Source organism: Saccopteryx bilineata, chromosome 9, assembly GCF_036850765.1.
Source record: "Saccopteryx bilineata isolate mSacBil1 chromosome 9, mSacBil1_pri_phased_curated, whole genome shotgun sequence".
Lineage (NCBI taxonomy): Eukaryota > Metazoa > Chordata > Mammalia > Chiroptera > Emballonuridae > Saccopteryx > Saccopteryx bilineata.
The window spans coordinates 8,392,506-8,463,667 of record NC_089498.1 but is presented as its reverse complement, the minus strand read 5'-3'; the positions used below and the strand labels follow the sequence as shown (position 1 = coordinate 8,463,667).

The 71,162-nt window shown below is 47.6% G+C and overlaps 1 protein-coding gene across 2 annotated transcripts; it reads right to left on the bottom strand.

The window, feature by feature from the left end:
- Positions 1-25,122: 25,122 nt before the first annotated feature.
- IRX5 (iroquois homeobox 5) lies at positions 25,123-42,463 on the bottom strand. 2 transcript variants are annotated; one of them, XM_066243805.1, is made up of 4 exons: positions 41,764-42,463; positions 40,290-40,695; positions 39,340-40,119; positions 25,123-25,237 (listed from the first exon to the last, which is right to left on the bottom strand). In XM_066243805.1, the coding sequence occupies exons 1-4, from the start codon at positions 42,010-42,012 to the stop codon at positions 25,173-25,175; spliced, it is 1,500 nt and encodes a 499-aa protein (XP_066099902.1). In that variant the 5' UTR covers positions 42,013-42,463; the 3' UTR covers positions 25,123-25,172. The 2 variants fall into 2 exon arrangements, with proteins under 2 accessions (XP_066099902.1, XP_066099903.1); XM_066243806.1 differs by lacking the exon at positions 25,123-25,237 and having other exon boundaries at positions 38,794-40,119; positions 41,764-42,462.
- Positions 42,464-71,162: the final 28,699 nt, after the last annotated feature.

Genomic DNA, 71,162 nt, shown 5'->3' with positions numbered 1-71,162 from the left:
TCAGTGGAAGAGTGTCTGAAACCTCCAGGTGGAAACAGGGTCCCCTGCCAGGGCCTCCCCGTCACCCCGAGCCGTGGGAGTGTCCACCTGGCCTGTGTGACAGTTCTAGATGGGGAGCCAGGTCTCTGGCTGAGCCCGAGAGAGGAAATTGCCAGGAGACCTTTTTTGAGGGCGTGGCCATGCTCCACAGGTGTCGGGCAAATGAATTTAACATTGGACAGATATTCGCTGAGCTCCTCCCCTGGGCCGGGCTCTGTGCTCTGCTCACGGAATCCTGAGCTGGTCGGTGAGACAAGGTCCCTGGCCTCATGGAGTTGACATTCTAGCAGGACAGACAGGCAATAAAGACGTTAAATAATTAATGTCAAGTAGCCATTCATTATAAGGGGGAAAAAATGAAATAGAGTCAGGGGTTGCAGAGAGGCAAGGGTGTAATAATACTAGATGAAAGAGAAAAGGAAAGCTTCTAAGGAGTAACAATGTACAGGGAAGGAAGGAAGGAAGGAAGGAAGGGAGGGGAGGGGAGGGGAGGGGAGAGGAGCGAAGGGGAGGGGACGGGAGGAGAGGGGAGGGGAGGGGAGGGGAGGGGAGGGGAGGGGAGGGAAGAAGGAGAAATAAAAGAGAAGAGGGAAAAAAAACCCAGGGTTTGGATAGGGTTAGGGCAGGCTGGCCCACACAAGTCACTACTTTAGAGAAAGGTGGATTAGACATTGAAAATGACCTTGAACACTTCGTAATGTGTGCTGGGAGAGGGGTGGGAAGGGATCCCCTTTGCAGACACAGCCTTAAAACCCTGTGTCATCCTAACCAGAGCCTTGGAGAAGAGCCCCAACGCACAGACGCTTGTCCGCATTGGAAGATCAGGTATCCCGAGGCCCAGAGAGGCCAGTGGAGACCTTAGCGCCCAGGACCCTGGCTCCCAGGGAGGCCCTCCAGGGGACATGGGCTGCTGGAGGTCCCGGGCAGGGATTCTAGGGCACACCCTGACACACATCACGAGGCTGCTCCTGTGCTCCTGGGCGGAATTCTCCAGCTTCCAACTCCTTCGACTCCTCCATGTTAATCTTGATCAGTTGCCATAATGGTGCCACCATAAAGGCAACCCAGCACGTGGCCAGGTGACAGAGCTCATAAAAAGTCCAGAAGGTGTTTAACAGCCACGCAGTGGAAACGGGGGCTCCTGCCAGGGCTGCCTGCCCAGCCAAGAGGCCAAGTGGCTGCAAACACGTCAGTCTGGGCCCACGTCAGAGCACAGGAGGACAGGAAGGGAGGCCAAGCAGGTATGCCCCGTAAAAGCTAAGACGATCAGCAGGTTCCACACATAGTGGCCTCTCCAGGCCTCTGTTATCACCTCTGAGGACAGTGCTAGAAGGATTGATGACAATTGATGTCAAGAAGAGTGAATGAGGTGACATGCAGGAAGCTCTTTAAAAATCGTTGAAAGGATGCGCAGGCCTTGGCCGTGGAATTAGAGGCAGAGACAGGGCAGCGAGAGTCCAGTGTGGCTAAGGGGTGGTCACGACCTATCTGAGCACCAGGGGTCTCATTAGACAACAGGCTGTGTGCGCAGAAATGAAGACAGGACCGCTGGAGCCAGGCTGCCTGGGTTCAAATCCCAGGCTGGGCTCAAATCCAGCACTGGTCCCTACAGGCCATGCCATTTGGGCCAAGTTGCCTCATTTCTCAGGATCTCAGTTTCATCACCTATAAAATGGAGATAATAATGGGACTCACATTTTTGGATTTCTGCCAGAATCGCCTGTGTGAGTCACATACATAAGGCAGTTAGAAAGCACTTAGTTCATGGTTATGCACAGGGACCGTCTCGGCCGTGGGTTCTGACGTCAGCAGCTAGCTGGGCACGCAAGGAGGGTTGTTCTCCTAGGTGTCAGAGGCTGGTGGGGAACAGGGGGCGGGCGGTGGCCTTGCGCCTTGCTGCTCCCTCTTCCGGGTTTCACCGCCAACAGGAGTCAAAAACAGACCAGATCTGCTGCATGTCACGCTTCCTTCTTCATCCAGTTATTTGCTCACGTTGGATTTCTCGAGTTCCAAGTATGAGCTTACGTCCGGAGGACACAGTGGGGACAAATAGACCACAGGATCCCGCGGAGGGAGCTGACTTCTAGTGAAGGGGGTGGGGGGAATGGGAGGTGGTGGGGCAAGAAATGCACATGCAAATGGGTACATAATGTCACACTGGGCAGTAAGTGACCCGTGCTGAGAAGAAGTTAAAAGCAGCTAAGGGGATGGTGACAGGCCAGGGTGGTCAGGGAAGGTCTCTGTGAGGAGGTGATGTCTACACACACGTGTTCTCGCGGGCCCTCGGTGTCCTGAGCTGTATGACCGAGGTGACAGGGACACTTGAGCGAGATGTGTGTTTTCTCTGGTCACTTTGTCTGCCTTGCTGCTGCCTTCTGGGGAACAGCCCTGCCCCAGACCCTGAGGCATCGGTCCCTAGCGGGAGGCAGGCACCTGGCTCCTCAGAACCATGGCTGCAATCAGCCCTGAGGAGAACTATTTTTTTTATTCGGACCAAAGGTACAATTAACAGCCTCCGCTTGGGCCTCGCCCAGCCCCAGGGCCCCTGCTCAGGCCTGACTGACCAGCAGGAGGGAGGGAGGGAGGGGACGCTCCCAATACCCCTCAGTCAACTACCAGGCCTATTTTGGTGACTGTTATTTGGGCAAGGAGTGGGCTAGTGGCTTGTGGGAAGGAGGAAAGGAGGGAAGATGCTAAAAATACGGAGGCCAGACTGAGGTGACTGGCCCTCAGCCTCCCCTGGGCCTGGCCTCCCTTCCTGGGTGATGGGAGCCTCATCTGCGTCCTAGTGTTTCGGCTCATGTTAGTCATGGCCGCCGTTAGGTGGGGAGTTCCAGGGAGGGTGAGCAACCTGCCAGGGTCACGCAGTTGGTGGGTGAAGGACAGGTGTTGGGGTGTTGAGAAGCAGGTCGAAGTGAAGCCCAGACCAGCTCCGTCAGGATAGGCTTTGGGAGGAATCTGCATCGTGATGTCACCTCTCCACACCCCGCCAGCCCTTCCCCACCTCTGCCCTTTCTCCACACGTCAAAACCCCGTCAGCCAAGGCAGGCGTGTGGGCCCTAGTCATCTGTGGTCTCTCTGCTCTCTGTTTTCTCATCTGCTGAATGGGTGGGCTCGGGGGACCAGGTGCAGGAGGACTTTTTCTGAACGTACCATCATACCTGGATTTTGGGTGATCTCAGATGTATCACCCAACTTCTGGGCCTCGGGTCTTTGGCTCTGAGCACCTTGTCAACAGCGACCTGGGTGACTCCCTGTGGCTTCTCCCAGACGGAGGCTGCAACTAGACAGAGTCTGTGGTGTATTCAGCTTGAAGATCAAAGTCTACTGCAGGAGCGAGCCCACCTCTACCAGAGGGGGGGGCGGCGGGAGGGATGAGCTACCTTGGGGAGAGAAGCTAAGAGGCCCTTAATGTTGGGATCTAGCCATTCATTCATTCATTGGCTCGCTCCTTTGATCTGTCATTCCTTCAACACTTCCTGAGTATGCACCCTGGACATCCAGGCATCCTCTAGACTCTAGCAATTCAAGGGGGAGCCCATGAAAGCCCCACATCTTCATGGAACCATGTTGTAGGAGCAATAGACAAACATGCAGGAGTAAATGAAGCCACGTGGGCATGAAGATGAATAAAGCAGGGGTAAAGAACTAAGGAGTCAAGTGTGTTATGCCGTTGTATGTGTGTGCGCGCCTATGTATGTATGTGTGTGTGTTTATATGTATACGTGATCTCTGTGTTGCATGTTTATGTGTGTGAGACTGTGCAGGGGGCTCGGTGTAGTGATCCAGGAAGGTCATACCTGAACCAGGACGCCAAGGGAGTGAGTGTATGAATTCCCGTTCAAATACCCACCTGGCGAAGAGCATCCTGGGAGAGGAAGTGAGGGACAGCATGCTGAGCGGACAGAGTACGTGGAGGAGACAGAAGGAATGACCTCAGCACCCCTTTCCACCCTCCACCCCCGCAGGTCCTGGGCCCGAGGCAGCTCCTGTCCTCTCTGTCATCCATCATAGCACCCAGTCCCCAGGGCGGTCCTCTCTCCCCTCTGAGCCCCTGGTGAACCTTCACCCTACAATTACCATCCTCTGCCCAGGGCTATTTCCTGAAGACTTGTAAATAGAACCTCTTTCAGCTCCACACACATTATGGTTTGTCTAAAACCGTGTCAAAGGAGCCAATTTTCCTGAACGGGGACTATTGACGAGAGGTAAAGTTTACAGAGGATTCCCGCAGGACCAGGGCGTGCAGGAGCCGAAAACAAGGGCTGGGGTGACGCAAGCGAGGGGCAAAGCCAGCTCCTCAGAAGGGCAGACCTCAGGTGGGTTTATTGGGGGGACATTGAAACAAATAAGGTAGTTGGGCCCCAGCCTGATCAGCATTATCAAGGAGGGGGCCCCGGCTCAGGCTCAGAGCGGGCAGTGCCTGGTTTCCACGCTCTCTCCTGTCTCTGGACCTGCTTACCCTTTGTAAGCAAAGAGCAATGGCACTTGACAAGTTGCAGCCATCTTGCAGAAGTGAAGGAAGTTTCTTATTGAAGAGAGGAAAGAGATGTAAGGAAAAGACGAGATGGTCCCAGACTTCCCCACTCTCCAGGGCAGCCTTTATGACTGCCCAGGCCCAAATGACTTTTATCAATGGAGGAAGTGGCACAGAGCACGGCTGAATAGGAGGCGGCCAGACTACACTCCCCCTATGAGGATGAGATTATTATCTCCATCCGACAGATGACGAAACTGAAGACTAGGGCGATGTCACACATCTAACGCTCAAAGTCACACATTTGATAAGTGGCAGGGGCAGGATTTGACCCAGGCCCCCCTGACCCCAAGCTGATGGGTTTCCCCCCTCCAGATGCCTCCCAGACTGGCCCCTGCTTTGCCTTAGCAAGTCCTGGGCAGAGCTGCCCGAGCAGGAACCTCTGTGACCTTGACCTTCCAGTGGCCCCAGAGGAGCATCCATGCCAGCCCCTAAGCCCCAGCCCTGCCCAGGGCCCAGGCCTGAACCCTATCAGGCCGATGCTGCCCGCTTGGCCCAGGCTCCCGCCTCACTTATGCTTCTATGAATAAAGGTTCAGAGAGCATTTTAGGAACCAAAACCACCTAGTAATCTTCCCTGCCTTTTTTTCCTTCTTTCTAACAAAACAAAAAGCTACAACAGATGTTCAAGGAACATTCTAACTACAAACGTGTGCTTTGTTGGATTATATAAAGATGAACCAGGAAGTAGAGGTTCAGGGTCAGATTCTCATTCCATCTTTACCTCTAAGTCAGTTAACGTCTCTGAACCTCTGTTGCATCGCTTACCAAACGGAGCAGGTGCCCGGCTCATATTCCATTTGCTTCAAGGAACAGTTGGATGGAGACAGGGCACCGTGGTTAAGAACACAGGTTTTGGATCAAGTAAACCCCGGTCTGAATTTTCAACTATATGGTCCTCATTTCTGTCTGTGTGAGCTTTGGTGTCTGGTAGCCCCCTCTCCGGGTCTCGGTTTCCTCAGCTGCACAATGAGACTAACAACGGTCCTTGTCTGGCCTTCCTTCCAGGATGAGTGGGAGGCTTCTGAGAAGTGTGGTGTATCCTAGGGTTTTCCTCCGCCCTAGGAGCACTTTTGGTTGTTAAAGTATTTTATAAGTATGTAAAAGATAGAATTATGTCAAAGATTTTATTTGACTCAACTAATGAGGCCCCTAGTAAGACATTATCACTGTATCACTGTTCCAAGGAGAAGTCAAAGAACCCACCTAGAGAGGCCATCGAGAAAGATAATATGAATTTACAAATAGATACAAAGTAACCTGTGCACACGGCATGAATCAATCGCCTCCCCACCAAACAAAATTCATTTCTATTCCTATAAATAAGAATTGTTTGAATTACTGTTAGTTTTCTAGAACTTTCTAAGATGTTAAATAGGTCAAAGACTAAGCAATTATCGAGGTCATCCAGAAGGATAAGCTCGACAGGACACACAGCAATGTCTTCTGCCCGTTCCAAAGCCATTCACAATTGTTCCGGACACAATTATGGTGCCCTCCCTTCTCCACCTCCACAGCAGAGTCACCAAGAAATGTATGCTGTTGGAGTCGCTCAAATCAAGGTGGCAAGAAAGGTCTGATGGTTCATTTTACGTGTCGATTTGGCTAGACTATGGTGACCAGTTGTTTGGTCAAACACTAGTTGAGTTCTTGCTATAAAGTTTTTTTTTTTTTTTTTAGATATGATTAACATTTACACTCAACTGACTTTAAGTAAAGCAGATGACCCTTCATAATGTCAATGGGCTTCATCAAAGCAGCTGAAGACCTTAAGAAAAAAAACTAAGGTTCCTAAAAGAAGGAATCCCATCTCCAGAATGCAACACAGAAATTCTGTGTTTTCAGCCTTTGGACTCAAGACCACAACATCAGCTCTTACCGCAATCATCAGCCTACCAGCTCACCCTACAAGTTTGGAACTTGCAGGTCCCCATACTTAAGTGAGCCAGTTCCTTAAAATAAAGCTCTCTGTAGATAGATAGATAGATAGATAGATAGATAGATAGATAGATAGATAGATGATAGATAGATCTTCATGAAACAAGGCCTATAGATAGAAATTGATACAGTTATATTCTAATAGGTATAGTATTAGTATATACAGTGATATATATATATATACTAATATATCTGATTTCAGCCCAGATGTCTTGGCAGGGAACCCCAAGTAAGAACCTCTAGGAAGCATATGTTTCTCAAATGTGTGTCTAAGCTTTGAACCCCATTGAATGCTGCTTCCTTTGGAAAAATATGGTTATGCGACCGCTGCTTACTTCCAGTCCCACCCCCCTCATACCATCCTGTGGGGAGCAACTGTGAACCTTGCAAACAGCCTCATGTTTTCCTGAGCCCCCTGTCTTACCAGCCACACTATCTGCTTCCAAATAAGACGTTTGCTTCTCAAAGGAAGGTGGGCGGAGCCTGCCAGGCAGAGAGTCGAGTCCCTCTCCTGCAAACTGCGCGGCCACCCACCGACATGGGGACACACATCACTCTTGTGAACAGGTTTATAGCCTGAGACTGCTTCTTGGAATGGAAGCGCAACAGCTCCCAACACATCTATCATCTTGTCAACCTCCTTGGTTGTTGGCGGGAATTTGAGAACTGTGACTTTTTCAATTTAAATATCCAGAATGCTTCACTGTTAAAGTGGGGAAACTCTGAAGTGGAAATGCACTTGGCACTCAGAACAATCTCTTCCTCAGGTGGCTCTGAAACCCTGTACTCCAGCCACCGAGACAGGTCACGTTTTCTATCAGCCTTGCCTGCTGGTTACAGAGCCTCCGTCTGCTCGGCCGTGTGTCACTGGGGGAAGCGTGGGATTTGGGATGACTAGACTGGGATTAGAGTCCTACATCCAGATTGTTCAGCTGTCTGACTTTGGGCAAGGTCCCCCAACTTTATGTGCCAGAATATTTTTGTTGTGTAAAAAGGAGGTCACAGCAATTGTTGTTCCTATTTTACTGAGTATATCAGTCAGGACAGGCTGGGTCGTGCCGCATAACAAGCAACTTCAGAATTTCGGTGGTTGAAAACAACAGAGATTTACTTGCTCATTCATGCCACATATCCAGCAAGCATTGGCCCAGAGCTCTGCCCCATGCCATTTTCCTTCACATAGGTTGGCAGAGGCAGCATCTGGAACATTACTGGCCCTCATGACAAGGTGAATAGAAAGTGACAAATTGTGAATTAACTCGGAAGTGCTTCTATGCAGAAGTGACACATTTATTGGTCTGGGCAAGTCACAAAGCCACACTTAACTTTCAGCAAAGAAGGACATGCAATTCCTCTGTGTGTCTATAAGGCAGGGGGGAAAGGGACTGAAAATTTTGTCAAGCAGGACTAGTATCTACCATACCAAACTCTGAGGAGCAACACGCAAGAAGATCCCTTAGATTGTAGCAGAGTTTCCACATTTGTAACTATTTTCAGACTGCTCTGGCCACTGGGATGACCACTCCAATGTCGTGTATACTTTTGTGTTTATAATCACATTGGTATCAAGAAGTTCAACTGTGATCATTGAGAGACAAGGAGAAAAGAAACAGAGACAAACTTAATACAAAAAGATGCATTAGTGCCAAATGAAAACCAATTGACCAATGTATCATGGACCGTTTTCAGATCTCAAGAGAGCGATGATATAGCAATCAGTTCCATATTCTTATTTCAAGTAATAATTTGGTTTTGGTAAAACAGTATTACTCTTCATCCTAAATATTAGTATTTTAAAATGTAAATATTAATATTTTTAAATTTGAGTGTTAGTGGGGTTTTTTTAGCTAAGTTTATATTTAATTCATTAATGTGTTTGCATTATATATATAGCTGTTTAAGCCCTGTAGGCTGGTTTTATACTTATATATATTTTGTCAGGGACACTTGCGGACCTTTTAGTCACCCATCCTTAGAAACTTCTTGTTATGACAGTGGAATCCCCATTTTATGAATGGAGAAACTGAAAATGCAAGTGATTTGCTTTCTTTGCTTCCCTTGCAGCTAGGGGAGGGGGGAACCACATGCCCTGTGTCTACCAATCAAATGCACTCTCACCAGACTGACCAGAAGATTGCGATGGAGAAAGGAGAGAGACCACGTGGAACCCTGTCAGGGAGTTTGGTGGCTGTGGTGGCTGCTACACCTGCATAGAGCGTGAGTGGTGTCCCCACAATCCATGCCAGCAGCAGGGGCCCCACCTCAAGCTCTGCAGGACCTGTTCAGTCACTCGATTTGATGTGACGAGGCCTCCATCCTGACTCTCCAGTCCTCAGGGAGAGTCTGTCAGCCCCTCTACAGCCATTCATGACCGTGTTTTCTGCTTGTTTTTTGTTTGTTTTTTTGTTTTTTATTTATTCATTTTTAGAGAGGAGAGAGAGACAGAGAGGGAGAGAGAGGAGAGAGAGATAGAGAGAGAGAAGGGGGGAGGAGCTGGAAGCATCAACTCCCATATGTGCCTTGACCAGGCAAGCCCAGGGTTTTGAACCGGTGACCTCAGCATTTCCAGGTCGATGCTTTATCCACTGCGCCACCACAGGTCAGGCCAATCTGCTTGTTTTATCCACCATTGTCTTCTCTTGTTTGCAACACAGGTATAAATACTGAAGTGATATTAAAATAAAAAATACTGTAATCCACGCCAAATCTTAGCACCCACAAGAAGCACCCCCTCCAAAAATTATTGGGTATGTAATCTAAATGTGACACGTATTAAACAGTTGGACTCTTGTTGTAGAACGGGGAGGCTGAGGATGTGACAGGGGGAGGAACCGGCCGGGTCCCACACTGAGTGTGAGGAATGGGGGCTCCAGACCAGGATCCACACGTCTTGTCCTTCGTCTCCGAGGGCCTTCCACCGAAGCAGCCCAGCTTGGCCAGTGTTGGCCTCCTCTGGGCCTCGGCAGGTGGGGAGCACGTGAGGCATGAACGGGGAGCTGGTGGTGCACTCCAGTTCAACGCCCGCACCCCAGCAGCCATTCGTCCAAGCACCCTGGCAAGGGACCCCCGGGGACTGAGCGTTCGGATTGCTGGCCATGGGCCCCGGGCCGGAGCAAGCAGGCGGTGGAGGGGCAAGCCCTGGGCCCTGGAGCCACCAGACATTCGGCCTGCGGTCCCCAGCCCTCCCGTAAACAAGCCGCTGGGCCTGAGAGAGAACATAATAGCAGGCCCCGCCGTCCTGCCTGCTCTCTGTGTCTACAATTACCGTCTTAGCCCACGCAGCCATGGCTCACAAGGGGCGTAAGCTTTGTGAAGCCGTATACCATTTCTGCAAGCTTTCGCCTCCTGTCCCTACTCGAGGGCTAGGGTGCCGGCTCTATCCCCAGTCCCTCCCCTCAAATTTCTCCTGCAGGGCTACTGGGAGGCATGCTTCGGGGACCAGAACTGCTGAGCCTTCCTCGATCACATCTGACATTCATGGCTGCCAACTTAGTTAATGCCGCAAACCAGGGTGGTGGTGGGTGGGGTGCAGAAAGGTCCCTGTCAAATGGTCCCTCCCTCTGGCCCTCCAGTGTGCCTGGAATTTTTCCATCAAAGAGTCAGTCTTTTGGTAAATCATGGGTTCATCAACTACCTGCTTGAAAATGTTTATCTCTAGGGATACCAAAGACAATGTTTATCTCTGGGACTTCTTCAGATGCCTAAAAAAGGAGCATATTAAAACATATATCTGCTCAGGCATGAGCTGGGTGCCCGGGGGGTGAGTGGTCTGAACAGGCCTGCCCTGAGTCTTAAATCGCAGCTCTTGGCACCCTCCCCCCTCACTGTGACCCTAAAGCCCAGATATTAGTATCAGAGAATTGTGCCGCAGAAGAGGCTGGGAAGGAGAAAGAGGAGGTGCCCAGGAGACTCCCAGGCTGTAGAGAGATCTACTGAGAGTGCCTGAATGGCGTTAGCCACTTCATCTCCATCTCTGTGTGTTTCGGCTTCCTCATCTGTGGGGGGCGGAGGGGGGATGATTCCACCAATCAGGACAAGGTAGCTTATCCTGCAGTAATGAACAAGCCCCCAAGCTCAGTGGCTCCCAGTAACACACGTTCATTTCTCCCTCATGCTGCAAGGCTACTGTGGCTCCCCTAGAAGTTTCTGCTCCTTACATTCAGAGCTGCTGCCGGCTCAGGTGTTGCTGGTTGATGAACTGCAGGGGAAATGAAGGATGGAGATCTTGAGACGGTAATCACACTCTGGCCTCTAAATAACTGATGTCTTTTCTGTCCACGCTCATTGGGCAGAATTAGTCTCTGGATCCTTTCAACCACAGGGGCCAGGGAGCGAGGTCCTACCACGCATCCTGGAGGAAGAGAGACAGAAATATTTGGTAAAAAGCCTTAGTGCCTACCACTATCATCTGAGGTTGTTGAGACAATTAAATTAATTAAATGTGTAATAAGTTCTATGTAAGTATAGGCTGTTCTTACTACAATTACAACAAAGATGATGGTGATGTTCATTATTAGTACGAATATTAAAATAAGACCCTAGTAACCTATCAGTGAAGAAATAGTCACTGTTTTAGATTAAAATGATATTAGAAAATTTGATGTAATGTCAAGAAGGACCAGTGAGATCCTGACTCTGCCTCTAATTGCTGTGTGATCTTAGGAAAGATGTTGTCCGTCTCTGAGCTTGCACTTCCTCTTTTGTGCAATAAAAGTCCTGGGTTCAACCCTAGCAGATTGGCTCAGCGGTAGAGCATTGGCCCGGTGTATGGAAGTCCCAGGTTCGATTCCCAGCCAGGGCACACAGGAGAGGTGCCCATCTGCTTCTCCTACCTCCCCTCTCTCCTTCCTCTCTGTTTCTCTCTTCCCCTCCTACAGCCAAGGCTCCACTGGAGCAAAGTTGGCCTGGGCGCTGAGGATGGCTCCATGGCCTCCACCTCAGGCACTAGAATGGCTCTTGTTGCAATGGAGTAATGGCCCAGATGGGCAGAGCATTGCCCCCTGGTGGGCATGCCAGGTGGATCCTGGTTGGGTGCATGTGGGAGTCTGTCTGCCTCCTTGCTTCTCACTTCAGAAAAATACAAAAAAAAAAAAAAAAGAAGCCGTGGGTTCAATATCCGGGAATGAGCATGAGGTTTACGTAGAATATAAATCAGAAGAGTCAGGGGGCTGGCTTTGGCTCACCCCCACTGATTGGGGCAGCGTGTACCCCTTTCTGCTGTGCCCAGGAAAATCTTTGACATTTGGGGCTGTCTGCAGCAGGCTTATGAATCTCAATCCCTAAATTATGGGTGACAGTGGCTTCTTAAAGAGGAAATGAATTGTTGCAACACAATCCATCCATGTTGTATCGATATGATTAGCTAGTTATCCATGGAGTGCAGTAATTTGCTTTGATTTTTAAGTATCCGTTAGCAGCCAAGTCCTAATGAGGCGGCTCTAAATTGATTAGATACTCCAAGATACAGCACGGTTCACAGATTGTTTCAGAAAACTGTCAAGATCTGGAGACTGGCATTTCATTGTATTTAATGATTGCTGGAGAAGGTGTGCATCCCAGCCAGATACAATCACATTTGTCAGCATGATCCTTTTAAGCACAATTCAATTAAAGTGTTATTCTCTAATTTTATTAGAGCCGGAGCCCAGAGCTAATGCAAGCTCCCGATATTGCGTCAGGAGGGAAGTGTGCACAATTTAATTTCCCTAATTGGAGTTTAGTGGTCTAACATGCTTTTCATATCTTAATTCTTGGGATAATCTCCGGTTTTTGCACCTGCTACAATTCCTTTAATGGAAATAAGAAATCAGATGCAACTGTTACGTGTGGCATGGAATCTCTAGGTCACATCTGCCTGGTGGAAGGGACTTTTCACATCTGGATCTTTTGTTTTGACCTGATCCTTTCCCACTGATCTTGGCCTTGACTTGGATAAGAAGTATTTCTAGTCCAGACATGACCAGCTTGTCCAGCCTGGCAGGCGGTCTTGGAATAAAGGTGACGAAAGGAATGTGTGCTAGTTTCGGATCTCAGCTCCACCATGCATGCATCCATCCCTTCAGTCAATGTGGAGTGGGTGACAACGAGGTGCCAGGCACCATGTTAGGTGTTGAGGATACAAGCATGGGCAAATCAGACATGGCCTCCAACATCATGGATCTCAGAGACCCCTGGTGGAAAGGATCATAAAATCGTGAAACTAACAGAACAACTGCCATTGTGATAAGAAGAAGATCTTGCCCTACGCCAGTGGTAGGGAGGACCTCTGAGAATTTAAGCCAAGACTCTTGGGAGTTTTCACAGCCTGAAAGGAAGGGAAGCCCTCTGCAGGACTCAGCCTCTGGCTCCACCCCCTGACTCCGCCCTCTGCCCCAGACAAGTCTCATCTAGGCCTTGGGCAGAGCCCCAAGGTTAGGACAAGCCTCTCACTTTTTAGAAAAAATTAAGTTGAAGTCCTAAGACCAGAATACACTCATCCCAGTCTGGAGACTTGGGTTATAGAATTGCCTTTGATTGTGAACAAAACAAAAACAAAAAAGTATTAGAGAAAATCCAACTGATAAACTGAGAAGAGCATTGGATTGGGAGTCAAGCCATTCTGCCAGGTGGACTCTAGGACTCATTCAGATATCCAGCCTCATATTCCTTAATCGACTTGGTTTTCCCCAGGTGACCACTCCTGACCTCAGCCGCTTGCCCAAAGGAGGGCACTTGACCCCAAAGCGGCAAATCCACCGAGTTATCGACCAGGCTTAAGACGCGAGCTGAAATGGTCCAGTTCCCTTCCTTAGGGTCTGACGCAGGGAATACCTAGAGAAGAGAGCGTGGCAGAAACACTAAGTCACCACAGACAGCAGATCTGCATACAGGGGCCTGTGGACTTGCTTTATCCAGACTTGAGCATTGAAAAGCTTAAAACTTGAATTCGTTGCTAACTTCACATAAAAACCCAGAGAGCTAGCTGTGTCTGAGAGATTAGAAGGTTGGGCAATGCTGGGCCCCCATGTCTGCCGGACAACTGCTGCTGGAACTAAGCATCAGCTGCCCTTGTGTTTGTCACTTAGAGTGCACCCAGGACGTCACAATCCAAACCTACTCTGCGCATCCAATGAAAGGAACTCCCTGCAGCTAGCTAGCTACCAAGTTATTAGAGAGGGCGAGGGGGTTGTATTCTAGACCCCGGGAGTACCTGAGGCACAGGGAGGGACCTGCCCAAGGTCACACGGCTGATAAGTGGATTTGAACACACAAAGCCTGGCCTTACAATCTTTGCTCCTGACATGCGTTAGCTCATGTACCTGCACGGCAGAGCTAGGAAAACTGAGATTTATCCAGGAAGAGTGATTTGACCGTGGTTTCAGCCTTGTTAGCAGCTGGCTCCTAGGCTTGTCCTGCCTGAATCCAGCCACCAGGATGAACACACATGGCATGACAGATACTGGCGGTCACCAACACTGAGTGTGTATTTGAAATGTGTCCGCCACGGCTCTAGCGGCTGTGCAAGTATTAACACATCCTTCCGTAAGCCCTATAAAGAAGCTATGACTTCCCCCATTAGGCATATAAGGACACTGTGGCCCAGAGAGGGTAAGTTATTTGCCCAGGATCACACAGCTGAGTAAGTGGCACAGTCTGGCTCCAGAGTCCTCTCTTTTTCTGCCTTGTCTGTTAGACAGAGACCCTCCTTAGACCTCAGGGGCACTGAACACTGTGAACCCGTAGCATCTAGGTAGGTATGGGAGGAGGTCCCTGGAGAAACACCGGCTTCCTTGACTCTGAACAGCTCCAAATGAATGAAGGCTTCCTGATAGAGAGACCAGAGCAGGGGGCCAGGGAGCACCCTCGGGCCCGAACAGCCAGGACCTGAGAACGAGGGGCTCCCCTCGGAGGCTCCCCACGGGCTGGGCTCTCACTAATGGAATCCCACAGCGGGTGCAGATAAAAGACACGGCTGATGGGGAAGGTGGGCTTCTTGCTCTGCACCGGGTGATCTCACTGTCAGAAACGATTAGGGGTCAAGTTTGTCTGTGAGCCTGGCTGGAGGCCAAGGTGGGGGGGGGAGTGGAAAGATGAGAGGGGGGCTATTAAAACAGAAAGAGCAGCAGACAGTGAGGCGGGGAGGGGGAGGGGAGCGAGTGAGATTGAGAGAGAGGGGAGAAGAGGGGAGAGACATATTGAAGCAATTGGAAAAAAGAGTGAGAGGGGAGAGAATAATTTTGAGCAAGCACGTTTTAATCTCTCCTCCCTTCCTCCCCCCCGTACTCCTCACCCTACCCCTGGGTCCCTTCCCCCTTCAAAGCTGGGGATTGAGTTATCCTAGCAATAACAAATAGCATGAGACTGGGCTCTTGGAAAATGATTTAGGGAAATAATTAAATAATCGTCTTTGTGAACACCAGCCCCGATAAAAATGATTCTCTCCAACCTTCTCTGTCCAAGGTGGGGCGGGGGGTGGGGGGGAGAGGAAGGGCGCCCGGGTCACAGGCCTGCTGGTGGAATTACCTCTCCATCGCCCTCGTGGGTGGTGAAGATTCATTTCATCTCATCATCGTGTCTGACTGTCCTGGCCAGGTAAGTGCTCACGACAGTGAAAAATGATATGTGGCTCCAGAAAGGGCCCCAGAGAAATAAAAGCAAGTTTCCAGCCTCCATCTCCCGGTGAGAGCCCAGATGCCAGCACCCAGGAGGCCAGGGAGCCCAAGCCTCCCCTGAGACTCCACGGTGTCAGGGCAGGAGCCTCTGCCACCCTCCCGGTCCCATAGAAAGACAGCTTCTCCCCTCCTTACACCCCCACCCCGAAGGAGCGGGGCAGGCTGGGGCACTGCTTCCATTGTATTGATTCAGGAAGAAGGATGAGCTTGTCCTCCAAAAGAGCAACTTTTGATAACACGCTTTTCTCGATGATTCTAAATCCTAAATTCAGAGTTTCTGGTTAGAAGGCATAGCCAGGAATGAATGGCCCTGTGAAGGTCTTTGCAGGTTGTAACTGGGGAGTTTTCTTTCTGTTTTTGTATTTTATAGAAACAGTGCTAATGGTGGCATCCTTGAGGTATGGTCTCCTACTTGTATTTCCTTCCTTCCTTCCTTCCTTCCTTCCTTCCTTCTTTCCTTTCTGCTTTTTTCCTTCCTTCATTCTTTCCTTCCTCCCATCCCCCCTCCCTCTCTCAGTCTCTATTTCCCTTATTTGAACAAATATTTACTGAGCACCTACTCTGTGCAAACCCTAAGCTCCGGGACTATATAGCAATGAATAAGACAATCAAGGTCCCTGTCCTTCTGTAATTCACATTCTATTTTTTTTAATTATAGACAATATACAAGCAAACCACAACCAGTAATACAATAAATCGTGTAAAGCCCTATGAGAAAGAGAGTGTACAAGGGTCACGGGATGGGGAGGGTGGGTTGGGGCGAGCAGGGGCACCAGGAGGTTGGACAGTCAGAGAAGGCATCTCCGAGGGGTCTGTGAGCAACTGGAATTGTGGGGGGCGGTGAGGTCAGGATGAGAGAGGGAGGGCAGGTCACACACGGTCCAGTGTCACTCTGGGTAAGACGGGAGGTGCCTGGCTGCTGTGGGAGGAATGGGCACAGAGGCCACAGTGGGCCAGGTGGGAGCCATGCCATGGTAACACTGGGGGACCCTGCATGTGTTTTGCAGGTGAGCTGGTTGCATTTCCTCCAGGTCTGGAGAAAGAGCGGGATCATCCTTGGACGATGACAGGGTGACACCCCAGCTACAGTGAGCATGTCGATAACGGGAAGGCAAGCAGAGGCAGACACCTTGACACCCCACCCCCGCCCCCACCCCGCCGAGCTCTCTGGTGGCCATCGGAGGAGAAGGGGCAGTCCTCATGGAACATTTACTGTGGCCACCCCTGCCGGATGCCTCTCTGCAAAGTGTAATTACCCCCTTTTTGCACAGGGGAAAAATATATCTATGCCTCGATTTCCATTGATCCATCCTGAATCAATGCTTTTAAAAAATCTCATGCACATTTGGCTTAAGAGCCAAAGCATGCATTTTATGTTTTGACATGATGTCATCGATCGGGAAGCACGTGTGTGCGCCCCACCTGCCGGAGCCCCTGCTCACCCCGGTGGCCGGCCTGGTCGCAGTGCGTTCTTAATGGCCTTGCCCCCCTCTGCACCTCCGATGCCTCCCTGGCCCTCAGCACGGGGCCCTTTCCCAGGTTTTCTGAAAGGATCGATAAGGTGCTGAGGCCTCCCGCTGCTGCCTGTCACTCACACTCCGCCATACTATAAATTATGAATCTGCCTCTCTCTCTGTCTCTGGCTCTAATTTCTATTGCAGTCCTCAATGGCTCTGCGATGGTTGACTCTTCTCAGCCGCAGAGGCAGGGGGGCAGTTGAACTTTAGCACGGACACCGGTGGGGGGGGGGGCAGGTTTGGAAACAGAAGCTGTAATGGGGGAGGGGCGGCAGCACCTGCTGGTATGAATGGAGAAGGAGGGGAGGGGAGGGTTGGTGGGGGTATAGGGGGGGCTGGGCGGGGCCTCCGCAAGGCGGAGAGCTTCCTGGAGTTGTATCTGAACCCAGCCTCTCAGCCCAGCAAGAGGGAACGTATTTGTGGGGTAGAAGCGAGAAAGATTGAAGATGGCATAAAATGTCTCCCGCTGAGTCTCCCACCCTGACTTTAGGCCAACCGGGAATTTAGCCAAGGCTGGGGCGAGCCGAGGGTAGGGAGGACAGGGGCGTAGCATCAATCTGGTGGCAGGTGGGCTCTGCACGCAGGAGCCTTCAGACCCGCCCCCGCCGCCCGAAGGCTGAGTGATGGGTTAGGAGAGCCGCAGGCTGGAGGGCAGGGGGCCCAGTCTCTGTCCCTCATCCGCTGTGTGACTGGAGGCCAGCGTGTTCCTGTCCCTCGGAGGTATAGCCAGGAGCTCCAAGTAGCAGACCTGACAGCTACCAGGACCTGAGCACTGACTGTGCAAGGTCTCGGCTCATCTTCACAACCGCCTGGGGACCATCACAAGCCTTATTTGCAGTTGGACAGACTAAGGCCAAAGAAGTTAAGTCAGTTGCCCAAGATCATGCAATTAGAAGTGAGGGAGACTTGAACCCAGGCCTATCCAGCTCCAGAGCCTATGGTCCTTGTCACTCTGTCCTGCTCCCCTGTGGTTCCCAAAGTCCCTTCCTGCTGGCTTTCTCTTTGATCCTCCTAGAATCTGTTCCCATGGCCTCTGTACTCCCGTTTCCCCTCCTACTGCTATTTCTCTTACTGCCTCCCCAGCCCCCGTCCTCAGGATCTTCCCCGGCTACACACCAGCCAGAACTCTCCTCCCTGCAGCCCCCTATCCCCAATCTACATAGCCACTATGCCTTCTGTTCTGTTGCTATGACAATAGTGACTAATAAACTGGTAAGTTTTCACAACCTAGTATATTTTTGCAATGAAAAAAATAGAAAAAGATTTGAGCCAACAGTCCAAGTTATAATATCTGCCTTGCAGTATGACCCAGAGCAAACTCTTGCCTCCATTTTGACCTTGGTTTCCTCATCTGTAAAATGGGTATAAGATAAAGCGTGTTTTACATACCTCATAATGGAGATGGGAAGGCTGAGAGAAACATGGGGTCATTCTTCAAGGTCAAAGTAGATAATGAATGAAGAAATTTTTTTAAAAGTGTAGTCTTTTTTTTATTAATTCCTTGTGTTTACGTAGATTCTAATGTCACCCGTGTTCCCCAGTACATCCCCCCCCCCCCCCGTCTTCCTCCCCGTACTGCCCTCCCCCCTTCCCTCCAGGATTTGCTTTTCTGCTTTCATTTCATCCTATCAGCCTATCATCCCCTTTCCCTCAGTCCGCTTTCCCTCTGGTCCCTTCGATCCCGCCTCTGTCTCTATTCCGCTCCTCAGTTCATATTGTTCATCGGATTCCTCATATGAGTGAGGTCATATGATATTTTTCCTTCTCAGCCTGGCTTATTTCACTTAACATAATAGTTTCCAGTTCCATCCCTGCTGTCACAAAAAATAATATTTCCTTCTTTTTCATGGCCCCATAGTATTCCATTGTGTATATGTACCACTGCTTTTTAATCCACTCATCCACTGATGGACACTTGGGCTGTTTCCAGATCTTCGCTATTGTGAACAATGCTGCCATAAACATGGGGGTGCATTTCTCCTTTTGAAACTGTGCTATGGTATTCTTGGGGTATATTCCTAAAAGTAGGATAGCTGGGTCAAAAGGCAGTTTGATTTTTAATTTCTTGAGGAATCTCCAGTTTTCCACAGTGGCTGCACCAGTCTGCATTCCCACCAGCAGTGCAGGAGGGTTCCCTTTTCTCCACATTCTCGCCAGCACTTATTCTGTGTTGTTTTATTGATGAGCGCCATTCTGACTGGTGTGAGGTGATATCTCATTGTGGTTTTAATTTGCACTTCTCTAATGATTAGTGATGTTGAGCATCTTTTCATATGCCTATTGGCCATCTATATGTCCTCTATGAAGAAGTGTCTACTCATCTCTTTTGCCCATTTTTCTGATTGGACTGTTTATCTTCCTGGTGTTGAGTTTTACAAGTTCTTTATAAATTTTGGTTATTAACCCCCTTATCAGACATATTGTTGAATATGTTCTCCCATTGTGTGGTTTGCCTTTTTATTTTGTTCATATTGTCTTTAGCTGTGCAAAAGCTTTTTAGTTTGATACAGTTCCATTTGTTTATCCTGTCTTTTATTTCACTTGCCCATGGAGATAAATCAGCAAATATCATGTATTGCTGCAAGAGATGTTGGAGAGCTTACTGCCTATGTTTTCTTCTAGGATGTTTATGGTTTCACGGCTTACATTTAAGTCTTTTATTCATTTTGAGTTTATTTTTATGAATGGTGTGAGTTGGTGGTCTAGTTTCATTTTTTTGCAGGTAGCTGTCCAATTTTCCCAACACCATTTGTTAAAGAGACTTTTTTTACTCCATTGTATGCTCTTATCTCCTTTGTCAAATATCAGTTGTCCATAAAGGTGTGGATTTATTTCTGGGTTCTCTGTCCTGTTCTATTGATCTATGTGCCTGTTCTTATGCCAGTACCAGGCTGTTTTGAGTACAATGACCTTGTAGTATAGCTTGATATCGGGAAGTGTGTTACCTCCCACTTTATTCTTCTTTATCAAGATTGCTGAGGCTATTTGTGTTCTTTTCTGGTTCCATGTGAAATTTTGGAATATTTGTTCTATATCTTTGAAGTATTGATATGTCTTTGGTATTTTAATAGGAATTGCATTGAATTTATAAATTGCTTTGGGTAATATGGATATTTTAATGATGTTTATTTTTCCTAGCCATGAACATAGTATATGCTTCCACTTGTTTGTATCTTCCTTGATTTCTTTTATCAATGTTTTATAATTTTTCGAGTACAAGTCTTTAACCTCCTTGGTTAAATTTACTCTTAGGTATTTTTTGTTGTTGTTGTTGCAATAGTGAAGGGGATTGTTTCCTTAATTTCTGTTTCAGACAGATCATTGTTGGTGTATAAAAATGGCTCTAATTTCTGAGTATTAATTTTATATCCTGCCACCTTGCTGAATTTATTTATCAGGTCCAGTAGTTTTTTGATTGAGACTTTAGGGTTTTGTATGTACAGTATTATATCATCAGCAAATAATGATAGTTTTACTTCTTCTTTTCCATTTTGGATGCCTTTTATTTATTTTTCTTGTCTGATTGCTGTGGATAGGACTTCCAGAACTATGTTGAATATGGTGAAAGGGGGCACCCCTGCCTTGTTCCTGATCTTAAGGGGATTGCTTTTAACTTTTGCCCATTGAGTATGATGTTGGCTGTCAGCCTGTCATAGATGGCCTTTATCATGTTGAGGTATGTTCCCTGTATTCCCACTTTGCTGAGAGTTTTGATCATAAATGGATGCTGGATTTTATCAAATGCTTTTTCTGCATCTATTGATATTATTATGTGGTTTTTGTCCTTCCTTTTTTTTATGTGATGAATCACATTGACTGATTTGTGAGAAATATTTTAAAGCTATAAAACAGCATACATGTGAAACAGATTGGTGCAAATATTTGTGCAAGCATGAAGAGTATTTTACTTTCACCCCAGGGGATAAGACTCTAACAGATGCCCTGGGTGACATCCCCCCTGGGAGGGGAAGATAGTCTAGCTTTGCAGCTACAGTGACCTCTGTCTACTCATCCTGGGGTCCAACAGAGGCTTAAGCAGCTCTTTGGACAATGAGCAATGTGTTCATGTTGGGAACAATCACAGTCTCCCCAATCCCCATTATAGTAATGTGAGTGCATCTTGGTAAGACCAAGAACTAACACTTGAACAGAGCATCCAAACCTACCAGCCTCAGAGCTGGTCTTCCAGAGAGGAGGAGTCTTTAGCCCTGAGCTGAGAACCACAGAGAGGGACCCATTCATTCGACATTCATTCATTCAGACGTTCATTCGTGGACTAAGTATTATACTTAGTGTCTGGCACAGAGTAGTGCTATGGCAGTGCTTGTCTTCATCCTTCATTCTCCTTTCACTCAATCACAGGGCTGGCGTGCACCATTCCGGGGGGTGCCACTCATATGTGTGCAAGGGCCCTGCTCACTCCTTCTCAAAACCAGACACTGGGCCAGGGCCGTTGGGCTTCACAGATGAATAAAGGAGAGTGCCTCCCACCCAAGGAATTCAGTCTTTAGCAGAGGAGATGAAGATGTCTATAAACAGTAATAATTAGAACATAAGGTAGAAAGCAAGAAACAGCCCGGACAAGAAATAAAAATAGCAAGAATAGAAAGAGGTGTGTGAAGAGGAGGGTGAGCCGGAAGGGGTGGGAAAGAAGAGGTGGGATAGAGCGAGGATGATGATGATGATGATGATGATCTCAGGGCTCAGGCAAGCAAAGTCAACCAGGGAAGCATCAGAGCTGGAGAAATCTGGAAGTGCCTGCCCCACCTGCAGGGGGCAGCAGTGACTCATCTCCAGACAATTGCTTTAGTTCAGTCAGGTCAGCATGGCCAGGTTTTCTGACACTGTAGAGAAGCTGGAGAATCAAAAATTTTTGCAGTATTTTTTGATTTCTGAAAATTTAGTACAGGTCAATCAAAAGGGCCACCAGTGTGCAACTCTGGTTTGAGTTTTACAAGAAGAAATCACTTCCTTCCTGGGACGGCTTCATAGTAGTGGTTGAGCCTGAACATGAGGACTTGGTGAGATTGACAATTGAGATGGGGGAAAAGGGATTGATAGGGACCTTGTGGAGAATCCATTGCACAGACTAGGAAACTAAGGCCTAGGGGACTTACTCCTTTTAGTTGCTAGTTAATAGGGACATAAAAATGGGCAAGAGTATGAAAGAGCAGCTTAGGGACAAACTGTGGTGGACCTTGATAGCCAGGCTAAAGAATTAGAGTTTGAAGAAACGTGTATGTCTAAGAGCTAACGCTTCTGAGCACGTACTATCTGCCAGGCTCCATGCACCTCAATTTTCACAACGCAATCACTATCATCCCCATTCTACAGATGAGAAAATTAAGACTTAGCAAGTTTCAGAAACTTGTCAAGTTCACGCAGCTGGCCAGCGACAGAGCAGGTACTCAGACTTAGGCTTTTCTGACCCCTAAATTGACCATCATATCCTGCTGCAAGAAGAAAATGAAGCTGAACTTCCAGAGGTGTTGCATATTTTTAAATGATCTAAGTCATTTACTCCTGTTTTGTGTTATTGACTGGAAGATTAGGTTTCCACATTTCTTGAGAAGTCTCTCCCCTCCCCTTTTTAAACACAGCTGTCTTTGAGGGTGGGGAGGAGGAGTGTTTTAAACAGGAGTTGTTTAACTAATTGCCAATTATCTCTGAATAGGGTATGGTTTCCAACAGCTGTAAGGGATTTTGGTCCCCATCCACTGCCTACTGTTGCTGGTACTTGGAGTGTGTTGAGATATTCTTGGCCCCTTGCTTCAAAGAGACAAACCATTGCCTCACCCCTCCTCCACTCTCGCAGAGTGTCTCAGCCCTGATTTTGTACACACTGGCTGGTTTGGGAGGGCACCGACTGTTTCTGACTATAAGAAGGTGGGTAGTAACTCATTCTCTCTCTCTCTCTCTCTCTCTCTCTCTCTCTCTCTCTCTCTCAGAATGGCTTGTGGCTTGGTATTTGTGGGATGGGGGAAGAATTGCCCCCCAGGACCTAGTTCCCATGCTCTCATTTCCCAAAGTGTTTTCTCACACACACACACACACACACACACACACACCTGCCTTGTGTGTGCAGGGTTCTTGTCCAGATATGAGACCAGACTTTGCCTCCTCTGTCCAGAATCTAGCAGAAAGCTCAAATATGAGCTAGAAGACCCCAATGCAGATGGGTGATGTTAATTGTCCCTTCTGGATCTGTCTGCTGGATTCCTGGGAACAGGCCGAGGGGCAAAACTTTGTAAATGTTAATCTCCTTATGCTTAAGATATCACGCTGTCTTTGATGTTCCCAAACATGTTGACTCCTATCTTGGTTGAGGGTGTGTGGCCCAGACAGGCCAAATGCTTGTTTTGTCTTTCGTCTTCCTCCAGGAGGGCACAATGATGATATGTTCACTTCCAGCTGAAATATGAACAAATCCTTCTTCAAAGCCAGGGTTGGGGGGGGGCAGTGGGGTTGGGACAAGATGCGGTGACACTCAGGGTCACTCAACCCCCATCCCCAGAAACCAAACTTACTGAGTCATTTTCTCACCCAAGTTCTATTGGATTCAGGTAGATAACCCTGTCCATTACAAACTCCTCCCACTGAAATAGTAAAGGAGAGGGGGGAGATTTAAAAAAAAAAAAAACCCATTCATATATCTATGATGAAGGTAATGCTAGTTGCTGTAACAAAACCACAAATGTATAATGGCTCAAATGCAATGCCAATTTATTTCCTCCTGATGTCAAGTCCAAAATGAATGCTCCTGATTGGAGGTGGATTTTCTCCAAATGATGATTCAGAAACCGAGATTCGTTGCCTTGTGTTCCTTTCATCCTCAACAGTGGTTGCCAAGGTTGCTGTATTACTCTGTAGCAAATGGTGGAAGGAGAAAGGGAGGGTAGAGAAGGCACACCCATTTCTGAACTGCTGGTGCCTGGAGATAAAGCATATCACTTCCTATCAGATTCCATTGGCAAGAACTAGTCACATGACTTCACCTAGAGGGGAGACTGGGAAATGTAGTCCCAGCAGCTGCTTCCCAGGGACCACCTATCCCACCGAGGTGGAAGCAGGAATCTGCGGTGGGCGGTTAGCCTCTGTGTCACATACTGGAGCTGTGAGGGGACAGCTGGGAGACAGGAGGAAGAGGAAGCAGTCAAGTTGGAGTCAGAGGGTATGGATTTGCTTTTCAGAGTCCGGCTGTGTCCTGCAGGGTGAGTCACTTCACCTTGCTGAGCCTCGGTTTCCTAATCTGTAAAATGGAGATAATGCCGAATGCATGGAGCTAACAAGGGTGACCCTGTTATATGCTATCAACATCCTGCTTAGGGTGGCTCACTACGTTTGGATGTTACAGTAGTTTAGAGAAAATGTGATATAGAAGATGACTTCTGTGGATTTTAACTTTTCCTGAAAAAAAAAAAAATCGAAAGAACTGGAACCGTAGGCCTGCATCCCTGTATGGTGACTGTCAGCTAGAGCGTGAGGCACCTGCATTATCCAAGTGTCTCTATGTTAATGATGATGATTGAATTCAAGCTTCAGGAATGTTCTACTGCTACCTTCTACTTTCCAAAGAAATCAGTCATTGCCACACCTCTAGCCCAGCTGCAGAATTTTGAGGGTTAGCCTAATTAATTAATCAGCTCTAGGAATTGCTTATTAACAATGAAGGCTAATATAATTTTTTTTAATTCATTAGTTTGAGGAAGGGAAAGAGAGAAAGAGAGAGAGAGAGAGAGAGAGGCACCAACTTGTTGTTTCATTTAGTTGTTCCATGTAGTTGTGTTCTCATTGACTACTTCTCATATGTGCCCTGACCAAGGGTCAAACTCATGGCCTCTGGCATTCTGGATGGATGCTTTATCCACTGAGCCACCCAGCCACGACCAATGTAATTTTTTAATGGTTGATTTCTTTTTTTTAATCTTGGCAGAGCCTAAGTTATGAATACCATAGCACATCTTCAGGATCTTGTTAATTTGCGTAAGATAATGATTGGGAATTCCTGGAGGTTTTATTCCAGAACTCGGAGCCCTGCGAGTCCAGTGACGTGATGACTCGTTGGCCTGCTGCAGCCAGTGCTGGGAAGGATGACTGACTGACAAATGTAATTGATGGGGCAGTGGCGGTGATGCCAGGGCCATGGCTTTGTGGGGGGAGGGTGGATATCTACCTCAGTGCCCAACTGGATATCACTGGGAAGGCAGGAGATGCACAATCACGGATGCCTTTTAACAGTCTTTGGACAGAAGGTAAGTTAGGAAATAGAGTTATATATGATGGCTGGGCAGAGCAGGGAAGCAATGGGATAGAGAGGGAGAGGGAAGGAGAAAGAGGGGAAGCAAGAGGAGGAGGAGGAAGAGTGGGAAGAAGAATTCTGCATATTACGCACAATAGACTAAGGTACGCTGTTATGACAAAGGACCCAAAATCTCAATGGCTTAAAACAACAAAAGTTTATTTCTTGCTCACGGTCCATATCCATCGAGGGTCAGCAGGGGTCTCTGCTCCACGTTGTCCTCAGTCTGGCACCCAGGCTGACGGAACCTCCACCATCTGGAACATCATTATGGGAGGGAAAGAGAGAGAGGGGTGAATCATGCACCGACTATTCAAGAGCCCACCCGGAAGTGACACATAACCCCTTCTCCTCCCATTGCGTCGGCGAAGGAAGTCACATGTCGTCTCACGCACAGGGTGTGGGAAGTTCAGTCCTACCACATGTCCGGGAGGAGGACAACTGGGCAGTTTGTGAACAGACTTTATATGTACCTCTCAGAAGATCCCAGGATTCTGGGTCTGGAAAAGATTGTACTAATTGGGACTATTTGAGTCACAAAAGTAGAAGGTAAAACACGAACCACTTAAATCAAAGGGAATTTATTGCCTCACAAAACCGAAAATCCAGGGGTAGCTCTGTCAGTCTTCGGGCAAAGCTTCATCCAAGGGTTCAGAGTCTCTAAGGTCTGGTATCTTTCCATCTCTCAGCTCTGTTCCCTTCCATGTGGACTTTGTTCTCAGGTTTCATAGTCCCAGGGTTCAAGTTCAAGGGAAAAGAAGGCCTCTGCTTCTCTTGAATATTAATGACATCTTAGATCTCAACCTTACTGGACCAAACTGGGTCGTGTGCACATTCCTGGACCAATCACTGTATCTAGGGGGACAGACTGTTGGTCAGGGTATAGAGATGCTCCAACTCAGTAGTTTTCCAAGTGTTGTTTTGTAGGTATGCTTCAAGGGCTGCCTGCAAAGGCTAGGATAGGGCTCGTGCATGCTCCAATCTCCCTTTCAATTAGCGTAATTGTGCTTTATTTGTCATATATAGGTAGGATTTGATGTAAGATTTCTTTGGAACTAAAAAAAAATTTTTTGAGCTCCTCTGATTTTAAAAAATGGGGTGGGGGTTAAACATCACTGTTCTTTGATCCTACCTGCTCATTTTACAAAAGTAGAGATTGAGATTCAGAAAAAAGTAGATGTCTCCTTGTGTCTCATTGGCCAGAATAGGTCACATGGCCACCTAGCTGCAAGAGAGGTTGGGAAAGTGAGCATCTGGCAAAGAGGAATGGAAGTGTCTCAATTGGCCTAGATATAAATGGCTCATTCCCTAGGGCTGGGCACACTGCCGTTTTAAACAATGTTGGGGATTCCTTTATGGAAAAGAAGAAATGCAATGGCCTTCCACTGGAATGGACTCTTATCACCATGTTTGTGTCCAATTTTACAGGTGGAGAAACAGACTCAGAGATGAATTAAGTACCCAAGGTCACACAATTGGTAAATTTTGCTTATCCCTTACTTTAAACCTTTAGCACAAGAGAGGGGCAGAACTCTGAGGGAGAAGGCAGCTTTAAACCCAGACCTTTTACTATGGAGGTGTTGACTGTAGAAAGGTGGGGGAAGAGAGTGATAACCTGGCATGCCAGGTGAAGGGAATAGCATGTGCAAAGGCCCAGAGGCAAAACAGTAATGAGGCTCTACTGAGATCATGTATGTAAGACCTTTAGTACAATAACTGGCCTATACTAAGGGGTCAATAGGGTAGCTATGATTATTGACAACAAAATAATGATTAGGTAATATACTAACCCTTGAACTACATGATTAGCAACTTTTAGCAAAGGGACTCAGTGTTGAAATTCTCAAAGATCATTTATTTCACCATCAAGGTGGAGACATGGGCCTTATGACTCAGAAATATCAGATGAAACAAATTTCATTCCATTTAATTCAAGAAGCTATGAATTGTCATTCCTCCTGCTATGGAGATTGCTAATTATAAATTGATAGAGAGAGAGAGATGAACAGATAGTAAATCATAAGAGCTAAACATGTTTTCCCTGTTTGAAGTACTGATTGCTATTTAAAAAAAGAAAGAAAGAAAAAGGAAGAAAAACCTGTTCTCCCTCCACAAGCCCCCGCTTGTGTGACAGAAGTCCATGGTGTCACCTCTAAAAGTTTTCATTATTCAGCAGATTTCGAAATGAGTGATTGATGTAATTAAAGTTATTGGTAAAGAGAGACTCAGTTACCAAGGAATAGATGAGTCAGCAGAAAGTTTAAGTAATGAAATAATGTTCCAAGGAGTGATTCTTAAAATAAGCTCCTTTAAAAAAGAAAAAAACAACTCTAGACATCTTAACTATTGCTGGTCAGCAAAAAGATGTAAAGTACTTAAGAACCGGGGAACATATAGTACACAATTTTAGAAATTCTCAGATGGAATCACTTTCGATAAGATGAAACCATATTTATTGAGTAATAATGGTAAGAGCTTCCATTTACGGAGAGTTAACCATGTGCTTTGGTGAGCTCTGGCTTCCACGGTTTCAGTGACTCTTCACCCTCTGATGTTGATACCATATGATCCCTGTTCTCTGGACAAGGACACTGACTTGCAGGGAGCTAAGGTGTGTCCCCAGCTTGGCACAGCAGGCAAATGGCGCAGATGGGGTGGGATCCAGGTGGTCTGGCGCCAAAGCTCCCCTTGCCAATCACCACAGGTCCTAGACCTCTCCGTTTAGATTTCTCGGCCATTTTATGTCTCACTGATAACACTCCGGATAACAGAGTGCCGTCAGGATTTGAACTTCTGTCTGTCCCACTGCAGAGCTACTTTAAAATTCATGTTTTTACGGGAAGATACAAACAAGCACATTGCCTTGGGGTCCAGTCATTTGTATTCATTTCCACCAACATGTATTTGAAGACTCGGGGCACTCCAGGCTTTGGACACCATGTTGGTACTACGAAGATGACTGGGGAAGGGACACGGTCAGGAGGAGAAGCTGTACCCAATGCCACAGATGCCACTGGCTCAGATGGGCGCAGAGGGTGGGTGGCAGCTGAACGAGGTCTCTCGGGAGGATCTATGGGCCCCGGGGAGCGAGTCCATGTGAGGTGTGAGGGGAACAGAGGTGTCAGCCTGTTTCTGAAGTCCTTCCACTCGCAGGACGCTGGACGAAGGAAGGCAAGAGAGGCTGGTCGGCGGTTGAGGTGAGAGCAGGAATTGTGGAGGGAGGTGACTCCGGTTGGGGACATTCTGAAATTGAATTGCTTGGGGCCCTGGAGGCCGGAGCCATGCCTGATGTGCAGGGGGACCTCTGCAGACATGGCCGGCCCTCCAGGCCATGAGGGAGGTCCTGCCTGTAAGCAAGTTGTACGACTGTCTTCATCCAGGGAGAAGAGAGAAGGGAAAAGGGCAAGGGGGAGGGTGTTGACTTTGAGTGACGTCATAACCAGGAAGCCACCAGCCCTCCACTTACTAGCACTAAAGAAAGTTAGCCTGTGTCACTGTGGTGACTTCAAGAAGGAGCGCAGTGGGATGGGCATCTCCCCCTGTGAGCATCTGGAGAAAGTGTCAGGGGGACTGCTGAGGCATAATCTCCTGAAGGGAGATGGCACCTGCCCCTCAAGCCCACCAACCCTTTCTCCAAACTTGGCTCAGAGATGGGGACCCCAGCCCCTCTTCTTCCCATGCAGAGCAAAGGAGAAGGGCCAGAGTTGTTTGTGGGGTCAAAGAGCATATTAGGCTGTGGGTCTTGGCCTCTTACCCACTGAGAGTGACCCACAGGCACGAAAAGGGGGCTTGGGCCCCGCAGAACCCGGGCAGTGGGAGGACCAGCAGCGGAGCAGGTTTCTGAGTGGCTCCTGCCTCCCTAGAAGCACGCCTATGACAAGGATGAGCGTGCAAAGGATTAGTAAGAAAGGGGCCCTGCGGGAGGCAGGGTGCGGACCAGGAGGCAGCCGTCCCTGGCTTTGTTACTGACCAGCTCCGTGGTCTGCAGCAAGTTGCTTTACCTTTCAGGGCCTGTTTCCGTCTATGGAAAATGAACAGTCACCGTTTCCCATAGTGTGGTAAGCACATCCCTGGTGGGATGTGCTGTGATTGGGGGGTGGCGGGGAAGGGTAAAGAGATGCTCACAGGGCCCACAGGACTGTGAGGGCAGCCCGCAGAGCAACAGGAAGGGGCTCGGGGAAACCTCTCGGAACAACCAGGGATGCTGAGAGATGTCAGTCACTTTCAAAGCCCAGGGGGCCAAGAACTTCATCTAATTAACTTGTTTTTTTATAATAGTCTTCTGTTGATGGCAAGGGATACTAGTTTCTCAGTTACAGTCATGGTATAAATATTCCTTTCAAAATAAGCAAATGGTGACACAGTTTGAAAGAAATTGTTCTGTAAGTGTTAGTTTCTACAGGCAGAGGCTAAGACAAGAACCCGGGGGGGGGGGGCTCGGATGAGTCAGGTTTGCGGGGCACTGGGCAAAGCGAAGGCTTGTTCCTGGCATCTCCAGGTCTACAGAGCCTTCTCGGACATCCCTAGGTGTTCTAGGACCTGTCTGGCATTTTCCAGATTAAAGGGGAAATTTTAAAAGGCAAAAAAAAAAAAAAAAGAGAGAGAGAGAGAAAATAAGAAAGAAAAAATACATATGGGCAGAAACAGAACTGTAGCAACCAAAATAAACCAGACCGACTATTTTTCTGCCACACTCTTCGTGACAGCAAAGAAGTGGTGTTTATTCCAAATGAGCCCTTTCCTCTACGTTGCCACTGATCCACTCCTTTCTGTCATCCAGGAAAATCAGTCCTCCACGACCGAAGAACATCTGCACGATGAGTCTTCGGAAAAAGAGCCACAGGGTTTGGATTTAGATGCCAGCTACAAATAGAGGGCAAACAAAACTAACAAACAAACAAAAAAAAACCTTGTGGTTTGGATGTTAAAAAAAAAAAATGCGGTTAGTCTGATGTCAAGCCGCGTTAGCTGGGAAGGTGTCTGGGGTGTTCTGGAGCTGGGAGGGTATTTGGAATCTAGGCTAACAGATGTCTCGCTCTGCTTGAAGGATGTCAAGATGCTGTTCCTAAGGGCCTGTGGGTTCCCTGGGGGACAAAGCCACTGATAGTTCTACAGAAAAAATAAAAAATCCCCAAGGTGACGACCATGGAGACCACACAGTCAAGAAAAGGATTGAGGTGGGGAAAAAATAGTCAAGCTGAGACATGAAAAAAAAAAAAAAAAAAAAAAAAGAAGAAGAAGAAGAAAAAGAAGAAAAGAAGAAGAACAAAGAAATTCAGATAAATGCATGAAAGGCCCATAATTCAGGAACTTGCCCCCAACTCAAATCTTTGTTTGGTAAGAGTTACTCTGTAAACTGATGGGCAAAGGAACATTAATTTTTGCTTATGTTGTGGGAGATCATTGGGAACAGGCGGAGACTCACTTCCAACAGGAGCAATGAGCCTGTCTTCTGGGAGAGCAATTATTTAGGGAAGGACACCCTCCCCGGCAGGGGTGACAGTCCCCGCGCCTCCTTGCCACTGAGTGTCTGGGAGAGAAGGCGCCTTCTCAGCTCTCCCCTCATCTGTACCTCACACATGGAGTCCGGAGGGGGCAGCCACGCTCTGGCAGCGTTCCGGGAGGGCTAGGATGTGTCTCAGCCCAGCCTAAAAATATCTCCCCTGACAGCCTGTCACAGTGTGTGAGACTCCACCATTATAAATTCATTCCTCTCTCTTAAGGCATTTTGTTTCTAGGAGTTCTCTGTTCATATAGAGATATCCCAGAGAGCTTGGATTAGGGGTGGCGGAGGGAGAAAGCCCAGAAGCCCAGGGGTCAGGAGACCTGGGTTTCCCATTCGGTCCTGCCTCTAAGGCTCACTGTGCGAGCTTGGGCAAGTCATTTCCACTTCCTGAACCTCAGTTTCTCCACCGAGATTATAGAAAAAGGAAACAGAGATAGACCAGGGAAGACATGGTGGTCAGAGAGCTCTGAGACCTCTGGTGTCGGGAGGGAGGATGTGTTCGCCGTAGGGTTTGCTCTGGACCCTGAGAACTGGCTACTGTTTGACATCAAGGCAATGCCACCATCCCCATCCCCTGAGTGCACAGGCCCGAATCCTCGGATGCACCCAGAATCCCCGTCCTCTCATCACGCACACCCAATCCATCAGCAAAGCCTGTTGAGACTACCTTCAAAATACAACTTGAATCTGACCAGTTCTCCCCACCTCTCTGGCTACTTCCCTGGTCCCAGGCAAGATTACTTACTTGCTCCTGGGTTCTCTATCAGCCTCCTAATGGGTCCCTGCTTCTACTCTTCCCCTCCCAAAGTCTCAGATCCTCATACTTGACTTTAAGTCATAAATTGGATTCTGAAACTCCCCTCAAAACCCTCCCTCTCTTCTTCTCCGTTTTTCATCATAAAACCCAAAGATCTCACCAGGACCAACCAGGACCTATAACCTGAACCTGGCTTTGCCTTGGCCTCATCCTCCCTCCCACAAAGGTCTTGCTGCTGTCCGAACCTGCTCCCACCTCAGGATCTTTGCACATGCTGTTCCTTCTGGCCAGAACTCTCTTATGTATCTTCATGGCCTTGTCCCTAACTTTTTCATGTCTCTGGTCAAATGTTACCTCCTAACAGACCTTTCCCAAACTGCCCACACAAAATGAGCATACTCCCTTCTATGTCCTTACCCTCCTTAATTTTTCTTCTAATGTGTATCACCTGGACATGATAATAAGCCATTATCACGTTCATTTGTTTACCTTCTGTGTCTCCTCTAAAATGTAAGCTTCTGGAGGGCAGGGACTCTGTTTTGTGCATCTCAGCATCACGGCGCCTAGAGCCGTGCATCTGGAATATTGTATGTGCCCAGTTAGTGTGCCTTGGAGTCAGGGAAGGGAACAGCTGAAGTGGAACTGTACCTAGTGCAGGCCAGCCTTGGCATTCCACAGGAAAGATCAATGCCAAGGTCTTTCCTGTGCTCTGTTCCATCAGGACAGTGCGTGCCAGGGAGTCAAAGGTATAGTGATTGTTGGGAGATTTGCGTGGGCCTGTGGGTACAGGAGGTGTGAGGTAGGCAGGGTAGGCCAAGAATCCCGGCTGAATTTATAAGTTCATAAGGGCTGCAGGTCTTGACCAGAGGAAGTAGCTAGAGGCCCTCGTGGACAGATTTCAAAAGTCAGGAGCCTGCATACAAAGGGTGGGTTATAAAAGGAGAAGGCGCTCTGGACTGTCCTGGGAACTAGCCTGATATTCAATTCCAACCCAAGTCAGGTCCAGTTAGCACACACACACACACACACACACACCGCCCCGAGTTCAGCTCTGGTCAAGTCACTGCCCTTACTGCCTTTTCAGGCTCCCCAGTGTCCTCCCACCAAGCCCAGGGGGCAGCACATGGCCAAAGAGGTGGGGGGGGGGTGTGTAAGGAACAGCAGCCATTCCTACAGGACCCTCCCCCCACATCAGGACCCAACCCCTCTGTTCCCCACCCCTCCCCCCACATCAGGACCCAACCCCTCTGTTCCCCACCCCTCCCCTGTCCCTATCTCCCACCCCTCCCCTGTCCCCAGGCTTCGGCTACGATCTCCAATGAAGTGAGGTCTTAAGACAGCATGACCCTAATAATTATATTGAACAACTATATGCCACCCACTAGGATTGTCACAAAACCAGGCCCCCTTTTTAGAGATGGAGGCACTGAGGTTCAGAGAGGTTATTTGATCTGTCCAAGACACACAGCAAGTTGCAGAGGTAGGGTCGGGGCATCAAGACCCAAGCACCCAACCAGGAAGCCATCGTGTCTCTGTGACCCACGTCTCCATCTCCACACTGTAGGGGGTGACCTGGTCACACTCGAGTTCCATTTTCTGTGAGTCTGAGGCCCACGAATAGTCCACCGCCCCTCTCTGGGCCTGCAACCACAGGAGAGCCCTGGCCTCTCCCCAGGACTGAGCAGCCAGCCCGCAGGGGGCGATGGTGGCAGAGCTCGAAACTGCTCTTCGAATCCTGGCCAGCCAGCACAGAACAGCTAAGGTCAACGAAAGCGCTCGGGGCCATGGCTCGGTGCTAGGGGAAACCCTGGTAGGGACTGAGCCCTGGGAGGCCAAACCCCAGCTGTGTTGAGCGCCACCGCCAGGCCGCCGGTGCGACTGGAGCTCGCCAGTCCTTGTTTGATGAGCGGCGGCCAATAAATTCATTAATCATCATTTTATGCCTCATCAAACCCCCTCCAAGCCCCTCCATGGGAGTTACACAAATTAGCCCCTGAAAAGACAGTAATTTCAGTTTAGCGAGGTAAGTGCTTTCTGATGGGCTCGGCGCACAGAGCTCTCCCGACAAGCCAATTCATCAGCGCGTCGGGTAGGGGGCGCGGCGGGACCGCCCTGCCCAGCCAGGTCTCACCGGCCCGGCCTGGTCCCGTCCTGCCCCACCCAGCCATGCCTGGGGGGGTGGGGGCTGCTGGGCCAGGGTCTCCACTGAGGGTGCCCTCTTTGCCTGGCTCCTTTGCACCCATCCTCTGGCTGTTTCATCTGGCCTCTGACCCTCGCCCACACCAACCTCCTCCCCAGTCTTTCTGAGCGGGAGAAACTTCGCGGGAAAACCGAGGCCCAAAATTGGGGAATGAACTTGAGTGTGGCGGAGGCGCAGGCACAGGCGCAGGCGCTGGCGCTGAGGTTCTGAACTCCAGACCCGGGGAGGAAAGCGTCAGGAAGCCCTAATGTCTGAATGTTGGGGTTCCACCATCCCTTGACATTACTGAAGGGCTGTGTGTATTGAGTGCGGACATTATTGGGGGGTAGGGGATAATCTGTGGTTTCCTGACGATTCTGAAGAAAGCCCAGGTTCCAAAGGAGAGCCACCTGGGAATAGAGAAGGGGGGTTCTTCGGTCTAAAGGGCAGCTCCACAGGCCCCTGGTGGCCAGGAGTGGGTACGCGCCTCGCCTTTTTCCTGGCTCTCCAGTCTTTCTCAAAACGCCATCTGGAGTGAAAGACAACGCCTGGGGTCTTCTAGGAGTGGGCCCGGCCGGATCGACTCCTGCGAGAGGGGTTGGGTAGGACAGCAGAGGGGGTCAAGCCGGAGAACGTTGTGATGAGGGGTGAGGGGTTTGCAAGCTCGAGGCCCACGCCGCGCCTTCTCACTTTCCTGTCCTAGTGCAGAGGGTCCCACAGGGATCCTACCCGGCGGGCAGGGCCCATGCAAAGGAGGTCGCCCAGGAGCCGCAGCTCAGGCTGCTCGGACCCGCCAGCGCTCTGCGGCGGCCGGGAGCTAGAGCGCCGCGCAGCGCCTTCATTAGCTTCTCCTCCACGCGGCGCTGCGTGCCTCGCATGCCTCGGAAAATAAGTTAGCAAAAGGGGAGCCGTTTATCTCTTTTATCTTGGGGCCTGATCCAATTAAATAAGTGCACATTTACATTTGCATCCATCAGGCGGGAGCGCTGAGAGCCCGGGGTTTGCTCCGAGCAAATAAAAGCAGATTTCACTGGGAAAAGTGGCGTCTGGGCCCGCCGGGCTCCTCCCGGCGCTGGAAACGAGCGCGGCCCGGCCGGCGGCCTTGGGGATCCAGGGCTGGGGCCTGCGGCCAACAGGAGACCAGAGACTCCCATAGCCCTGAGGGGCAGGCCGGAGCCAGGGGTGCAGCCAGAGCTGCAGCGCGGCCCCGAGGCGATCCCCTGCTCGTCCACAACCTGGGCCACGCCTCGCGCCGGAGACCCAAGTCGCATTTAGCGCGCAAACGAAAAGGTGACCACTTCTAGTCTGGTCACAAAAGGAGACCCGCAGGGTGGGTCTAGGGACAATCCTGCAGCTTTAGTCAGTTTGAGGGGAGGACAGGCGACAAGGTCCTAGTCAGGCCCGATTTTTCTCCTGTTCGGTGGTCAGATGGCGGGGGATGGGAAGAGGCACACCGAAGGCGCCCCCGCATTTACCCCCCAATATCCCTGCACTAAGGGGAGGCCAGTTGATACTACCCGTCGGCGCTTCTGAAGGGGTGAAGGGGGACGCCCGGATAAGCACCTCCTGCCCTGCCACGTCGACCTCATTAAAGGTACTTTCGAAATACGAGGGTTTGAAGCATTGGAGGGAAGTTCTATTTTGTTTGTTCGTTGTATTTTCCTCCTCCTACAGATGTCCAACTCACAGGCCAAGAGACAGAAACGGCCTTTAGGGGCAAGGTTGCATCTAGACTTCATACACACCGAACCGCAAATTAAACAAAACTGCGCGGGATCCAGAGCCCTGGACAGCAGAAACGCAAGTGCAGGCGCCTGGAGCGGTGCGGGAGCACGGGGCCCTGCTGAGGACGCACACGGCCGCGGCCCCACCCGCAGGCTATTTGCCGCGGGCATATTTCTCTAGAGCCCGCCGCCTGATTTTCTAGAATGCCCAACCCGTGGGGGCGGGGGGTGTCCGTACGATCAAAACCATTCCAATGCAGGACCTACTCTTCGAATCCCCAATGATAAGTGGGTCCTGGGACCCAGGCCGCAGCGAGTGGGGTGGTGGAGCAAAGGTTGACCCGCTTGAGGTTCTGAGATAAGGTACAGCTGCGGATAGGGGCATAGCCGGGTGTCACCTAACTCCTCCTCTCTGCGAACCGCGCGGCGCCCGGGGACCGGTAGGCGGCGCCCTTCCTAAACTGCATCCGCGTGCGGCTGTCTCCTGGGAATGCAATCATATTCCTTTCACTTTGGGCGCTTTGCAAAGCGCTATTCTGTGCCTCTGCGGAGTTGGCAGCTAGTTGCAGGGGAAAGGTGAGCTGAGAGACAACGCCCGTTTTGAAACCGCACGACCGATGACACCCCCCCCCCCCCCCCCCCAACACACTGCTTCTATGCTCCAAGAGCTTCGCACATAGCGCGCTGGGAATGAGCGACCCCTGAGGGCTTTGCAAACCAGGAGTCCTCGATGCAGGCCCCGCACCCAGGCCGGGGAACATTTCAGGCCCGGGCACTTCTATCTCAGGAGCTTGGGAAGGAAAGTCGTCCTTCCGCAGCTTCTCCTTAGTGCCCTCGTAGGCACCCTCGGGGACTGACTGGCCTGTTGGCTCCTCACCGCCAAATCCCAGGAACGGATTCCTCCCCACACAGAGGGGTAAAGGAAGGAACCCGCGCCGTTCCCTGTTTGGCGCTGCCTCTGGGGAACTGACTGCATAGCCTCCACTCAGTGACCCCACGGCTTCTATTGTCACAGATTAAGCGCCGCTTAGTTCCTAAGTGCCAACCTAGGCTCTTCTTAGGGGCTGGTACCAGTGCAGCCGAGCGCAGGTGGCAAAGGCCCGCGCAGCCCCGGCACCGAGGTGTTGTAGGCACTGCCTCGCTCCACTTCCGCGCCCCAGTCCCAGCCTGACGACAAACCCCGACCCTGGCACTCGCCGGAAGTTGTCCTCCAGCTCCTCTTAGGCGCATCGCCTTCGACACGGCCAAGTGGAGGCCGGAGGAAACTTGGGACCGTACAGACACGCAACTACTTCTAGGATTAAACGCCGGAGACATTTCCCTAAATGCCCGAAGCTCGATCTGCCCGGCAGGCCGACCCACACTGGAAAGACTCCAGACACTAGAGAAACCATTAGCCACCGACAACCCAGTTCTGCAAAGGAGCAAACCCTAAACTTCATTGTAGACGAAGTACGCAAAGAAAACGTAGACCCTGCAAAGGCTGAGCGCAAGAGGGATGCGGGGAGGAGGCGACGACTCGGGCACCATCCTTCCAACCCCGGGCGGGTTTGCTCCCCAGCCTCGCATTGCCCCCCGTTGCGGAGAAACGCCGCGGGCGCCCGGGTGTGCGGTTCCCGTTCGCAGGCAGCCCTGCGGGCGTTCGCTTCTCATCCCTGAGTCTCGGCAACCGGACTGGGGAGGCCTGCGCCGCGCTATTTACATATTCCCGGGAACACAAGGCGGCCTGTAATTTTCTCTTTTAAATCTTTGGGCAAGGTTTAGGGCCAGGGCTTCCAAAACCCCACAGAGTTGATATCGTCCTTAAACTCTTTCTTAAGAGAAGAGGACTGGCCTATTCTTCTGACTTTTTTAGAAGACAAGGTGACTCCTGGGGCTGCATATTTAACGGCTGGGGGGGGGGGGCTGGGGAGCTGATTGTGAACCAGACTGGGGGTTGGTGGGGAGGGGTGGGGCGCGAGGGGGTAGGGCAAGTCATCTCTGGAATTCAATTGTTTAAAAAAATCATTTATAATTAAAGGGACAAAATAAAATACGATCGTCTCATGCATATTTAATCATTCACACGTCCAGCTTTGAAACCATTTTCCCTGCGTGAATTTTCTCACTAACTTAAACTCTGAAGTAGACTGCTGTTGGGGGGGGGGGGGGGCGGGGCGGGTCTGGACAATGCTTTCAAACGCGTTTAAATTCGGATAAGCTAAAGGAACCCCGTTGCAGCTTAAAAGGAAAATAGCAAAAATCAAAACTCAGATGAAAGTTTGGTGTGTGTTTAAAAAAGCAAATAGGGTTAAAGTCATCTCGAGTAGAAATGCAAATCAGTGCATTTTGATTTAGCCTAATTAAACCGGTGTTATGTGCAAACACATCCTCTCTACACTCAGGCTTGAGTTTAATAGAGCAAATTAATTCTCCTCGCTAAACTATGTGTGTGTGTTTTTTTCAGTAAACCCTCCCCTCCCCCGACCACCGAAAATTTCCCACGAAATAAAACCCGTCCGCAGTTCCACCTCTTCCGCGCAAAATGGAGACGCTAGCACCGACAGCGCTGGCGGGCCTCGGGCGCAGGGCCGTGTCTCCTTTATTTGGGATTGAGACGCATTCTGACCTTTCATTTTGCGATAAAATATGTGGGATTAAAATCAGAGTATAAAATCTCAAATATACTTTTGTAGCTATTCGAACTCTTGAATCTAGATGGAAAAGCGCTAAAGCCACAAGCCTGATTGAATGCACAGATGTCTCATTATCTAGGCAAATTTCCTCGAACTTTGTAAGGCCACTTGTCCAAATCGGGGCCCGAGGCAGGGGCGGGGGGAGCTCTCCCGGTCGGTTCGGGGCTCCCTTCGCTTCCCTCAAGCTCCTGTGGCGCTCCCTCCCCCACTTCCGCCCACTCTCTCCAATCTCCGACTCTGCAAAGTGCATGCTTGAAATTCAGGACAAGTGTGACACCTACCTGTGAAAGGGGGTAACCGTCCCCTCGCCGGTCCCACAGTCCCAGACCCACGGCTGCGCGGGCATCAACGGGGCTGCTTACCATCCGCACCATCGCGGATAGAACATTTACTAACTCAATCAAATCCAACGAAGAGATCAATGCCCAATTTCGAAGGGGTAGAGAAGACCGTGATTTGGGAGGGCCTTCTCCTTGGCACCCCCTAACGCTTCCCGCCCGCATTAGCCCAGGCATCTTTGAAATAGTAATAAGGGCTAAATCCGGCATAAAATCGAACTCATTAGTAAAGTTCACCAGCTGATTGCTTTGCATAAAACACGACACTGATTGGAAGTAATTAGGTTAAGCGATGGGGCTTCGGTGGTTCGTGTCTCTAGCTGCCTTTGCCATCTTTTCTCCCTTCTGGGTAGACACTTGAGCCCCCATCCTCCTTCCTGCCCGGTCCAATCTCCCCCCCCCCAAGCAGCCCCGCACCATTGATCCAAGCCTGCATTGGGGCAGGGCCCTGTTCCCCCGGGGCTTGCAGCCTAATTATGAACCCCTGGCACACTGAGGTTCTATGGAACCTTTCATTCCCCACTTAGAAAAAAAGTTGCAGTTTGCATCTTTTGTCCAAGGCGATGGACAGTTTATTGAAGCTTCTAAAAAGTAATGAGTGGCTCTGATTATGTTAAAATCTCTTTTAATTAAATATTTTGCATTTTACAAAGGCGGCTGCAGTTTCTTTCACTTTTTAAATCTAAGAGTATAACTTGTTTCCTTTCTGTAATAATACTTTAGCTCATACCCAGAAAAATCAATAGGTGTAAAAAATTAAATTAAACTTGTATCTTTAAACTATGAAACAGTTTTTGGGGAAACACAAATGTATATACTTATATTACAAAAAAACCCATTAAATGCCTGTACAGGTGTCTTAATTTCATAATTTACTTCAAAGATATTGAATTATCAATTTAAATACAAAATGCTACATTAAATATACAGAATAAGATTTAATACAAATCCTTTTTTTAAATTTTTCTTTGTGGTTGGTTAAGACATTTTTTTGTATGTGTGGAGATGTTTACATTTTTATGTCATCCATCTCCATGAACTATAAACTTTTTAATAGGAGGGGTCGTGTTTTTATTTCTCTCTTGTTGATGGAAAAATAACTGCCAAGGCCATATTTTTTTTTTTTAATAAATTAGGAAAGTCCGGGACCGGCGCAGCCCGCGTTAAATGTCGGACATACCTTTCTTCAATTCATAGGGAGAGTCTTTGCACAGGTCTAGCTGAGACTGGCTCCGCAACATTTTCGGGTCTTTAGCCAAAGCGTCCACTCGGTTCAACACCGTCTGGTTTAATCCATTGAAATGCGAGCCCGGACCGGTGGTGGGGCCTGGCCCCGGCCCCGGGTGGCCGTGAAGGTGTCCGAAGGAGCCATAGTTCGTGTAGCCAGGATAGAAGGGCGTCGTGTAGTAGAGAGGCCGGGACAGCACCGTCCCGCCTGGAAAGGGACACTGGGCTGAGGGCGAGCGCGCTGGCGCCGGGGCCGGCGACGCGCGGCTGCCTCCCAGAGACTGCCCTGCCACGGGCCCGGGGCAAGGTGGGCACGGAGAGCCCTCGCTCCCGCCGCCACCGTCCTTGACCTTGTCCGAGGAGGTGGCGATCTCTGCCAGAGACCACAGTTTGGGCTTGGCTAGCACCGCCTGTGGCGGCGGCGGCGGCGGCGAGTGTATGACCGAGGGCGCGCCGGGGCCGGGTGGCAGCTCTCCCGCGGCTGGGTGCGGGCCCGGGGCCGGCGCGCCCGAGGGGTAGTGCGGACCCTGGTCCTCGGCCAGTCGCACCGCCGTTGGCCCCGCCGGGGAGGGCCCGCTGGCGCGAGGGGGACCGGGCAGCGCGTCGAGGCGGCCCTCGGACGGCGACTCCTTAAAATCCGAGTCGCTGAGGCTGCCCTCGGTCTCCTTGCCGGCAGGAGTGGCCGGCCCCTGGAGCCGGTCGCAGCCCGACGTCGCTTTCTGTTCCGCTCCTCCTGCGAGCAAAACACAGGCCGTTAGAGGCGCTGAGGCCGGCGCGGCGGGGGCCCTGTCCCCCCCGCAAGGCAGAGACTCCAGCCCCCACCTCCAGCCCCCACGAGACCCGCGCCAGCACCCCCTTTTCGGCTTGTTCCCGTTCAGAACGCCCCTCCCCGCGTCCGCCAACCTGCTTCCAGGCCCTCGGGGTCGCCCTTGTCCTCCGGCTTCTGGAGTTCGTCCTCGTCGTTCTTCTCCAGGTCGATGTTCTCCTCCTCCTCCTCGTCCTCGCTGCGGTTCCTCGGAGTCCACGTCATCTTGTTCTCCTTCTTGAGGCGCCGGCGCGCGTTGGCGAACCAGGTGGACACCTGGGTGAGGGTCATCTTGGTGATGATGGCCAGCATGATCTTCTCGCCCTTGGTGGGGTACGGGTTCTTGCGGTGCTCGTTGAGCCAGGCCTTGAGCGTAGCGGTGGCGTCTCGCGTGGCGTTCTTCCGGTACGCGGGGTCCCCGTAAGGGTATGAGCCGAGGGGCGCCGCGTACGGGTGGTACCCCAAGGACCCTGCCATGCCCGGCGTGTGGTCGTAGGGAGAACCCTGCAGGGAACAGGCGGAAAGAGGGTGAGAGTGGGGCAGGTTTCCCACTGCCACCTGGGCGACCGAAGCACACTGTCCCTGCGATCCGGGGTCTGCGGGTGGCGAGGCCCGAACTCCGGCCTCCACTGGGGTAAGGCTGGCAGGCACAGACTCAGGGGCAGCCCCTCCCCCTCCCCAGAACGCAGCCAGAGCGCCCACTGCTTAGTCCAGTGCTTCGGGGGCGTCTGAAGGCGTCCCGGCCTCGGCCGTACCCTGTAGACCCCCGTCTTCCCGGGCAAGTCCGTCCCCGCTGCGCAGAGCCGACCACCACCGGCAGGCCCTCCACCCAGACAGAGGCCTGGGCGGCTGCGGCGACTCTGCGCTCAAAGCCCGGGGTGGCTGCACGTTAGGCTCAAGGGAGGAGAGTAAGGGCAGTCGAGGCATTTCCCACTCTCCAAAGAAAGACGAACGAAAAGCTAAGCTTTACCCCGACACTCCCACCTCTCAAAAAAACGTTACCCCAAACCGAAGCCATGGCGCTTTTCCAGAAAGTGCACCCGGCCGAAAAATCCCGGATGCACCGCAGCTCTGCCGACTTTTCAGAAATTTAATACCTCCAAATCGGATTGCGAAGATAGGATTACGGATTTGCAACATTTTGGAGGACTAATTAAAGGCGAGGCCAAACACATTTACATAGATTTAGCATGCTTCTGCTCAAATTTCAGATCTACTTCTTTTGAACTAGTTTTCCAAAATGGCAAAACTTAAAAAAAAAAAAAAAAGATAAAAATTGCAGGGCGGCCTGGACCTCACGTTTAACCAAACGCTGCTCTTTAATTGCAGCGACCTCTCCTCCCAAAACACTTTCCGCCAGCTCAGCAATCCGAGCAAGACGCGGTTCTTCTCTCCGAGCAACTCCGGAGCCCGAGCCCGGGTGAAGCCTAGCGAGACAATCGCCAAGTTTGCAGGGACCGTGAAGCTTGGCGGGGGCGGTCCGCGGTGGCGCTGAGGCCCGTGTCCCCGCAGCGCCGGCCCGCCCCGCGCGGCCCCAGCGGCCCTCGCCCGCCGCGGCACCCGCTCACTCACCACATACGAAGAGAAGGCGGCCGCGGCGGCCGCGGCTGGGTCCGCTCCGTACTGGAGGTGCGAGTTGTAGCCCGGCGAGGGCGCCGAGAAGGCGGTGGAGCCGGCGTAGGGCGAGAACGCGGAGCCCGACGACGAGCGGCCGAGTTCATCCGTGCGGGGCCCCGAGATGACGCTGGTGCTGTACGCGGGGCACGAGTAAAGCGCCAGCGAGGCGGACGGCTGGTACAAGTAGCCCTGCGGGTAGGACATGGCCACACACGGGCATGGGGCGCGCCGCGCCGCGGCCGCCAACGAGCCGGGCGGCGCCCTGCGAGGGCGGGCGGGCAGGCAGGCACCTGGCCTCCGACTGCCCCGGGTCGCCGCTCCTCGGGCCCCGGCTCCGGGGCTCCGGGGCTCCGGCTCACAGCAGCTCCTCGCTGGCTTCCCGCGCGCCTCCCGCTGCGACCGCCGAGCCGGTTCCTCTGAGCGCCTAGCTCGCTCCGGCTGGGTTCCCCTCCCTCCCTTGCTGCTTTCTCTTTTTCCCCCTCGCTCTTTGCACTGGGGGGCTCTGCTTTTGGCTTCGCAAAGGTCCTGCCAAGATGCTAAGTTAGAAATTGAGGATTCTGACGCCTTGTGCGCGCTTGAAGCTCCTCCTTCCCGGGGTGTAGTCGGTGGTTGGACTGGCAGGAGCCTCTGGGCGGCCGCAGCCAACCCGGCCGCCAGGCGAGCCTCGCCCTCTCCCTCTTCCTCCCCGGCTCCCTCTCCCGCTCGCTGGCGCTCCCCTCGCCCCTCCCTCGCGCCCGCCTCTCCTCTCCAGCCCTCCTCTTCACCCTCCTCTTTTTCTCCCCCCCTCCCCTCCCCGTTCTCTCCCTCTCTTCTCAGACTCTCGAGCGCCGGCCCCAGGATGACAATCACATCCCAGGAGCGCCGAGCTCTTCCAACTTTCCTCCTTGGCTAAATCCGGGTAGAGCGGCAGTTCCAGCGCACCGCGGGCCCCGGTGGCGGGTCTGGCTGCTCCGAAGCGCAGAGAGAACGAGGTGGAGGACAGCGCGTCGGCGAATGCTCTGCTCTCTCCTCGCCACAGTAAATCACGGAGTTAGCGGATTTCTTGTTCGCCAGGAGACCTGGGCTCCGAGTTGGATCGCCGCTCCTGGCTTCTCCCCTAAGGCAGGGAGCCCGAGAACGAAGATCCGGAATGAGAGTTCCTGGGAAAGCCTGATGAATGCATTCGTTCGGGACGCAGGGAGTCCGAGTTGACTGTCCCTCTCCGCCAGCAGCAGCAGGTGGGCAAGAGACAGGCCCTGGACATCTGCAACTATTGGACCCGTCCTTTTTCCCACCAACTCTCCTCCAGACTGCGAGGAAGGAGACAGTGGGGGCCCGGGACGTTGTGGGGGTAGGAGAAGCTATAAACCAGAGCTGCTAGACGGAGAAGCAGCTACAACGGACTAGATATCCGGACCCCACGCCCTCTCTCTACCTGACCCATACCTCGCTGCCTCTTTCTAGGAGCTTTCCATCCGCAGCCCGCCCCACTGAGGCTGCTGGCGGTGACGGAGGATGTGAGTCCCCTTCCCTTTCGTACGCGCTCTCACACTCGCCCGTGCTCCACTGTAAACACTCCACAGAGCATTGCCCAACCCAACCACTGTTTGTTCAGCGAGGCGATAACAGGCAAGCACACACAACTGAGTCACAAGCAGAGCCGTGGCCCACAATGGCCACACAGTTAAAGAGTACAAAACAGACCATCTGCGGGTCTTTCCACCCCGTGCCTCCACAAGCCACAGACGGCTCGATTTCAGGGACAGCCAGGGGCGCTGGTGAACCTGGACAGGGGCTGGCACATTGTTAGGCACTCCGCTGAAGCGCAATGTATCAGGGGATTTGTGCCTTTTATAATGGGGTCACACGCAAGCCGAAGCACTACTATACACAAAGTGCTCCACAATGACTTTGACAGGCAAGATCCACTTATTTCCTGAACTCGGGCCCCCGTACTCAAACCCACTAAGCACACTCGTACCCGCTCGGCAGCGCGACTTCGCGCACGCGCGCTGACTCCTCCCCTCCGTCAGCTTCCTCAGGCTCCGCCCTTCAAGCGGATATTCTCCGGGACCCTTTCGATCCCCGCAGCCTTTTCTCTCCTTGCCTAAACCTCTAATTGGACGCTGGCCTCCACTGACTCCGTCCCCCGAAGATGTGAGCCCGCCTCCCTCCCAGTCACTGTGCCGAGGGGGCGGGGCTGGGCGGGGCGTAGGCGCGCTATTGTCATGGAGACGGGAAGCCAGTGGCAACGGTGGCGGGCACAGCCGGGCTGCGGCGGCTGCGAGCCGTCCGAGAGTGAAGCGAGGCCGAGCTGCCCCGACAGCCTGACAAGGAGCGAGCGCGGGACCGGCCAGCGGCGGCTTCTCAGGCAGCCCCTGGGCGGGGTCCTCCCGGACGCCGCTAGGCCCGGGCGGTCGCAGGGAGCGCTTCGCGGCGTCCCCGCCCTGCTGTCTTCGCTCCCGCCTCTCGCGGCCCGTCCGCTCCGCAGCGACCGCCCTCGGCTCCGCCCGCCGCCGCCTCGGCCCCTCGCGGTAACGGTCGGTAGCGGCCCGCGCGCGCCGCCCGCCGGGGGCTCGCGTCGGCCACGAGGGAGCGTCCGCGGCCCGCGCTCCCGCGGCGCCAAGAAGAGGTGAGCCGTGCGCCCGGATGCCGCCGGGACCGCGCCGCGTCGCGTCGCGTCGCGCCCCGACTTTCCGCCCCTCGAGCCGCGTCCGCGTCCCCTCGTGAACCGGGCAGCCGCGGCGGTGCGCCGCCGAGAGCCCGTGGGCAGGGGACTCGTGAGTGCGGGGCTGGCCAATCCTGGTGTCACCGACTCCGGACGGGCGCGCGTGGGTGTCTCCCCTCCATCCACGCGCGGCGACTTCACCCTCTCGGCTCTTGTGCAGGATGATGATGCCCGACCTGGAGCCATAGAGGTTTGTGCCACCGAGAACCCGAGTCTGTCACACCGACCTCATTGCATCACCCTGCCACCCGGGGCCGCTGGGCTCTCCCCCCGCCCCCTTCCTCCCCGCCCCTGTTACTTTACTGTCTTCTTTTTGCTGTCAGGGACTGGAGAGAATCCTGAAAGATATTGAAGCATTTGGAATTTATGGTTCCGTTGCTGTGGTTGTCACCTCCGCTCTATGTCAAATTTAAGACTCATTTCTTAAGGATGTCTCTATTTTCTGCTTTATTTGCACATTGATGGCTCTCCACCGCGCGGCGTCTGAACCAGACTGGCGTTAAAAGGCGGACGCGGAGCGCTGGCCATTAGCAGGCGGACGGGCTTCAGATAGCGTCCGGTGGGTTGCCTCCGTCTTCCTGCGAACGCTTTCACGTTTTTGCCGGTAAACAGGAGGTTTTTAACTTTTTATGTTGGTAGTGGTGACTATGTTACACCCCTCCCCCCGCCCCTGCTTTGTCCCCCTTTATTCATCATCTTTTCCGTTTGGGAACCGGCTTGTTAGCAGTAGTTTCCCTGGGCTGTTGTCACTGAAGCTGTCGCCTCCAGCAGAGGTGAGAGCTTTCTCCCCTTTCAGGTTACCAAGACAACTCTTTTTTGGGAGGGGAGGGGGGGGTTGCTTACTATTGCATCTTATTTATCTTTCTGAACATTTTAGCTCAGACTAGGGATCCGTAAGTCTTGATTGTTTGTGATGGCGGGCTTTCCATTTTCTAATTTTAGGGCTTCCCCAGGATTTATTGGTCTGGCCTGTCGGCACCGATCCAGTCTGCATTATAAAGCTCTTAAAATTTAAAGCTTTAAAGTAAGATCCACAATTGTATGGCGAAGACATGGCCATGGCCCTGGAGCTGGCTCGCTCTTCGAGTTTTGGCTGCACGGTTGTCATTGTTTAAATCAAGTGCAAAGGAAGTTACTCCTGTTTATTTAGTGTAATAACTGTTTACAGTTAAAACTTTAAAGACCCATAAAAGTAGGTCTGCTGTATTTTGAAAATGTTATCCTTCTTGTGGAAGAGACACAACACCCGACACTAGGAAGGGCAACAGATTGCTTGTGTCATATCACTTGGCTGTTTTGGAGTGTACTTAAAGGATTATGATTGATAAGGCTGTCCTACCAGAGAATGTTGACACAGGTGTGCATCGTTATCTTAATTAAGATCCTGAGAAAATGTTGTCTATAAAACGGTGACATAAGAAGGGCGGCATATTTTTTGTACAATTTTGCTTCTGGAGAATTTAATTGCACTTGAAACCTGCCTTTGAGCTTCCAGATTTTGTGAGCACTTTGGCAGCACGAGTTTGAGAGAGAAATGATAGTTTAATGTTAACTGTCCTGGCATGGACTGATACTACTTGTGGCTTTTTTGGCAATGCCTTTGTCGGTTTCCTTTGTGCTCTATCTTTGCCGAATAATGGTTACTAGTTTAGACAGAAAAGCATAGAGCAGTATATTAAGCAAATGTTTATTAGTGTTCAGAATAAATCTATAGAGGAAGGTGTGCTTCATGTGCAGAAATCGGAACAAAAAGGGAAATATATGAAACATATATGCCACTTCATGTTTGGAAGACATTCTCCTAGAATGTTTTAATGATCTAAAATGATTTCTTTTTTATATCATCAGGTACTTAGCCACATTGCTTATGAAATGTCTTGTTTTTATTTCCAGAAATAGAAAAAGAGAACTTATTTTTTGAAATGTTCTGTAAATTTGAGTTGATGAACAAGTGAAGATAGTGCATCTAGCCTCTTAATAGTTTAAAGATCTGCATCATAACCTGAGTGATTACTACATTAATATTACTGTCCTTGACTTCAAATCTCTGAGTGCAAAAACAATAGCTAGACGGATGCTGTTGATCATGTTACCCTTGGCTTACCCAGCACCTAATACCCTTTAACATAAGTATTGCATTAAGACCCCCCCCCCCCCCCCCCCCCGCTTTGTGGATCACGATTTCCTGGAAACTGGCTGTCCATCACTGTGTATGTAAGATGTGTGAGTGTTTTTCTTTAATATTAAAACTCATTGTGGGAAGAGGAAATGAAAGTGGAGGAGGCCATAGGCATATATGATCGGAGAAGCCAGGTGTAGAGTCACAGCTCATTCGGGACTCCAGGGATAATTAGCTGGCTAGAATTACACGGCAAACTAAAATCAAAGAAAGACTTATTTAGATTTGTTTGCTGAAATTAAAACAAGAGCATTTATTTTGAGGATAATTGCTTTGCTTATTCCTCAACTCCTCCATCAGAATTTTTTTTCTACCAGCTAAGAGTAGCATGCCCACGCTGTTTTCCATGTGTTATTTTAAAATTTGATACGCTGTGTTAAAAGACATGAGATGCAAATATGAACTAATTACCTATCATTCATTTTAAACAATAACACAAATAATTAATTAATTTTTATGTTATAGAAATCTTAGGAAAAATTTAAATGTTCTTTAGTTGATAACGTGCAAGTAAATGAAAAGTAGTGTAATTCTGAGTGAATTATAGATTATGAAAACAGTGTTATATGTTGAAATCAGGTTTGAACTTCGAGAGAGCACAGCCTGTTTTGTGTGGTAATATCTCAAAATCTTTGTATATTTCCCTTCAATGTCTACATTGTGTTGGTTTCTATATTTTTAACATCTTTTTGGTATAATTATTAGCTATTTTATAGAGAATAATTGTTCTTGATAGAATAGCAGTTGATAAAATTCTAATAAGATCTAAAATCTTGGAATTTTTTTTTTCTTATTTAATAATGACCCGGTTTGCTTTTAAAGCACTATCCTGGAGTGTGATTCCTATGACTTATCTCTGCATAAATCTGCAGTATTTTTATAGCCAGAGTATACCTAACCACCAATTTAGCTTGCTGAATTGACTTAGATGCTTCAAAATTGAAAACCAGTATATTCTAATGCAGTATATTCTAAGACTTAAATTTAAGTCTTTATTATTAAGGATGCACTTAACATTTGTTCAGGATATGGGAATATCATTTTCTGCTGCAGTTGTCATTTACGTAATTCATTTTTCTAGTCTTTTCTCAGGCTAATGATATTCCACACCTTGATAGGGCCATTATTTGTTTATTTGCCATAAATATGGAGTGATACCTTGGAGAAAATTAGATTAGATCTTCATAGCTAATATCCCCAAAGTATTTAACTCACCTTCTGTGTTTCCTTAAACAGATTCATTTCCATTTTCTGTACAGGTGATAGCATATGATGCTTCCATTATACATTTGGATGTTTTCAGCCAAGTTGACTTCTAAACTCTGGGGCTCCTCCAAATGTGGGCTGAACTCTATCTAGCGCATCCTCAGGCTCAGCGCAAGTGAATGTCCGCCCAGTGTGCTTGTGGATGGCGGAACCCTCAGGTGGCATCCGTGTGGTTTTACCAAAGTAGTTATGTAGCTATTAGGGACTGAGGACAGAATGCAGAGAACGTCACTTGAGACCTCTGATTAAATAACTTAACTAACGAATTAAACAAGGGTTCAGTTGGTAGAAAAATTTTGATTCATAGAAATACTCTGAATGCTTTATTTTAATATCAGCAGATAGTGAAATTTATAAAATCAGTATTTTTCATAAAAATTCAGACCAAGGTTATGTTTTATAAAAATAGAATTCTTATTTAAAGGGAATAACCTGTTTATGCCAAATTATAATTTTTTATTATTTTCATTACTCCATTCTTTTCAGATTGAATTTAGTGGGAGGATAAGCTCCAGTCATGAGCACCAAACTCTGAATGACAAAGAGTACCTGGCTGTGTATAAAACTTGTCATTTCTGATCAAAACAGGGACTGCCTAATACAAGCAGATAAGAACAGCTCTGGGAACAAATTATTTTGCAAAGTATTTGTGTTGTGTGGTGAGGAGAGCAAGGAACTAGACTTAGTGGTAGAGAACATTTTGTTAAATAAAAAGAGATGATTGTGTGACCCCCCCCCCCAAAAAAAAAGAGCTAATTTTACAGAGGGCTTCTATACTTAGTAGAGCCTGCGTTAGAACAAATGCTTCTCTGTGAATACTTTCAAAGGTGATTTTTAATGTACACAGAGTAACGCACACATTTAAAATACATGAAGGTGATTTTTAACATAATACAAAGTAATATATAATTGTACTTAAAAATGCACCTGTGTTTCCCTAGCACTGACTAGGTCTTACGGGGTTGAGGTTTCATATATGACCAAGAGCTGAGCAGTACAGCAAGTTAGAAAAGACAACACAAATGGGAAGAAAAGGTCAAGCAGCCACGGTTCTGATTTCTCTTTGTTTGCCTTTAAGCTTAGTATTTTTTCTGTTTTTTTTTTAACCATGTGTAAAGTTGTTGAATTTAAAAGATAAGAGGATTGTTTATTTTTTTTTTCCTCCTAAGGCTAAATCTAGGAAAAATCTAAACATATACAGTATGCAAATTGACTAAGTTTTTTATGTTAACAGCCAAAATATATTACATTTAATATGTCCTGTACATGAATGGTATTCAAATATATTAAAACCAAGACGCCTTTTCTGTAAAGCAAGTGTGTGTGTGGCTGGCAGGAGGGTCCCACTCTTTTGAGAGCATGAAGGAAACATCCTTTCAGCAGTAATGGGTTGTGGCTGATTAATTGAGAAGGTTGTACTAAATGTTCTCTAGTGGAAATAGCTAGGGTATACTCTTGGAGAAATGTATCATTCAGGAATAAAATCAATTGAAGTATTGGTAATTAAACTGTAATTCCATGAAGGAAGGAAGTGGTAGGAAAGGTGAAGCTAACTATTGCTGTTTTTCTTTTTTAAGAAACCGCGGTTCAGAATGGAGCTACTGTACTGCCTATTGAAAGGAGGAGATTCTGAAGATAGGGAGGTAATATTATCTCTTTTTAAAAGAATACTTTCCTTTATAATCCTAAGCCTTTATTACATATAAGAGCTTTGTCCAGTAGACAGCAGTTTCTTTCCCTGTGAGGTATGGAAATGGTCTGATTTTTCTGTGCTGAGTTTTGGAGCTGCTTCTCCCAGGGCCACGGGCTGTGTTAGGAGAGCTGAGAAATCTCATCTAGACGGACTCAGCACCCTTAAAATAGCATCTTCCTGAGAATTCGATCTGTGATGGTGGCCTGCACTGTTCTTTTGTCGATGTCATTTCAGTTTGTGGTCGAGGTGGATGCATTTAGAAGGTTGCTGAGCTGTCCTCATTTCCCTCCCTGTCTTTGTTGCCTTCTCTGGGAGAAGGCTCTCTGCAGGACGATTTATTGCCAAGCTACAACCGAACTCTGAGTGGGAGGCTCAGTGCTGGACAACGGGCCCCAGAGCCCTGCCAAGGAGGGAGCCAGCAGCCTGGCCTGGGCTGCTCGGGCGGGCAGGCCGGCTGGGAGCGCACACACGGGTTCTCTTCCTAGTTCACAGCTTTCAGTCTCCTTCTGTATTTTCCGTAATCCTAGGCCACGGGTAATACTTTCCTCTTCCTCTGTTAGGCTGGCCTGCTGGTCACTGCAGCTGCTGCCAGGACTCATACGGAGTGAGGACTCTAATATTCTGGGTGATGTCCTTGATAATTCATTTGTAGGCTGTTTTCATTTTCAAAAACCTGATGTTGGTGTTAAAGAATGAATCTCTGATTCTTGAAGAACAAATACTACATTCAATTTGTATCAATAAGAAAAACTTCTCTCTTCTCTTACTGTGTTAGCTAGCACATGGAATATGCAGATTCAATTAAAAACATAAAACCCTTTTACGAAGGACTAGTTACTACATCTGAAAATGTTTATACAGGCTTAAAGTGTGTAAGGGAGTTCATATATATCTATATCTTTTTTTCATTTTTAAGAAAAATAATATACTTTTATAGTCATCGAAAATATCTATTCCCTGAACAGTATCTATGGAGGGATATTAGTAGAACAACAAAGGGCTTTATGATGTCTAATTATATAATGAGGGAACTGGTAAGCAGTGTGGTAACTGGAATTTATTTCTTCAGTTAAAGTAGCTAGCATTAAAAACAAAAACAAACAAACACAACCCTCCCAGAAAACCCTCTTTAATCTTTAAATCAAATGCTGATTTGGTTAACACACAGGAAGGAGAATATATACCAATCTCAGATTTTTTTATTCATGCCTAGGTAGAGGTTGTAAGCAGCTGAGAAAATCATTAAAATATAGCCTAGAAAAAATGGTAAAACCAAAGTGGTTACTTGGAAAGCAGTTAACATTTGCAGAACAGTTGAGTATTATGACCCTGACCAACTTGTATACTTCATATACCTGGGGTTATTAGTCCATCTCATAAAATACCAGTCTGTGGGACAGTTTGTACATGGAATACAAGGGTCTTCTTGAATTGACTAATAGGTCTTGCTGGCCATCTCAAAATATGTACAATATTAGAAAGTTAAATGTAATATTTAGTAATGGAAGGAAAGTATAAAGTTTAGTATCTGGGTAACTGAGACCTTTAAACCTATTTTTAAAGTATAATCTTGACATCTATGACTCTATTTTGTCTCTGTTATACAGATGGAATTATGGCTAGTCTACTTTACAAATGTCTTATTTACTAATTCCAAATTCTATTCTCTATAGCAGGCTTTTAAAATACAAGGCGTACATGCCTTAGAGAGTAAAATTTGAGTTATGGGCTAACTTATTAAGCATTGGGACATAGAAAAACAGCCTTGATTAATTGAGACGGGGCAGGTAAAACCATTTTCAGCCGAAATTTCCTAACGCGGCAACCATTGAAATTAAATGTTTGTTAACATAATAGTAATGGCGTTTTCTCCTCCCCCTCCTTGTGGTTCTGTCCAACGAGATGTTACAGTGGCGGTTGCACTGACTGTTAAGTGTTTAAATGATGACACCATTATGTGAAGTGATTTTGAAATGAGAGATTCCAGCCAAGAATTACATCTGCTCCCATCTCCCCCACATCACACTCCCTGGCGGTGAAGATGATGATTGATTTGTTTGTGACAGATTGCAGGAAACAGTCATTGATTTTTCAATATTTTACCTTAAAATTATTTACAGTTGTAACCATGGGGAGGTATTTCCATGGGCTGTCAGCCCCTGAAAGACTAGGATAATATTCCCTGCTCTCTGACAAGACAAATTACCTGTAATGAGTGCAGTAGCTGAAGGGTATACTTTTATTTTAAAATATGTCAATAACCCCAGTGACTAAACGAATATTGATTTAGCATAATGAAGCCTGAGTAATGTGAAAATGAGCTTTTTCAAGGAGCATGGTGAGGACTTTCTTTTCAGCTGGTTGTAAGAAGCTGTTCATTCTTTTCAACTAGCTGGTGGAAATGAGTTTCAACTAGCTGGTGCAAAGCAGCAGGAATGACTGGTGTTTGTGAGAACCAGGGTCCAAATATTTTGCCCTTGCTTTTATCGATTCTTTTTCAAATCTTCTTTTGAGCCTTACTTTTAGTCCTAGGATAGCTAATGCTTTGTTTGATTTGATCTTTACCCCCACTGAATATTTTTACAATTTCAACATATTTTGTATTTGAACCTCTGTAATGAATGTTAAAATGTAACTATATATACAATCATTTGTAGATGACATAATTATTTTAAGACGTTTCAAATAGGTTACTGTAGTATTTAATGTGCCGTATTTTATGGTAGAATAATTCCCAGTCCCTGGACGTCAGATTGCTTTCAGTGGGAATGAAGATTAATTTTCTTAAGTCCTGATATTGTAGGCATCAGTGCGTGTTTCCATTTTTGTCAGATTTCTCCCCCTTTGTAAAATTAATTCTCACCTTTTTCTGGATTAAGATCTCAATACATAAGGTCCTTCAAACAGGAATGATAGCAAAGAAGCATATCGCTTTATCTGATAGTCCATCACGAAGCCTGCAGATCTGATGTCTAGTAAGAATCTCCATACCTAACTAGGGAAGGAGACAACAGGACAAAGCCCCCCGCTAGTATATATATAGTGCAAGAGTAAGTGTTTCAACAAGACGTCAAACTGGCATTTCATGGGAACCTAACATTTATGACAACTAATAATAATAAAATCTTATTAAAAGCAATAGGTAAATTCCCTTTAGAAATTAAAAATGAGTTATGATTTCTCAACAATTCAGATGGCTCTTTGTGAGTGCTGGTTCTCATGTGGCATTGGTGTTAGAAAGGTTGAATTTAATGAAAAATGTAAACATATATATCTTTTAATGGAAAAAGGGACAGACTCTAGAACAGAAATTTATCATTTTATTTTTTCTGTAAGTATTTGCGTAAGGGTGGGACACGTGATCTCTGTCACTCGTCTTAGTTGTGTCCTGCAACAAGCTAGATGTTTTATAAAATACTGGTTTCATGCCTTTAAATGCTGTAGGATTTCATTTATCCATCCCTCACCCCCAAATATTCTTTCCCTTTTGCTATAAAAGAGCCTTTGAATATGGAAATATGAGGGATGTACCACCATCTATATACGAAACAGGTAGTCCAACTTCTTCAACCATTAATTTGGTGTACAGTGTACCCTTATCAATGGGGAAGAGATATATACAGATATGCCTTCCAGGAAAAGTGGATATAGATTTTGTAATAGTTTTTTTTAATAAGTGTAGTTTCTTCAGACAAACATGTGTGAAAAAAAAATCTATGTGGCTGTTTAGTTTATTATGAAGTAAAATAGTAAGTGTATTGTAGTCAGAACCTCTTGACCCCATCATTTAGGTGAAAGCTGTGTATTCTCTTTTCAAGGCATGCAGAGAACTTGTTCTGTGAATTAAATTTAATAAACATGTAGATACAGTAAAACTTGTTCTGGGCTAACCTCGTGTGGATGCTGTGCCATTCTCTACTTCTTTTCTCCCCTTGCAAAATAGGAATAGTAATAATAATAATGACCTGCCCTTGTTCTCCTTTAGGGGAAAACTGTATAAAGTGTTTTTAAATCATGGAAGCTATTGCCTCGGGTTGGTTAAAATATTTATTGTTTGAAATGGAGTAAAGGCCCCTGTTTGAAAAATCTTTCTTGTATTTGTATCTGTTATGATGAACAGTTTACTTTGGTATGGTACATACCTATCTACTGGTTAAGTTTTTCCCAGGACTCATTTTACTGTGTTTGGTCGGACCTTCTAGGATAACTTAATATAAGAAGAAATTAACATATAATTCTATTTTCCATATGTCTTCAACCAGAATTACCCCACTACTATGGGGGGGGGGGTTGATAGTTTATGTAGACTGTAGCATTAAATGTTTGCAGATGAGCCATGCATCTGGCTAATGTGTTATCGAATCTATTTTAAAGTAAGCAGTTAGAGGAAATGCTCACGCCCGGTCCTGAGTTATTAAAATGCCTCCTAAAGGTAGCATTTTAAATTAGTGTACATAATTGATTAGCGATTTGTCATCTTGAAAAGGTAAAGCAGCACGGCCAAGTTAAGTGCAGTTGGTGAAGTATAAAGTATTAGGGATTGATGGTGACCGTGATCGTGACAACTAAATGAATGTTTTTTTCTTTTAGATTCAGCTATCGGTCTGAAATTTCCTGTGGTCTGTTCAATCTAGACACAGAGGACGTGGAAAATTCAAGTGCTCAAGTGGTTTAACTCTGTTTTGGATGTTCCTACTTATAGACTACAGTATTTTTCCAATGAAAATTCTCAGTTGTCATTCAAAAGGACGTTATGTGTTACTTGATTATCAATTTTAAATGCTCAGTATTGTGGAGTTATTGTCAAGCATTCTTGTCATAGTTATAATCAAAGTGTAGAAAAAATCAATTTTATATGATGACTTTTTTCTAAAATGTCTTTATCGAGTTGAATGAATGCTTATACCTGAAAAAGATGTCCCCAGAGAAGTCCTTGTTTCCATTATAGCAATTCTCTGCCTATCCAGGAGCATTGGAGTGGGTTGAAATCACTTTCTGATGTGCGCATATTCTATTTTGGGGAGAGAAGAGACTTAAACATACACACACACACACACACACACACACCGGAACATTTATTTATATACACATACACACACACACACACGTATACACACATACATATGTATACGAATATGTGTTTTAATTCTCTTTATTTAGTATCTCTGGAATAGAACAATTTCTCCTCAACAAATCTGTTAGCTCAACTCACATACAAGAAACCATCGCCTCAACCGCAGAGCACTTGTCATGCGTGTAAACATTGATTTAGGTAGAGATGGTTGACATCCAGTTTTCCCAGAGTTCTTACGTTTGAGTAGATGAATTCCAGTCACCTCGCCAGTGGGAAGCTCCTTCTATGGCCTTGGTGGTGGCTGTAGGGAGCGGAAGGACTCCTCCATGGCAGGCAGCCCCTGGCCTCTGGTGTGAGCTCTGAAGGGGTGTGTCTGACCAAGGTAGCCCTCAGCTAGAGGACTGGCCGGGCCTTCGAGGCAGGTGCCTCTGGAGCAAGCAGCTGGCTTCCCTGCAGTGAGTAATGGGTTTGTACTTGATCCACTTCCATTGTTCCTACAAAGATTCAGAGCCCTGTGATGAATTCTTAAGCTCAGATCACAGTATGGCAAAGTCAATTTATTAGGCTGGAGTATTTCCTTTTTATTTTATTTTATTTTATTATTTTTTAAAAATAATTTTATTCCACTCTAAAAATTTTATTTTGTTGATTTTTAGAGAGGGGAAAAGAGAGAGTGCGAGAGAGACAAGAACGTTGATCTGTTCCTGTGTGTGCTCTGATTGGGGATCAGCCGGCATCCTCTGTGCTTTGGGTGGATGCCAGGGCTTTATTTTTAACTGAACTCTGTATTTTCAGATCATTAGAGATTTCACATGCAGTTGTACTAAATAGCAGAGGGTTCCCTTGTACCCTTTACCTAGTTTTCCCCAATAGTAACATCTTTCAGTATACAGTACAGTGTCACCACCTGGACAGTGACACAGGTACGGAGCATTTCCATAGTAACATCTTTCAGTATACAGTACAGTGTCACCACCTGGACAGTGACACAGGTACGGAGCATTTCCATCAGCACAAGAATTCCTCGCATCGTCCTTTACAGCCACACTCACTCATTTCCAGCTCTTTTCCTAACCCTAGCAGCCACTAGCCTGGTCTAGTTCTATCATTTTGTCTTTTCAAGGATGTTACATAAATGGAATCATATGGTGTGCAACCTTTTGGGATTGACTTTTCTCAGCATGATTTTCTGGAGATTAAACTTGGATATACCAATAGTTCTTTCGTATATTTGGGGACTATACCTTGGCATGATTGGTCCATGGTTGGTGTAAACATTCACAAGCTGGAACAAGGTCTGTCTCCAGTTTTTGACAATACACAAATAAAGTGCTGTAAACATTTGTGTACAGGTTTTTGTGTGAACATAGCTTTCATTTTCCTGGGATGAATGCCCAGCAGTACAATTTTGTGTGTGGAAGGGAAGATGGAGGATAGCCACATATTTGCAGTTGTTTTTGCTTTAACTGGATTTGTTTAGGATTTTAAAACATGCAGACTATCATAAACAACTTGTAGCCAGATATCACAAAAACAATTTTCTACAACCCAGATTTTTGTCTTATTTTTATAGAAATACTTCTTTAAAAATTGCTTCTTCTTTGGAAGTAAACAATTCCTATGTAAGGGAATAAAAGTAGACACATTAGAGAAAAAATGTTGCAGAGTTGACAGTTACTTAGAGAAACTTTGGGGGGATTCTCCACGTGTTAATAAAGACTTGACATTCAAGGATATGTTATGATAGTTTCTGAGTTGGCCGACTTTTTAGCTGTGGTTGCTGTCGTCTTCCTGCAGTTTTTATTAGTGGAATTAATTCATTATCTTTAGCATTTGTGTTCGGTGCTGTTGCATTTAATGCTCATTTAGTTTACCTATATGCACTTAGTAGGAAAGAGAAAAAAAATTAGAAAGTATTTTTTTTTCTCTAGTACACGGCTCCTAAAACTGCAGCTACTGTACAGGCTGTGTAGTGGCAATACAGCCCTGTTCCAGATCCCGGTGGAAGTTATACTGTTAGGTTACACTCACTGGGACAGAGCGCGGCATGAACAGAACCACGCATGCTCTGTTTGGTGGGAGACCCATTGAAAGCATCATCAGTGATCATTTCACCCTGATTTTTCACCATATATATTTACTTGAGAACTCTCACGGACCATGCAGCTTTGTTTTTATTTTTTTATTAAGTGTATTGGGGTGACATTGCTCAACACAATTCTATAGGTCTCAGGTGCACAGCTCGACAACGCATCATCTGTGCACGCACTGTGTGTTCACTCTCCCTCCATCACCAGTCATCCCCCACCCCTCCACCGCCTCTCACCACCCCTGCTCCCTCCTGCAATCTGTAGCTTCAATTTTTAAAAAGAAACATTGGATGTGGTTAGCTGGGTACAGTGATCCTTCTAGTAAAAGTCAATATTATAAATCTTTAACTTGTTCAAGTAAGGTACTGGGCTCAGGGGACCCCCAGCTCTCAATGCTTCTAAATACAGTTTCATCTTTAGCCCATTATGGTCATGACCATAGTGATATAAATGAGAGAGGCTAATAAAAAAATCCTTGCCCTTAAGAATGACCAGGGTAAAAGGTCGCATATGCACACGGAGCCTTATGTACCAGGAGTCATTGGTCAGGAAGCAGCTGGTGACCCCCTCCTCTGGTATCTAGCACTTCCGGGCACTGGGGACCTGACAGTGGAGAACAGCAGCCCTGCCACTGTTCTAGCACCATCCTCAGAGCCCCAAGCTTGGGTGGGGGGTCAGGGAGGGTAAAAAGAAGCTGAGCTACCCCATGATTGTACATGACGAGAAATCGAGAAGCTCCAGAACTCAGGAGAGCGGCTGCGAGAGCAGAAGCTGCTGCAGCGGGCCTGGTGGAACCCGCAGGCTTGACGGAAGGAGCGCTTCTGTGATGAGGGGGACCCCAGACAGGAAGCAGGGAGCGAGCCGGGGGGTGGCCTGCTGGGAGTGGGGTGCAGTCTTTCCTGGCTACAATTTCCTGGGACATCAAAGCGAAATGTCACTATCCCCAAGTACATTTAACAGCTTCCCATATTTTAGGAACTCACTAGAAATAAGGCATGCCCCTTCCTTCCTTCCTTCCTCCCTCCCTCCCTCCCTCCCTCCCTCCCTCCCTCCCTCCCTCCCTTCCTTTCCTCCCTCCCTTCCTTTCCTCCCTCCCTTCCTTTCCTCCCTCCCTCCCTTCCTTTCCTCCCTCCCTCTCTCCCTCCCTTCCTTTCCTCCCTCCCTCCCTCCCTCCCTTCCTTCCTCCCTCCCTCCCTCCCTCCCTTCCTTTCCTCCCTCCCTCCTTTCCTCCCTCCTTTCCTTCCTCCATCCTTTCCTTCCTCCCTCCCTCCTTCCTTCCTTCCTCCTTCCTTTCCTCCCTCCCTCCCTCCCTCCCTCCCTTCCTTTCCTCTCTCCCTCTCTCTCTCTTTCCTTTCTTCCTTTTTTTCTCTCTCTCTCTCCCTCCCTCCCTCCCTCCCTCTCCCTCTTTCTTTCTTTCTTTCTTTCTTTCTCTTGAAGAGTAATATTTAAATTTAAATATGTGGGTTTGAGTGAAAAAAACAAATGAATGCTTTTTCTCCTAAATGTAGGGCTTGGAAGTAGCCTTTAGGTTATGGGGCTCAATCTGTTTGTGTGTACGTAAAACAAAATATTATTTTCCTCTTTTTATGTTTGATAAGGAATATGATACGTTATACTTTTCTGGCCTCTTAAATACATAATCTTAAGACTATAATACTTTATCAAATTTTAGTTTGTTTTAGGCTTAAAATAACAGAAGAACTTAGAGTTCTTTTGAAGAACTCCGAAGTTAAAACTGTAAGATCACATCTAGATAAAATGTTACATAGAGCATACATTTGTAAGATTATATATAAATCTGATGGGCTTTCTAAAACACTACTTTGAGCAACCTAAGAAAATATTTCTGTTCATTGCTTTTTGGGTTTTTCTTAACTGTTCAACGTTGGAGGAGAGCTAAGAGGCTTTTGTAAATATGTATCTAATTTTAGGTGGTTAAAATAGAAAGCCATGATATGACTGGGGCCCCTTTAACTTGGGAACGTGGATAAAGAAAACATAGGGTCCATTACAGTTTCTTTAAATTTATATAAACTAAAACAAACAAACTGGTAATAAAGACAGTAACATTAAGAAACTCAGGATTTTAAGTATAATTATAGTGATTCCAGTATCCCTAACTATATGACGTTGCCAACGTGAAATGAATTGTGTTTTGTGCAAGAGCTACACAACACACAAGTGACTTATAAGTTCTGAGTATATATAATGACCAAGCAGTGTAGAATCATCTTGTAATACTGTTTATCTAGCAGTTAAAAAAATAAAATAAAAAGAAAACAGCAATTTTAGACAGTTTTTTTTTTTTTAATTTACAAATATTGCAAATCATAGGTTGGTTACCACTAGACTTCCTGACTCTGCCGTGATTGCTGAATTCTCCGTATGTTCTTTTAAAATACCGGGTACTTTATAATTTTGTCTATAATTGTTTATATATATTTTTTCCACAAAATGTTTTTAGAACAGCATCTTGCTAACTTTCCTCAACCCATGTGTCATCTCTAAACGTTCTGTGTGAATAGACTAAAGGGTCAGTTGCAAGACACATTAGTAGACAATTTTATTTTCTTTCCCAGGAGCCTTCTTATTCAAAATACCTTTCAAACGCCATGCTTGAAAATAGCAGGCCACTTCCACTCGCAGGCCTTTGAAGTTGAAGACTCGTGCTTATATGAAGAAGCTGAGTCCAGAGGGTGAAATGACTTACAAGTAAGTAATAATGATCTTTTGACTCTGAAGCACATGCTGCCAACTTGAAGATGCATGTTCCCAATTCTGGAAATTCAATTTACAGCTGCTTGCACTACAACCCTATTCTTAGCAATATTTTATTCTACATATACTGTGGTACCTTGAGATATGAATTTAACTCGTTCTGTAACTGAGCTCGTAAGTCAGTCAACTCATATATCAAACTGCCGATACTGGACCCGTGCTCCAACGCGCCAACTAGCGGCAGCTTCCCGAATCACGACTCATATCTCAGACTTTCGCTCATATCTCGAACAAAAATATGGACCGAGTCGTAGCTCGTATCTTAAAAATTTGTATGTTGGTCTGTTCGTATCTCAAGTTACCACTGTAGTCGGATCATATCGTATAAACATGTTGGCACTGAATATGGGTACAAGTAGCAAGTTCATGTGTTCATCTCAGGACCGAATTTTAACCAATAGATTGTTCCATTTATTTATTACCACTTATGAATTCCAACTGTGTTTTGACATTGTGATACCTCCAGGAAACCAAATACGAATCTGACACCGTCCCTGAATTTAACAAAGTGGGTGCTGGGCTCAGGCCTGGAGGGAAAATGGCGAACAGCGTGTGGGATTTGCCCTTGTGGAGCGGGGGGCTTAGCACCTCCTGTGGGGAGAGAGGCATAAGCAGATCAGGTCAGCACAGTGTGGCAAGAGGGCGAGGCCAGGCTCTCTGGGGCCACAGGGGGGCCATCCGTTACCAAGCCTGTCAGAGGGTGGGCAAGGTCAAGGAAGGCTTCCTGGAAGAGAGGGGCTTTGGGGCAGATCCCTGAAGGAAGAGAGCTCCAGGCAGGGGGAGCGAAGACCGAAGATGAGGGAGGGCACAGTGCGTTGGGAGCCTCCACGTAGTTTGGGAGCAGAAGGATGTGTGTGTGCAGAGCCGGGAGAGGAAGTAAGCAGTGGCCCAGCTGCGGAGGGCATTGTGTCGGCCCCAGAAGCTCGCACTGTGTTTGACCCTCACCTGATCAGGTCTGCGTTTCGGGGATATCACTTTCGGTGGTAGCTTGTGACGTGCGTGGAGACCAGCAAACTGGATGGTAAGGCGATGAGGGCAAGTCATCGTGCAAAGGAGAGAGAGAAGAGTTGCCTGAGTTGAGAGAGGCCAGGGAAGGCCAGGGATGGGAGGTGCTAAGATGCTGGAAGTAAAGGGCCTTGGTGACTGCTTACCGGTGAGGGTAAAGGAAAGCGTGTCACCAGGGCTGACAAGAGGGCTTCAACTATCAGATCGTGGTGGTGGTGTCTAGAGATAGGGATCCAAGAGAAACAGACCTGGTGGGGAAAAAGGCTGCAATGTGGGTGGGCCGAGCAGGTGGTCATGAGGGGCTAGAGACGATCCAGGGAGTTTGGAACTCACAGTCTAGTGGCAGGCCGGGGACAGAATCTATCTTTCATAGTGGTGTAGACTTTCATCTCTTAAAGGGCACGTTTCTCAAAAAATGTGGGTTTTTCATTATTACACTTTTATTGCATGATATGGCTGAAATGGTTCTGAGAAAAGCAGTCAGAGGTGAACTGTTCAATATTACTAGACATTGCTTCTTTTGAAAGAGACGGGGTTCAGACGTCTGGGAAGTATGGGAAGAAAGAGTGCTCCTAGCTGTAGTTTCCCCTAAACATTCCAGTGAATTGGGAGTACTAAGCTCCAGTTGTGCACAGGAATTTAAAGATCATGCTTTTCTCCAAGAGACAAAGCACTGGAGAATGTTCTTGTTCATGGAAACTTGCTGAGTTTGGACTACACGGTACGCTTCAGTGATCAGGTTGTAATGTTATCTGGGCCTTTCCACCTCAGACATTCGCTCTACAGTACATACTCGACACCTACTAAATCCTGGGCCCTGGGCAGCACTGGCCATGGAGTGGGAGCCATGGTGCCCGTGGGCACGGGCCTTCCCTCCCAGGGTGTATGGCCTGGCAGACGGATGAGAAACCCTGAAGGTTGGTCTTTAAGATCTTCCTGCTGGTGTCTGCTTAATACACTTGACATACATGACAAGGACAGCCATGACTCTCAAATCCCATAATGATACACATTTATACGTCCAGAGGGACTACTATATTCACAGGAGGAGAAAAAAGAAAGGATTCAGTGCCATCTTGACTTTCTACCTGTTGAGGCGGACGTGGTGGAAATGCTCCTCAAAGCGAGGAACCGGGCACGTGCGGACCGTGTCTCCTGAGTGTTCCCAAGAGGCGAAGGAATAAAGACTTGTTTGCTTAAAGGGCTGAGGACCAAAAAAGTTGAATACTCTTTAGAGTTAGAAGAAAATTAGAACCTAGTAATTCCTTGAAATTTTTACTTTGAAAATTTGACAGTCACTGCAAACCTAAACTAATGCAGATTAAAAAAACTTTTTTTTAAGGCAAGTGAGATTATTTTTTGAACTAACCACAAAACATTATTTCTATACTTTTTCCACTGCCCCTCATTTTTCAGGGGAATGGGTATCCCTTCTCCTGTTTATCTAACTTGTTTTCTCTTTTCCATTTTCTCTTGATAGTTTCCCTTTCTTCTTTATCTTAAAATTCACCCTCTTTACTTAATTTCTTTTCCTCTATTGCTCATTCTAAACTCTCCCATCTCAGCCCACTCTCTCCCTCTAGTCTCCACGCAGCCTGTGCCCCCCTTCCCTGTCGGCTCACAGGCGGATTATTGTAGAATGAGTCTCCCTTCAGCCCCGTGCTATCGGTGCTGTAGTTCTCTGAAGGCCGGGTTGCTAAATCCGATGGTTTTCAGCTCTACCTTACTTAACCTCTCTGTGTACGTAGCAGAGTTCTTGGCCTCTGAGACGCTGCCTCCCTGGGGTCTTCGGTCCCTGACCCTTGTGTCTGCTGGCCACGTCCCGTGGGGCACCCCTCAAAGGCTGCTGCTCTCTGGGGTCTGTCCTTCACTTCGGCGTTGCTCTCTGGCCTGAGCCCTGACCTTGGGGTTTTGTCGTCTGCTGGGACAGCTCCTGGTCACCCCTCCTTTGTCTTCTGTGCTCTGAGCCCAGGTCTTTCTCTTGCTGTCCTCAACGTTTTATGCTGGTTCATGGCATTGTTGTGTCCTAGTTACCAGATTGGGTCAGTACAATCCTACCCTCTAAAGCCTCTCTAGTCCCACGCCTTAGCCTGTTCCCACTGTAAGAGATACTTGGGGATACAAGGTTGAGGAATCAAGGTCTTTGGACCTTAAAGGCCACAGTCCACAGGGCAACAGGAAGTGTAGTCCATGGACTGTGGCAGACCACACACTCTTAAAATATAGTCTTTATTTTTAAAGCAGTTTTGGGTTCACAGTAAAATTGAGCGAGAAGTACAGAGATTTTCCATATACCTGCTGCCCTCACACATAAACAACCTGCCCCCATTACCAACAGCCGCCACCAGAGTGGTACATTTGTTACACTTGAGGACCCCACACTGACACATCATTATTACCCAGAATCCATAGTTTACATTAAGGTGCGTTCTGGGTATTGTTCATTCCGTACATTTGGGCAAATGTGTAATGACATGTGTCTACTATGATAGTGTCATAAAGAATAGTTTCACTGCTCTAAACATCCTCTGTTCTTTTTCTATTTGTGCCTTTCTCCCCACTAAGCCCTGACAACCAGTGTTTCCTTCTCTCTATACTTTTGCCTTTTCTAGAATATCATACAATTGGAATCATACAGCATGTAGCCCTTCTCAGACTGTATCCTGTCAGTGAGAGGCAGTTAAGGTTCCTCTATGTCTTTTCATAGCTTGATAGCTTGTTTCTTTTTAGGGCTGAATAATATTCCATTGTATGGATGTACCACAGTCTACCCTTTCACATAATGATGGGCATCTTGGTTGTTTCCAAGCCTTGGCAATTATAAAGAAAGCTGCTATTAAACGGTTTTTGTATGGATAAAAGTTTTCAACCCATTTGGGTAAAATTCAAGGAGTACGATAGATTGCTGGGTCGTACAGACTTTGTTGGTCAGGTAGTCAATATACATAATTACTTATTTCTTTGTTTCTTTTTGTCAGTTGACAGAGGTGTGAGAACTCCCGCTGTGGACCTGTCACATAAACAAACTTATTTTACTTTAACTTATTTCTTTTCTTATGCTCATCATTTCTTTATGTAGATGTGAATTCCTAAAGTGTATCATTTTTCTTCTCTCTAAGGAATTTTTGACATTTCTTGCAAGACAGGTTTACTGTCAACAAATTCTCTAAGTTTCTGCTTTTCTAAGAAAGTCTATTTCTCATTCATTTGGAAGGATAATTTTTTAGGGTACAGAATTATAGATTGGTGATTTTTTCTCTCTCTCAACTCTTGCATTTCATTTTTTTCTGCATGCATGATTCTAAGAAGTCACATGTCATTAATCGTACTTTTTAAATTCCTGGTTTGAGAATTCCAACATCGCTGTCACATCTGCGTCTGGTTCTGAGCGTGCTCTGTCTCTGCAAACGCTGTTTCTCACCTTTTATTGAATAGATTACCCGTGTATGTGTAAAAGGAGCTGCTGTAAGTGGCCCTTTAGTAGTGTGGTGATAGGCATGGCGCATAGGGACACATTTACTAACCTCACGGTGGGGTCTCAGGCTTTCAGTGAGTTGTGCTTCTTGCTTGAACCTCAAACGTGCTTCCCTGTCACCCACCCCTGCCCTCAGGAGGGACAAGATGGCTGAAAGAGGCTGGAGTTGTCTATCCCCCTTCCTCTATGTGGGAGGCTGGAGCCAGCTACAAATGGTTCTTTCTTCCCCGGGGTCACTTAGGCTCTGATAAAACCCCAGCATGTTAGGTGCTTTCCAATAGTTTCTCCAGAGAGCATATCTTGTTAAAAAGAACAGAATGTTCTGACACTTTTCAAAAGGATTCCTTTCCTCTCCTCCCCTGCTGGAAGCTCAGGGGAATTTTTCTCCTCTGTGCACGGTGAGAAGCCAGTTGAACTCCTGGAGGGAAAACTCACAGAAGTGTGGGGACCCCCTCTGACTGCATGCCCTAGAGTATTTTACTCCGTGAGGTGTCTACACTGAGCCTCCCGCAGTTCATCAGAGTGTCGGCCCTCTGCGGGGCGTTTCCCACCGAGCTGCACTGTGGTTCGCTGGACTCACCTGTCTGTCTCTCCAATTCAGGGGCGGGGCGGAGGCGTGGGCAGCCGTTTGCCCTGTGGCCTCACTCCTCTGATGGCTCTAAGCAGCTTTGTTGATTTTTCAGTCTGCTTACCTTTTTTACTTGTTGTCAGAGTGGAATGGTAGGTGACTTCCAAGCCCCTTAATGTCAGACATCAAACTAGAAGCCCACAAACTATATATTTTTTATCAGCCCACAACGAGATAAATTACCAAAAATAAGAGAAAGCATTTAGAAACTCGTACAGCAGTTGCACGTGACTCTGCTATTCCAATGCATGCGTTTGTATGTTACAAAAACATTGGTCCGGAGAAGCTGGAATTTAGAAACGAAGCAGAACAACCAGTGATCGGGCCTTCACTCCAGCTAGCTGGAGAGCACGGGGCCAGGAGCCCGTCAGGAAAATGACCCCGGCCTGGACTGCCACCTCTGTGCTTGGGCCTCACCCGCTTCTCCTGGGAAGGCTTCCCCCGTCGCACCCTCTCCTGGCGAAACCCCGCCCTCCCTGAACATCATCTTCCCTGAGGCTTTCCTGCACTGCTGTCACGTGCACGAGTGGGGCCAGCCCAGGTGCCCCGTCAGTGTTGCGGGGGTGGGGGGGTGGGGACAGACCTAAATTCAGTCACCCCCTGAGAATTCCATGGCCCCTGCGTCTTCACCAGGCATCTCACAACTGGAAAGGGGATGCAGTTTAGGCCAGTACATAGAAGTTCTGTCCAAGTAACACTAAAACCAGCATCCGGCCATCTCAGGACTGGAGGAGAGGGAGGCTGGGGAGGGGAGAAATAGCTTTGCAGGGTGGAGGCCGAGTCCTGGGGTTCCCATCTTTCTGAGAGAGAGACCCTCTACAGCGGGGCTTGGCAAACTTTCTCTGAAGGGCCATGTGGCCAGTACTCTAGGCTTTGTGGGCCAGACGGTGTTTGTTGCAGCTGTTTTGTCATTGCCACGCAAAAGCAGCCACAGACAAGTGGATACAACGATGTTCCAAAGACACTGTTACAAAAGCGTTCCAGAAACACTTACAGAAACCGACTGCAGGCTGCATTTAGCCCATGGGCTGTAGTTTGCCAAACCCTGCTCAAAGGAGAGAGAATGTCTCCCTTCTTCTGCCCTGTCTCTAAGTAGCCTTTTAGGGGCTTTGCTAAGTTTACCTTTAGAGTTTCTAAATCCCTGGATTTTTTTTCCCTTTAACATAGCATAAACAATGAGTAATCTGCCCTTACTTGCCAGTCAGCAGCAGAGACGCAACTGGTGGAGAGAAAGATGCATGACGTGCACCGAACACGGTGTAGGTATTTGTAAATCCAACACCTGGCCCAGGTCTGTGTGAGACACACAGGTGAGATTCTCACTCAGACACGGCTGGAGGACTAAAACCTGGCCATAAATAGCATTTGTCGTATCAGCAGTGTCTGCCTGTGTTTTGGTGGGCTGCGTGAGTTTTGGACGTGGAGGGTGGAGTTAAGTTTTTCGTAAACTGGGGTAAGGCTGGGGACCTAGAAGTTACCAATGTCTTTGGTCTGGTGTACTGTGTAGACGTCACAGCCCAGGGGGAGAAACGGCAAAGGTTACTACTCTTCGAGTTAAAAGAAAGGTAGACGGCATAGCAATACATATATTACGCTAGTAGACATTAAAGGCAAACATGCCTGCTTTCATGAGCATATGTTCTATAAAATACCCAAAATGGATAGCTGTGTAAATTAAAACCCCGAACAATGAGGTTACTAAAACCCTGATATAACCAGCACCAGGGAAGGGGAAAAAGGCTTGCTAACAATACGTGTAGACTTTTGTCACCTCCTTCTGCCCCCAACAGCTCCATGGAGGTCACCTTGCCACCCTAATTTCCCCAAAGCCACAGATCAGGACATCTTTTGTCAGCCTGACTGAACAGGACCACCTAGTAGCAAGGCTAGTGTCAAGGGGACTGTGAGGCTAGGACTCTGACTTTGTCCTTGTCATCTCCTGGTGCTGTGTTGACTGTCTTCAGATTAGCCGCATCTCCTACTTTGTCAACTAACCAGAACTGGCCGTTATTCACCTGGTAACTCTTGCCCCAGATGTGGTCACAGTCAATGCATGCTTTACAGTCACTGGCAGAATGCTTGCCTTCAAAGTCTCAAACCTTCTCTTTCTTCCTTATGTCTGACACGTGTAAACACCCCCACCCCCCAGGAAAAGTTGGTATTATTCCTGATATCTCCCATCTTTTATTTACGTGATATCCAAACCACTTACAAATTATTGAATATATTTCAGTTCAACGACAACCTAGTGAGTACCTACTATGTCGTTATGATATAAGAGCGACTAAGAATGGGGTAGAATATTACATGATCATCACACAGATACATAAGCCAGGTTTGTTTTCCTGTCGCCTCTTCTCGTGAGTGTGTATATAATTATTTCAATTTTAGCGAAAGGGTTTAAGTTAGCAGTTTCAAACCTCATTTCTCACCATTTACCTTTGGACATTTAGCTTTTATTTTGAAGGTCCATTTTAAATAGGTTTATCATCAATGTTGAAGAGGACTCATTTTAGTTTATTATAATGCCGTGTACTTTTATACTTGAATTATTTACTATGGGTTTTGTTATTGGCCTAATTTGTTTGCCAGTTTATGGCATACATATTTGCAATGGAGACGTTTAGGCTAAGCTATATTTATTTATACCACAGTACATTAACCATAAAACTATCTAAGTACAGTAAAACCGCAATACTCTGGAACCCTCAGGGGATGGGTTATTCAAGATAGCCAAGTTTTTCAGAATTAACATTAACTATTTGTGATATAAGCCTTTTAAAAAAAAATTCCATTGATTAGAGAGAGAGAGAGAGATTGAGAGAGAAAAGCATCGCCTCGCTGTTCCACTTGGTTGCTCCAGCTAGTTGTGCCGTCATTGGCTGCTTCTCACGTGTGCTCTGACCTGGGATCGAACCCCTAATCTCTGCACCCTGGGACAATGCTCTGTCCACTGAGCCACCTGGCTGGGATCCATTTTAAAAATGGATCATAACTTTCCCTTTTATCTTGATAACAGTAGGAATCTCTTTGAACTTTGATAATAACTCAAGGTCACCGGTAAGAATTGACTCTATAACTCAGTTCTCATTAAAAAACTTGGGTGTTTTTAGTTTTATTTTATTTTATTTTAAATTTTCATTGACATTTCTTGAAATAGTTCTGTTTCTTCGATTGCTGTCAGCCATATTCTCACTGGCCCTAACGGCAGACTGCCCTCGGCCTTCAAATTGCTGTTTTGTGCTTCTGCGGACTTGGAGACCAGGTAATGGAACTTATTAGAATACAGGGTGGGGCAAATGTAGGTCTACAGTTGTTCTTTTGGAAAATAATACAATACTTAAGAAATAACGATGCAAGAATAAACTCTGTGTGTCGCACATTCACAACTAAGCACTTAAGTTTGTGGCAGTCTCTTTTCCAGTGTCCTGACTCTGCAATAATAGCAGAAACTAGGCTTCGGGGTTTGAATAGGGACGCTTCATTTGCCGGAGCTGAAAATGAAGAATTGTAGTCTATTTTTCTTTTAGGTGGCTCATCTAGCGTTCAAGCAAGCTGATTTGCCAGACTGACCAGGCCTAGAGTGGGCATGGTCTCCCATTCCATCCTGGCCCGATTAACCAAAAGACAAAGGTCTCAGTTCAGCCCATGAATATACATAGATTGAAAAGCTATCTGAGTAGAATCAACATCTGAAGGAAGACCAGAATTTTCTTTGAAAACAATCAGAAGTCGATTGCAGTAGTCACCAACAGGTTCATTAGACTTTTGTGAGCAAGCATAAATGTTGTTTCAATCAACAGGCTTTGCAAACGCCCTAGGAATTGCCCAAGCCTGACCATACAGTAAGTCCACAGCTTAGTCTCCGGTGGCAATCCTAGAGACCTTTCCGGATTTTCCCGGCCAGCAGTTTTCATCCTTTACGGAGTCTGGTCTTCACCAACAGGCATATACAATATATAAATTAGGTGACTGAAGTCAGAGAAATCAGGTTGATAAATGTGAATGACTGTATTAAATTCCTTAGCAAATTGATGGGGATCCTCAATGACTTTGGGAAAACCTTTGATTATGGGCTTACAATTCAGCTTTAGACCAGGGAATTTAAGAAATTAGATCTTTAGCCTTTAGATCCTCCCGAGGCTTCATTTTTAAAGAGACAGGTTCTGATAGGCTCAGAGGAAGAGGAAGAGGAAGGTGGCACCAGAGGCGGAGCCTGAGACAGAGCAGCCGGGGCAGAGAAGGAGGCAGTGCAGAGGGTCTCGGAGGAAGAGGAAGAGGAAGATGGCACCAGAGGCGGAGCCTGAGACAGAGCAGCCGGGGCAGAGGAGGAGGCAGTGGAGAGGGTCTCGGAGGAAGAGGAGGAGGAAGGTGGCACCAGGGGCGGAGCCTGAGACAGAGCAGCCGGGGCAGAGAAGGAGGCAGTGCAGAGGGTCTCGGAGGAAGAGGAAGAGGAAGGTGGCACCAGAGGCGGAGCCTGAGACAGAGCAGCCGGGGCAGAGGAGGAGGAGGCTTTGGGGCCATTTTGTCTTTCTTTACTCATTTGTTTGCTTCAGTGAATCTTAAATTTTTATTTTGCAGAGGCAATTTTAAACTCCTGGTAATGTTTGGAAGCCTCAAAAATACCAATCAAAATAGGTGTTCCATTCAGTTTGGACAATTTCTGTACTACAGTTGTCCAATTCAGTTTTAAGGAAAGTGAGTTTGGGGAGATCCAGTTTCCCATAATGGTGATTGATATTCTAAAGGACTTTTGGTCAAATCCATCCCTTTAGCTGGAAAAGCACACAAGAAGGAAGCATGGTTTCTGAACGTAAAATCGGCCAGGGTCCCTGAAGGGGGAGCCCTCAAAGTCTTTTGGGAACTGGGATCCCAGTTTTCAGCAGCTTCTTCTGAGCAAAAGCCTCACAGCCTGCAGGCCAAATACCAGCAGAGTGAAACAGGGAACTGTTCAGTTTCACGACTTCGGACCAGTTCCTGGAGGCTGAACTGCTGAGTCCCAGTAGGAACAGTTTGGTCTCAAAAGGAATCTATCAGATTTGAAGTCCAGCACAATTCCAGTAGAAGGACTCGATTTCAAGAGTCCGGCCAAAGTCAAGGCCTTTACCATGAAAGGAAGAAGCCTTAAATGAGATCCCAAACAGAGCCCAGAGAGCGGCAGGACACAAAGGGGCAGAAGCGGGAGCCAGGGGGAAAGTTTGCCCTCAAATTCCAGCCCCTGTTTTTGGAAACTAGGTACTTACAGTGTTTCGGAATACATTGATTGTTCATTTCTTACTACAGACAATATCTGTACTAGTCTCCAAAGCATAAGTTTCCTTTATTTTTACTTTTAGATTTTAGAATATAACTTTAGACTGAAAAACAAAATTCTCTTTGGCAAAAATAATTTGCATATTTATATTTAATGTCTTTTACTGACATTATGGCTTTTTTGTGTTAAACATTTTTATTGATAAGCCAATGATTCTGAAGGTCTATTAAGATGTTATATTCCATATAGAATAATATTTAAGTAAACCATAAACACATGTATATTTTTCTTTATTGTGTGTGTGTGTGTGTTTGCTAATGGACTGGAGACAGCTTCCTGAGAAGTCAGCCCAACCCCAGGATCTAAAATGTTCTCATTATTCAGTGTGGTTTTTAAAAATCAGAAATGGAGGCTGACTTATTTAGAGAAACAGACGGGTACCACCAAATGACTCTTGTAATTAAAAGTCATTTCTCAAAGCTGCTACTAAAAATCTGAGAAATAGTAAAGATTTTAACCCTAAAAAATGGGTGCGGAGATAATGAAATGTTCCCTATTATTTCTCCCCGCTCCCCCAGCGTGATTGATTTCACTTCCTGTGTCTTACTGCCTGAGCCGCAGTGCTGTTGCTGAGAGTCCGAATTCACTGAAACCTGTTTAGGGGATCATCTCCGTTAGGACAGCTGCCGAGAAGGCATTCCCTTTGCGAGCATGGATTTCAGATTCCAGCCAATCAACCCTCGGAGCTGGGGAACCACCTGTCAGAGACGTTTTTCTACAAGGAGATGGTCTCTTTAATCAAATTTCATTGCGCTTCAGAAAAAGATTCTTTTTTAAAATGTGGGCAACGTGGCATCTGCTTTTACGATGCGTCCTCGTCATACTTTTTTAAAGGGGAAGAGCCCGATGGAGAGCTTATTTACGACGTTGTTCTATGGCAGAGGGAGAAACTGCAGCCAGGCGTTTAAAAGGGGAGGCCTTTCCCAGATGTTTGATTTGTAACTTTGTGCTGCGGAAGAAACCCCACAATTTATTTTTGCACTATTTTTTATGCGAATATAATTAACGATAGGAATGCGTATGGCCAACGGTTTAAATGTGCAGGCTAAACTGTGAATACCGTAATGAATGAAACCTGCAGAAAGTTTCCTCCGTTGAAATCTGTTGCATTTATCTGTGAACGATGCAAAGTATTATTGATACTG

What these genes read in the sequence shown, in the direction of transcription:
- IRX5 (XM_066243805.1), bottom strand. Translation starts at nt 42,012, where the DNA reads ATGTCCTACCCGCAGGGCTACTTGTACCAGCCGTCCGCCTCGCTGGCG. An exon ending in CCCCGAGGGCCTGGAAGCAG is followed by an intron (nt 40,120 to 40,289) that starts GTTGGCGGACGC and finishes TTTTGCTCGCAG; the next exon opens with GAGGAGCGGAACAGAAAGCG. An exon ending in TCCCTATGAATTGAAGAAAG is followed by an intron (nt 25,238 to 39,339) that starts GTATGTCCGACA and finishes ATGATGTTCCAG; the next exon opens with ATGGTGGAGGTTCCGTCAGC.